Below are 59,689 nucleotides of genomic sequence, written 5' to 3' on the forward strand. Positions count from 1 at the left end.
CTTTTATAGCCGACTGTTCGGTATATGGTTTTTCTCATTGTTGAAGGGCGTACAGTGGCTGAAATTGCTTGCACCCACTTAATTTGAACTGTGGTAGATAGTTGTCTCATTGGCAATCATACCACATCTCCTTATTTTTATATAGACATATTTGCATACTTATTCACGCTGTTGTTTCGGTGTTAACCTTTACCGCAAATTACAATCTGTTTACCTTTATTTGTTTCTTTTTAATCGATTTATGAGATTTGAACATTGGTAAATAACTGTTTAGTATACTTTGATTGCATCATCCATACATTGTATTCATCACGTATACCTTTGACGTTAAAACTGATGTCAAATAATTAGACATATGCAGTATGTGCATAGAAATTATTATAACCTAAAACAAATTATACTACAGCCGGATAGATCATTGAAATAATTTTTCAAAAATATTTCCTAATCGGCTAACTTTCACATTAGGCGCACTATTAATTCATACTTCTGAAACTTATATGGAGCTTTCTATTCATAGAAATTGTCCGAATTGTAAACATGCTAATCTCTTAACACAATAAACGCTCGATAGTGCCAGTTGCAATAGTATAGTTATTATTTCCTTTAACGAATATGACGTTTTATGGGTATGCGTTAAGAACTGATAACAGGTAGCAGATTCCAAAACAAACTGCATTTTGTGGGGTTTGAAACAAGCATCCGAGGAAGATACATGCAGGAAACAAATAAAAAACAACATGCTAACTTAAGGACCGGATGATTTCTATGTCAGCAGGCTAAGTACTTTAAATTACTTTTGGTAACTGCTAGTCTTCTTTGATTCAGTATTATTTAGTATGTTTTACTTGTATTATGTTGTTCTTAACAAACACATATGCATTTGGTGTTTATTATTCTGGTTAAATGTAAGGAGTGGGGTTTTTTTTCTGAACTAATTTTCTGTATTTCCTTTTTATCCCATTGTTTAAGATTTAATAGGGTGAATGTCTGTTTTAACTTGTGTCATATATAGATATAAGAAGATGTGGTATGAGTGTCAATGAGACAACTCTCCATCCAAGTCACAATTTGTAAAAGTGAACCATTATAGGTCAAAGTACGGCCTTCAACACGGAGCCTCGGCTCACACCTAACAGCAAGCTATAAAGGGCCCCAAAAATGACTAGTGTAAAACCATTCAAACAGGAAAACCAACGGTCTAATCTATATAAAAACGAGAAATACCAATAAACGACAACCACTGAACATCAGGTTCCTGACTTAGGACAGGTGCATTGTTCATTTAACTATCAAAGTAACTTTTACGGTTCAAATTTTACTGCATCAGATGCGAATTTCGATAAATAATGTCTATAAAATTGAGAATTGAAACGGGGAATGCGTCGAAGAGACAACAACCCGACCAAAGAGCAGAAAGCAGCCTATACACATATAAACGAAAGGACCATATTTAAGTACCTGTCCTAAATGAAGATTATTGACAATGGTTGACTTTATATCTCAATATTTTATCTATCATATATTTTTTATTAGAGCTTTGCGTATTCTATAGAAAAATTTCTATTGAACCAAAATTTAATCTCTGTATAGGAACTCACATGTGCGTGTGATATCATGTCCTTTAAAAGGATAAGCATATCATACTTTGAATATGAGATCCGTCGAGTATTCAACTTGATTATCAATATTACCCTTTCGTAGAACCTGAGATTACCCCACACCCCCAACCTCTGTTTTAATAAGTTCGTGTTGCTCAGTCTTTGGTTTTCTATGTTGTGTTTTGTATACTGTTATTTGTCTTACGGTCGCTTTTCGTTTTTGCCATGGCATTGTTAGTTTGATTTCGACTTCTGAGTTTGAACATCCTTTTTGGTATCTTTAGCCCATTGACCTCAAAACCGATAGGCCTCTTCCCCTATCCTATATCTTCTAGCTATATAAGTTTCGCACCAATCAGGAAAGATAAATTCAAAATTTTATATGTACAGTATTTGTTTCAAAATTTCTATTTGTAGAAATTTATCTTGAACTTTGACCTATTTGTCTCCACATCAATAGGCCTTTTCCGGTTCAGAATAACCGAAATATTATTCACGAGTTATAACCGTTTGATTTCTTAATTGCGAAAATAATCCGAAGTCAAATAATAAACCTCGTCCAGTTCTGCCTATTAAAGTGTTAAGTGCATGTACACTAACTGTAGGTATGGTGCTATGAAGATTTTTTTTTACCTTAAACTTGAATACATTATTTGTTGGAGTTGTAAAGGATTGTGCTACTGGAATAAATTCAAAAGATCTGACACATTCTTTGGTTATCTTTGTCAGATTCATTACGTAGGAACAGGTAAGGACTTGTATTCATCAATCAACTTTCCAAATTATTACATCTCCTTTGTCATCATCGTTTCAAACAGGTTAATGTTCGTTTTTTTCGGTCATTTGGCTTGAAAAGCCATTGTGTTTGTTTTTTGTTTTATTACATAAGTTAAATGTACACTCTTTTGGTAATCTTAGAAACAAATGTTTGATATTTCATAAAAACCATGAATAGAGAAATACAATTCGTATTGATTCAAAATATAAGTATTTTTGTCATTTATTGATTATAGAGTTTCCAAAACTCGATTTGTTCACCAAAACATGAGTTTTTCACTTCAGTTACTTTATTTTTCAAATTCCCTATTCATATACCAAAAATGAGCAAATTTGATGGTGAATGAAAGGGAAAAGAATGTGACCCATTTCTCCGAATATTCATGTCATATAAACAGTTCGATTGAAGTGACAATCTGCTGTCAGAATCAGCCTAAACATAAAACATGTGCAGATTTTTAATGTGGTTCGTGTTGCTCAGTCTTTCTGTGCGTTTTGTATTCTGTTGTTTGTCCTTTGGTCGTTTATCTTTATTTCCATGGCGTTGACAGTTTGTCATAGACGTATGAGTTTGAATACCCCCTTTGGTATCTTCCGCCTCTATTTTTCAGGCCTGGTAAATTTTGATGACAAAAGCAGGTTTTAACCAATCGGCCTTTTCCTTTAAAACGACAACATTTACAGTTTTCTTTCTTGCATATATTAAGTTATTTAGAAATAGATACTCCATAGAATTTTAATAGATTCATTATCCAATGGAATTCATGTCATTCATATGCTTGGAAGGTCAATATATTAACTTTCGACTATCGTCTTTAGTGGTAAAAATAGTGGCTCCCGTGTGCATCATTGTATAGATGTGCTTTAACCAATAGATAGAGATACTTTTTGAAGGTAAATATAGTAAACTTGAAAGTGATCCGCGCAAGCGCAGGTAGGGAATACACTTTTAATATATATTTTCGAAACAGCTGAGTCATTCTTAGTTTTTCTTAATTTCAATGTATGTATTAGATGCACCTTAAGGGCGTTAGCCCGAATAGGTTTATCTAATTTACACCAAGATATCATTGCTAATGCAGAATGATACTTTTCAATAACTTAGGAGGGAGGTCTTTCGTCGATTTGACCACATTGAAAAGCATAATAAATGCAGGGTATGCCATTTCATTTAACGTCATGTTGGTGTAAATGAATTTACTAGTATATATAATATTCTGATGATTTAAACAACCACCTTCAATGCTTATCAAAGACCATTTGCCATAATGATAGATTATGTCATGGAAATTAAATTGCCCAGTCGGTAAAACTGGGTTACATCAAAGGGAGACAACACAAATAACATAAGGTATCGGAGAAAATCCGGAAATTGTTAATTGTCAGTTATTATTGTTTACCCGGAATACAAGAGGATCTGGATGGGTGTAACTTGCAAATATTACAACGGTATAACGCAACTGTATTCGTCTTTAAAACTAAGCTAGTTAGAATATATGTGACGTCAGTGATGATTCGAGAAATTCCGTAAGGAGAATTTAATTTCAAAATTGCATACGATATGACTTTTTAAATAAACGATAAAAAGCTCCATGCTTTTAATAGTTAGTATGATAATGCGGGAACAACCGGTACAATCTAAACAAGTTGCTTTCTTTAAAAAAAGAAAAGCAAAACGTGAACCCAAGACCGCTGACTGGTCTCCAAAACAGTGTTTTGAATTGAAATAATTGACTGTGAATAGAATAAGATAATGATGATGTTAAAACACCTTTATTAAAAATATGTTATTGTGTGTAGATTCTTGCGCAAATCAGTTGAAAGCAATGTTGGATAGTTGTGAATAGAAAAGTATATATGTACAGCTACTATTTGAATTTACACTTTAAGGCTCGACTATTTTATTTATTACTTGTGAGTGTACATAATTTTTTCATAATCCTAGTTTCTGCAAACCGGATGTCTAATGCAAATTGCACAAACCAATCGCAATGTAAATTAAAGCACTCAGTTTGCTCTATAATCTGGATGCATTTATTTCATCTATCATATCTTCATACTTTGTTTCCTGGATGCCTTCGTTTATTCTAAACTTCGTTATTGAAGCTGTCTGTATTCATGGTAGATGTTGTATAGATAAATTTAAAGTCCAATTTCTATGCGAAGTGAAACCCTTTGGCATGCAACTTATAAGGTTTCGTGTATTTTTCTTGAGAGTCACACACCAGCTTCAATGGGACCACTTATATAGAGACTTATTTTGGTCTCATAAAACATCCCGAATTACAAGGATTTCCTGATTTTACTTAAATCAATCAAAATATTCTACAGGAAAACTTGGTTTTGAAGAATATCTTATTTTCAGAACTTTTATGAATACCTGAACATACTCTCACCTGTTGGTGACCTTCTGCTGTTGTCTGTTCTATGGTCGGGTTGTTGTCTCTTTGACACATTCCCCATTTCCATTCTCAATTTTATCTCAAACAATTTATATAAAAAGATATGTAGATATAAAAAGATACCAGGATTAAAATGCTGTAGGCCAGACGCGAGTTAAGACTACAAAGAATCATCAGTGACGCTCGAATAAAAAAGTTAAAAAGGCCAAATAAAGTACGAAGTTGAAAGAAATTCAGAACCCAATATTTCGAAACAAAGGTTTTGCCGAATACATCTAAAGTAATCTATTCCTGGGGAAGAAAATCCTTAGCATTTCGAAAATGTCAAAGTTTATGATAGGACAGTGACCAAAAGAAGAAAAGAAAAGAGAAACAGCTAGAGATCAGAGTTCCTTAAGTAATGATGACCATGCTTGAAAGTCAAGCTCTTATTGATGTGTCCTGCATTTAGATAAGAAAATTCACATTCGCGAGTGAAATTAATATTTATGCATGCACGTGGTATTTTTGCGCAAGAAATAGTAAATAGAAAGCATACGCACTGATACTCTGGATAAAAATATGCATTTGCGTCATCACATATATTAATCTAATGATTGAATTCGGATGTCAAACTGCCTACCTCAAGTCTCTTGTGGAGATCTGTCTCATTGGCAATCATACCACATCTTCTTTTTTATATACCTCAAGTGTTTTGACTACGGATTCATTGCCATTTAATCCGGAATTTGTGTGAACGCAAACCGATAGCGTGCGTGTGAACAGGCTAATATATAATGTGAATGAATCAAGACGTGTAGGATAGTTGGTCAACACAATGAATACAATTTTCAAAATCTTACCATAGTGCAAAGATTTATTTGCTATTTATTTATATTTATGTTGAACTATTAAAACAAACAAATAAAAAAGAATTGAAATTTTATAATTAACATACATTCCTGTTAATGCATTTTTTCCGATAATTTAGAATATAATATCAATAAACACAAACGTCAAGTTATTACGGATGGACATTTTATTTATCAAATCAATCTCTTCTTAAAGTCTAACATTCCAATTTATGAATATATTGCTATATATAACAGTATAAAACAGTATAAAATAATTAACATAGTAATTAAATTTTGTTATTATTATTGTAAAATATAAATGACGTTTTTTGTGAGATCTGAGACTACTATAACTATGTGTTATAGTAGTCTCAGGTGAGATGCAAGGATTTAAAATCCTTGCGAATTAAAACCTTGCAAGAATTTGTTCATTCACTACCGTTTAAGATTTAGATATTTAGCTAACTTTGAGTACGCATCCTTGCTCATTGGTGCTTATACGTTGCATATAATTTTCATAAATGTAATGACTGTTCAAACCTGTAAGAAATAATGCACGTATATATAGCATTTTTAATTATATTCTATTAAAAATAAATTCAGTCTCAGTTTAAACTTAATAATGAATATTCTCTTGGTCTGGTAGTATCTATAAATGAAATTAGATATTTTTGAGAGAAAAATCCTTTTGTTTAATTATCTTTCTGCTTTCCGACCACTGTGTTTCCGACCTAAGATAAATATTTATAACAGAAATATCGTTTTCTTAATTTTCTTCATGCGTTCCGACATTTTCCCTTGCTATGATTGAAATACAAAATATCAAATGATAAACGTTCAGAAATAATCAGTTTATTCTGGGAGATTATATAACAATAAACTATTCCCAGGTTTATTGTCACAATGCACAACAGCAAGTTGTATTAAATACTACACACACAACGCGTACAGGGTCCGTCTCAAAGCATGAATTATATAATTGCGTTTTCATTATACTTGATATTTAATAAACATTCGCATTATTAAAAACACTCCCAAAGCTAACCAAACCTTTAAACAGTCTTATTCAGAAGGGATATAGTTACGATACTATTGTCAGGTCATTAAAGATGGCATATTTTGGTATTAATATTGATTCACTCATAGAGTCTTTGCATCGGGAATAAACACATTTATTCTAAAACCAGTTGTTGGCATGATGCGGGTTATGTTCTTCTCATATATTTTATGATGGTATGATACTAAACCCCTAACGGGAGGGATTGTGCTTGATTTTCATATGATGAAGACATAATATTTCAATCAGTTTAATTGAAGTCTGGATCTGGCATGTCAGTAACTGCTAGAAGTTGCCATGTTGCTTAGTTTCTTTTGTTACCTATTCTGACATCGGACTCGGACTTCTTTTTGAATTGAGTTTTACTGACGTATAGCTGTGTGTTTGTTTAATCTACATTGACTAGAGATTTAGGGGGGTTGAGATCTCACTAAACATGTTTAACCCCGCCGTTTTTTTGTGCCTGTCCCAAGTCAGGAGCCTCTGGCCTTTGTTAGTCTTGTATGCTTTTTTTTAGATTTAGCTCATTTATATGTTTAGGAGTTTAGTATGACGTCCATTTTCACGGAACTAGTACACATTTTTATTTAGGGGCCAGCTGAAGTCCGCCTCCGGGTGCGGGATTTTCTCGCTGTGTTGAAGACCCATTGGTTGCCTTCGGCTGTGTTTTTTGCTCTTTGATCGGGTTGTTGTCTCTTTGACACATTCCCAATTTCCATTCTGTATTTGACATATGTTTTGTCAAAAGGCAGATTTTTTGACTGCAATCATTATTTGTACTATCCAATCTACAAATGAACTGTGATTGTTGAAATATACAATGTCACGTGGTAGCCTATCCATAGAGGGACCGTATCAAAGACATAGATAACTACCTGTATAAATGATCGAAAATTTTTGAGACGTTCCGAGAATCTTGATTCTGATGATATCGAATGGCATAGACACTTCCAAAACTCACCAATATATAGGTTCACTCAAAAATATATCTTTAACTTCGAGACGCGCGTTTTCCTGAAAATCTGGCAAATTCTTTCCTTTAGTATCGTATCTATGTTTGAACAATTGTTAAGGGGCAGGATGTATACATATTGTCATTTCAAGAAATATTTTGACCAAATAGGAGATTTACTTATTGGGTAACCATAAGTTGTAAACGTATAGTGTCTTGTAAAACATGAAATGTCAACTAAATGGTCGTTGATTATTTTCACTTATCGGAAATTATACCGGATTATATTCCGGATGTTGCTATTTATACGTTTTCTCCAAAACTACACAAAAGATAAAGGGAAAACGGTATTTATTATTATTTAATAGGTGACAATACTAACATTTTCTAAATTTACCACTTTTATAATAAAAACCTGGACAAAACAGTTTTGTGTGATATTAGTTCTGTACTATTCTGTTTTAGAAATTGTAATCAAATGGTATCATGACCATCTTCGAACGGAGGTTGCTTATGGTATCCATGCCCATCGTCATTTTACATCAAATTTATGAAAATTAATTTGGAAGCCTTTTCAAATAATTCTCAAGTAAATATTTCAATGTGTTTCAATATTTATATTGTAAATATACACACTGAAGTTATTCATAGATAAAAAAATATATATATTATACCCTTACATCCAATCACAGCACTTCTAAGTTGACTTCCTTCACCTGCCTTGGGTACACGAAAGGCCATCCTAAAGGCAGGAAAATGTAATACTACTATTTTCCCTATAAGTTGTAGGTTAATTGGCATATATGTATAAAGTAAGTTACCTTTTAGTACTGATCTGGTTGATGTAGTATTTCTCTTATTATGACAGATTTCTGCTCATGTATTTAACTATTTACTAAGCTGATATATAGTAGAACTACTTAAGACGACCTTTAAACATAACAATTTGATGAAATGGCGAGTTTCTCTTGTATTTTTAGTTCTCGGGTCATGTATCATTTACAGTAATAAAATTATTTTTATAAGTTTTGCAATGCGTTTGACCTTAATGCACATAAGAGGAATCCATCTTTTTTTTCTGAAAAAGGGTTCGTGACAAGATCTATCAGATATGTATAGACCTCTTAGTTTGCCAAACACGTTAGATTGATGGTATACGCTTTGTTAGAAGCAGTGAATTGGGAGAATAAATAAATTACCGACTCGACCCTTTAATAAATATTGGAATTCCCTGTGAATATTGTTCTCAAATGGAGTACATTGCGAACACGATCAAAATTAGCATGAATTTTTTATGCAACATGTTTTTAAATAGTTTTCTTGAATTCATCCCTAAAGACTAGTCACGTATATGCGAAACGGATGACTTCAGTCCATGAACAGTCTATTTGCCAATTCCCTTAATTGATTCTTTAGTTGAAGATCTATTGTTAGTGTTCTCCCATAGGAAGGACAAACATTTTCATGAACATTGGAAATTTATAGAAAAAAAGCAAATTTATATCTGCGTAACCTTTAAGTTTTTCAAAGCTTCTAATTACAATTAATTTTTGGTACGCTAAAAACTTTTGATACCAGTAGATATTTTTCAATGAAAAATTGTTTAAACGCCGATATATCACTTTCAACTTATCATGCTTTGCGTTGGCAGAAGTCAATTTTATTAGGTATAGAACCAGCTTACGATTGGCAAAGGGCAGTAATTTGGATTAAAAGTGTGTAATAATAAATCAAATCGGTAATTGGAAATTGAACTAATGGGCAATTAATTGGTTTCAAAAGGAGGTTGTCCAATTTTCGTTTCATGTACTCATTTGTTGCATTTACGTACTTCAAGTGTCCTTCACTTCTTAATATATTTTGTACTGAAACCAGTGGCTGTTTCTATCTGAACCAATCTTAAAAGACAGGACAATTAGTTGGTATGACATGTTCAGACAGATTTTTCATGTCAACCAAGTAAATTCAGTACTTTTCAGGCACTGAAAATTTCGAATCTTGATTAAGCTGAAATGGAATTTTGATACCGAGGTTTAATTAATATATTGAGAAAACTTTTGAATAATTTTACATGTATCGATGATATTGAAGAATAAACTTGTTGAATGCAATGGAAATTGAATAAAAAATCGAGTTTACATGTTTTTATGTTAATTTTGTTGCGTATCGAAGAACATCAATAACCAACAAAAATTAATTTGTATCTGAAAGACAATACATGAGATATATTTTTGCCTTTGGAAAAAGATGTTCTTCTCATTTGTTTTTTTTTTTTTGAAATTTGTCAAACTGCAGCTTTGTAGCATTTGTAATTTGGAAACCGGTTCAGAATACTTTTTTTATGTTGTAACAACTTCAAATGCACGTTAATCTATTTTACTATAAATCTTATTGAAGACTGGAAGGCGTTTTGATTATGGCTCTTCAGTGAACTGAATTCAAGGGAAATGCCTACGTCTATATATATCCAAAACTGGATAATTCTTCATATGCAAATGTATCTTTCCGGTCTTCTTGTCTTTTCCTTTGAAGGATGTGGACAGGACATGTGCTTTGTGCTTTGTGATTTTTCTTTTCATTACAGTAAGACGACCTTAGTATAGCCGACTATATACCGTATGAGTTTTCTCATTGCTGAAAGCCTATGATTGTCTATGATTGCTAACATCCACTTCATTTGAACTTTGGTGGATAGTTGTCTCATTGGCAATCATACCACACCTCCTTATTTTTATATTATTACATAATTTTCGGCTTGTATTTGTTATGTCTGTACTAAAATGTTTATACGCGTATACATCCCTTTCACCTGTAGCCCAGACTGTATCTGTATTTTTGTAACAATACAATATGTCTCAAAAATAGAAACCATAAGCTTATGTTTAGTCCAATTATTTTGACAGTCGAAACTTACAACTGATTCTATTGCTGTTTAAATGATTAGGAAGGACATGATGAATCTATTCATAACACAAAATCACTCCACATAAAAGAAAACAACCAAAAGCAAAGAAACAGCGTTTAAATTGATGTGCTTCATCTCAAAATCACTATGAAGCTTTAAACATGGAGAAAAGCTCCCACTTCACCGAAAGAATACTATTAGTCTATCATCGGTTTGAGCGGAAGTCTTCAATCGGCATTGAACCTCGGCAGATTCCGCTCCCCTAGATTGTTAAATATGCCGAGTTGTGTCGAATGGCTACAACTGTGCATGAAATAACACAGTTACAGTAAGACGACCTTATTATAGCAGACTATATACCGTATGGGTTTTCTCATTGCTGAAAGCCTATGATTGCCTATGATTGCTAACATCCACTTCATTTGAACTTTGGTGGATAGTTGTCCCAAATTTATTAATTGTTATTTTCATTTTTCAGTTGCAAATATATAATAGAAATACAACACAAACATAAATTTAACAATTCATCAATTAAGTAGGTTCTGAAAACTATGTTGTCAAGAATGAAAGGTTGGAAGTTTGAACTGCCATTAGAACAAGGTTTAATGTTGAATAGGGATAGAAATTTTGTCTTCTAATAACCCATGTACGAGTTTTTGGAATAGTTATTGCAATGGTTTGTTCATGTTCAGAGAGAGCAATCCCGTCTCACCCTAACATTAAAACGTACAAAAAGGACAAAATTAATAGTAAAATAATGAAGAAAAGAGTTAATAGAATATACAAAAAAAAAAAGCATGACATAATATGCAGTTTTATCAGAGTGGATGGGAGTATCTATAGCCTCTCTCTCTCTCTCTCTAAAATCTGTGTTGTCTTTGTTTTGCTTTTTTTCCCGTAACATGCTGATGCAGATGTCATCTTTAGTTAGTTTGGCAGCATGATGGGCTTCTTTTGAGAGATTTTTTTCACATTTGGAGTTCCAACTTTCTGTGTCGAGTACTATCGAGATGTTTTTTTTTTCAATATGAACACATGGTGCACCATATTCAATGCAGTTATTCTACTTTTCCATGATAAATCAGAGATTAAAGAGACAAGAAGAAAGAAGATAATCAGTTTTTTAAATACAGAAGACTGATATCAATCTAAATCTCAAACGCAACAAGATACATGTACAAATAAGTTGTATTTTTTTTAATTTTTGATGCGTATTGTAGCAAATAGTGTACACGTTTATGCAAGTTTAACTACAAAACTTCTTGTTTATATACAGGTACATGTAAATGTTTCCTTTATATCTCGCGGGATTTTGAAATAAAAAATAATGCTTTGAATGTGGTTAAATTTAAAGACTATATGTTGCCCTCTATTTGTTTTCTTTTTTACCGACCATGCGATGGTTTTTTAACCAATCAAGGTCGTTAAACACTCCCATTGTCGTCTTTCTCTTTTTTTATAGTGTATTGGAGTTGCTGTCTCTTTGATGCATATGTATCACGCGTCTCTTTTAGATAATAAAAATATAAGATTGAGTTGTCTCCCATTATTCTGATTCAACTATTGCTGCGGGTTCTTGTCATTAATAAAAGCGCGATAACATTTGATAAATCTTTTCGAACATTTAGTATTTAAATTTTTGATAATGATAAATTGGGCTTATCCTCAAAATTAGTTTTTAAATTGCCCTTTCTTCAAATTGATTTTCTTCCACTAATACTTCCATAGAAAATAAAAGAGTACCAGGTTTTACCTACAAGTCCTTTGATTTTACTAGACGGGGAGCTTTTTTTAAAATCAAAAAAAGTACGTTGCTAAATTTATTAAGACAAAGTTGCGAGATGGTCATAGATTTCTATAGCAGGGTTTCTTATTTGTTTTCTATGGTTTTATATTGTAAAACTGTTTGTATTTTTACCAGATATTTTTTTTTTAATTTTCCGTTTTCTTTTTGTTTATAGTGTCTTCTTACGCACCAATATGTAATCTTGAATAGCTTCTTTGTTTTTTTTCTTTCTATTGTTTTGACTATACTTCTTTTTGGTTTATAAGCTCATCATTTTTTATAAGCTTTGAATTTTCTGATATTTCAGCCTCGAGCATCAATGAAGCAACATTTATTGTCGAAATGCGTACCTGGTGCAGAAAAATTTGTACCTTTAATGTTATTGAACCGTCAGAACCTTTCAAAATGTCGTCAAGTCTTATTGCTGATTCCGTGTTTTTACATTTTTAAAGCTACATCTGGTATTTTTATGATCTAGTCTTGAAGGCGTCAACCCTATATCCAAACATTTTCATTGAGAAGTTTCGGAATTTTAATACATCATAAAAAAAATACTACTTAGAATACGATGCTAGTGTAATCTCGTTACACCTGAAAATAGAAAAAAATTACAATTACATGTATGTTAAGTAGCAGTAAAAATGACTTTAATAAATTAAATATTTTTTTAAACTTTTTTCTGTTTCCAAATAATAAACGGGGTTATGATTTTATCATATTGAATTTTTTATATACAGCTTTAAGTAAATTAAAATATTTTAACCCAAACGATAATTATTCATTGATAAAAAAAATACAACTGTCCACATGTTCAATTGTTAATGGACAATATAATGAAATAACGATAATTCAAATTCAAAGAGACATATTTTTAAATTCAAAACAGGATATTTACTGGTATGTGTTATTTTCAAATAGTCAGGAATCGTTTATGATCTATGGAAAAAGCGAAAGAGTACTGGGTTACCGAAACATTTTAGTACAGAATACAATGCACGTGAAAAAAAAGACAACAAAATGAATCATTCAATGTCATATGCATGATAATAGACTAATCCTGCATGCAAATCCTTGTGCCTGAGAGTTACTAAACATACAAAAACATTAGTGTAAACAATAATTTAAGAAGAAACTAAATACATCTTGTACATTATAAATTCACATGATGTCAAATAGGATTCAAAAACAAACAACACGTTGGAAGTCGCAATGTCAGATTTATACTGAAACAACTGGACAAAGACTTCAGATTTCTGACGCTAAAGGAGGAACTTTAGTAAAAGTGACCTAAGGTTTTTGTTGTTAAATTCCCCAACTCATGTTTAATGACAAGTGTATGTGTCTCTACTTGTCCAAAGTTGTAAATAAAAGATATGAATTTAAGGACAAAATGTGCATTTCAAATTCACTGATTATTCCAAATTCACTGATTCTTCCAAATTATTTATTTCATTTCACTTAAATGGCAAAACATATGGGAAATATCTTATGACATCACGTTATGCAATATTCATTTTATTGGCATTGGTTCGTATTTAATACCAAGTCTGTAATTTTAAAATACGCACATGTATGAATATAAAAACATCTTTATTACGTTTTTTAATATACATTTTAGAATGATTTTAGGAGTATAGTTTTAATTAGACTGAAAATAATCTAAACATAAATATTGTGACGTTCGTATGCAAAGTCTGGAAAATTTAAAGTAAAAAAAGTATCCGCGGTTAAACAAGCAACAATATCTATATATTGAAACCGTTAAAAATAAAGATGAAAAAATGAATGAAGAAGTATATGCAATGTAAAAATAAATGAAAACATGTGTTATGTTAGAGAGAAATAAAATTATTATCACCCGTCAATGTAACAAAGAGGTAGTTCACAATTACTTACGTTTTAAATGGTGCTGGATATTTTTTTAGGAACAAACAAGAAAGACTTTTATTTTTATATACTGTAATTTAGTTTCTTTTTAATTTAAAATGACGAGTACCGAATTTAATTTGAAGCTCATAGCGCATTTAATTATTTTCTTTATATAAAAAACGACAATAAAGATGAAATAAGAAAGTAAGGATTACTGCTATTTCTTTCTTCGCCGGCTTTTCTACATGTAGATATACTAATCTGGGATCATTGACTAAGTTTCTCCTCGCTTTATATGTTACAAAATTGAAAATAAATATGAGTTTAAACGCTTAAATCTATTTAAAAAAATATACTAAGGTACTAATACAAAAATATAAATATGTTCGTAGAATAGACATTACAGGTTTAGTCTCATTAGAACGATAATAAATATGAGACAATGATCAGACGATCTGATCCGTCTAATTCATGGAGTTATGTGATCTTTAAGGCTGCCGAGGTTATCTCCCTTAGGTAGTGAATTTGCCTTTGAAAAAGTAACAAATACATTTTGAAACTTAAAAAATTAACCTCGTTATAATTTATATATCAAATGATAATTTGCATTTCAATAGTGAAACACTAAAATGGTAATAAATAAATCCAAGAATTTAAAAATGGTAATATGTGTGTATAATTTCAAAATAAAATCATTTCACACTGAGTGAGCATATGTTACAAATGTATATTGTATAAACAGTGCCGTGGGAAATAAGATCTGCCTTTGTATGTAAGTTGAAGAGTAAACATGGTAAGACATCTTTTTCTTTTAAATATTTTTTGAAAGACAGTAGTTGCTACTTTCAAATGGTAATCCGCATGCGTATCGGTAATGTAAGAATAATTAATTGTCAATTTCTCTGATGAAATTGATTAAAACATTATATCATTTCATGTCACTCTGTCGTTTTCTTTTTCTGGACCAATAGCCTGAAACAACGTAGGTTTCACTCAAATAGCGTATTAGCTTTTAAAAGCATTTAAAATTGTGTTCTTACCAAAAATTCCTCATTTTTTGCAAAATAATTTTATCTGAAAAACTAGAATTATTTTTGCTAGATTAATTATCATTTATTTAGTTTTGCATTTGTTTATTTTCTGTATTTTATTATTAATATTTTCTGTATTTTATTATTAATATTTTCTGTGACATTGGTGCACATTATTATTTGAGAAAATATTTAGATAAATAACTTTAGAGGAAAATGTACTCAAATTGTTGGTATTTGGTATCCCATAATTTCATTATTCTTGTTACATTTTAATACATTATAAAAATATTATTTGTCGTTCATTGTCTGTGTTGTCCATGTTATTCTATATATGATTAAAATATCAATATCGTTATATAATATTTAATAAAATAATTAATTGTTTACGTCTTTAAATCTGAGATTTAGATTTTTCGTTTGTTTTCAGTTGTTATTTGACTTTCAATTTGCAATTTGTTCTTCTTTTATTATTATTTTTTCATAAAAAAAATTGATCAATTCTGCTTTGGTGATTTATTCTAAACGAGAAACAAATGCGTTGCATTGTATTTACATAATAAAGTACGTTGATTGTTTAATTTTCAATTACGTGTATTTTAAAACGATTATCTTTTTATCATTTCAATGTATTTTTCATGAGTAAAGTATTTATTAATCGATGTTAATTGTTAAATATTGACTGTTTTGAACGAAACTGAAACTAAAATAGTTGAACAAATATATATTAACAATGAATTTTAGCTTAAAGAGTATACCTGCTGACCACCCTGATTGAAATTACCAAAAATCATTTATCATAACATCCACAAATATCTCCTATTTCGTAACCTGAAAAATCATTCATTTCCTAATAGAAAATCCCAGCGTGTCGTCAATTTCATCACTGTCCGGAGAAAAAAAAACATGTAATAGGCTTTCGCACATATCTCCTCCGGGCGTCAAGGAAACGGAAACAAAAATAATCAGAACATCAAAAGGAAAAAACTGTTGCAGCAGAAAAAGTCCGGATTGTACGGGTTTCGTCTTCTACGTGAGCGAAATAAAAGCAAAGGGAGTTTTGAGTGTGCAATTGTTTAAATCCGGAACACAAAGTCATAAATATATCAAACTTAGTCCCCAATCGCCACGGCAAACGCATTAAACAGTAGATATCCATTAACCATTGTTCTTTTATGGCCCATAAAACTCTCTCGGCCTCCTTTCATCTAAAACACTGAGTAAATGAAAACAAAAACTGAACGCATATTTCAACTTTTTACTTTATTTTAAAATATTCTAGCTGCAAGAGCTTAGGCAGTAAATTTAAAGTTATTGTTTTTTTCAAGAGGCAATTTATTCGCATCGAACAACAGAAATTCCTATCGGAAATTTCTCACAATTTGTGAAAAATGTATGTTAGTTGGTATATTTATCCAATGAAATTTTGTACTTTAAAACCTTTGATTTCTAAAAAATAATCCTCAAATCTAGTTTCATTTAATAACAAATAACAAACATCTACTTTTCTTTAAAATGTTTTTACAGAAGAGTGGAAAGTAAACACAACAAAATATTTTCATAGAAGCAATAAATAAAATATTTTTAGGTCCATGATTTTATTTTTCTACATATGTACATACTCATGATCAAACTTCCAATTACAAAAAAAATAGGAGTATAGGAAAAATTGCGATTAATAATATCGAAATAATATCCCATGAGATGGCTTATCAAATAAAAAATAATTATTTATGTACCTGCTATTACTGAAATTTAACTATTTACGAAAATTCGAATTAAAATTTTAATGATGTCGTTAAAACTATCTCATGTTTACTGATAAATTAAATCAAATTCAATTTTGCAAATTTACTTTTTATTAAAAGTAAGCTTTTAGCTAGGCATTCAAATTTTCATAAACATAGAAAATAAGCAAAATGCATACCTTCGGTTAAATGTGTCTACTTACATCAACGAACACTTCATTTTTACATCTCACTTATTCCTTGTTTAAACCAAAGTTGTTTTAACGAAACCACCTTTCCCAAGATAAGCAAAGAAAATAATGAGCAAATTTGATAAAATGATCCTTTATTAGTGTTATGGACGCTAATAAATTAACAATTTTGGCGTTTTATTGCCAATTTAGTGCACTGTAATGTCAGATAATTCTCCAACAAATGCCCAACATAAATAATTTTTTGACACGTTGTATGATCATTTTACCTGCTTAATTACCAACTGGACACATTTAAGTTCAGCGCTATTAAGTTCGCAATACAAATAAAACATTAACATTATTTAAATTAATTGAAACAAATAAATTAAAAAGGGTCGCATGAAAACGTCAAGTCAGATAAATTATTTATAAATGGATGATAAAAATGCATGAACCTGAATTCTTTATCGTTTAGGTATTGTTTGTAGATATTTTTCAAAGAAAAACACGAATTTGTGATAATGGAATACATCTATTTTGAAATTGATTTATAATAGATCGCCTTATATTAAAGTATTTAAGGTTTAAAACGCAGATAATGACAATTTATGATTTTTTCATTGAGATTAGTAAGGAAATACAGTAATAAAGTTTTATTCGCTGATAGGTAAAGATAAATAATGATAAACAACAGTCTCTAAATTATACGAGTTATTTCCCTTTGAACATCTAACGCCGATGGAATGGATTACTGCTTAAACGGCTTAGTGATATTGGTTTACATTAATCAGAAATGCTTACCAATCTAAGCAGAGAAGTTAAATATAATTGAAGTAATTCACTGAGAACGTCTACTCATTTTATTCTTCATGAATCATTGATTAATACTCTCCTCGGGCCTGTTTCACAAAGCTGTCTTAGGACTAAGACATGTCTTAGGATGGTCTTACGACATATCTTAGTCCTAAGTGTGTTTCACAAAGTGATCCTAACTTAGGACATCTCTTAAAGTTGATCTTAAAGCTAGGACTGCACCTAGAGGTGTCTTATGATGGTCTTAGGATAGTAATAAGTTTACTTATTTTTTATATTAATTTTGCAAATTATCTAATTATTATCTCATTATCTAATCTCCTTTTCCTGCTCATAACTAAATCTTTATAGGTTGACGGATTATCAAAATGATTTATCAACAATGAGCATTCGATGTATTTATAGCAAGAATGCACGATTTTATCCTTTTAATACACCTTATTATAACCGATACAGTGACAAATTGAATGCAACTCACTTGTACACAAAAAGTATCATCATCTTATTTTTTTTTTAATTTTGTATTTGAATTTTCATATGTATATTGGTGTATTATTAATAGATTATTTATATAAATTACACTTATTTTTTCAAGTTATCTAATTATGGAATATTAATCAATACGTTTAGTAATTTATGGGAAACATACTACATTTCCATGAATTTTTCCATAAATCCATGTTAATATTTAAAGATTTAAAAGATCTTGCGACAGGCTTAGGATATCTTAGCTAAGATCATCCTAAGACAGCTTTGAGGCGAGGTCTGAGATATTTCCTAAGATAGTCATAAGAGGGTTATAAGACATGTCCTAAGATATATCTTATGACAGGTCTAAGAATAGCTTCGTGAAACTGGCCCCTCATTTATAATTCTTTCAAATATCACTTTTACCATTTCTTTTGTTATACAGTAGACGCATAATTTGTTGCCAATGTATTATCTTCAGCAGAATTCAAATGAAGTTTGCTAAATTAAAAAATATCAATGTTTTGTTTTTAATATTGACACATTTACTTTTGATTGACATGCATAGATGTCTGAGTAATTTTAAACTTTGATTTTTCAAAAGGTTTGGATGCGGAATCTTAACTACGTAACGAAGTATATAGAATAGCTTTTTGACAGTCAACTCGGAGACTTCTTCCTCATGTGCGGCTTGCGTCACGAAATACTTTATTATAAATAGGTTTCTTCTTATTGCAAATTAAAGCAGAACCCAAAATATGTTATGTACCAGAATGATTCCCCTTTGACGCATCGTACCCTCAAAACTGTCAAAAACACACACTTGATGCAGGACCAAAGATGTTCTTTCTTTACTCAAAAGTAGCATGAAATTTCACAAGAGAATCATGCATATTAGTAAATGATAAATGCTTCTTAATGCATAAGAATATACGGTTTATTAACTAACATTATTGCTGATAGTTTTGTGGAGACCACGAATTTCTCTCTGCTTAACCATACCATAATGAGATATTATAATTCTGTAGAAATAATGTATTATTGTGTGTGGTAGTTTTAGAAATTGAAAATTAAGACCAAAATGAATAATTGAAAGCAAAAGCTCGAATTCTGAATGCAAGCCGGTACAATTTCGTTGTATTCCTTTTTGAAAAAAAAAACAACCTAAAACCGTTTACAGTTTAGTTTATTGTTCTTAAAAATCACTCCTTTCTTGCATTCAAACAATAGTTAAAAGGTTAAACTATTGAACCAATTTAAGTAGAAAATGTTTATCTTAATAAAATGTTATATAACTGTATTTAGTTCAAACAATTTTACTTATGTCTTTTTTTACATCAGACTTTAATGTTCTTTGGACTCTTCGTTTCTTTCCCATCAGCCCTTTGATATTCTTTTGACTCTTCGTTTCTTTCCCATCAGCCCTTTGATATCCTTTAACTCTTCGTTTCTTTCCCATCAGCCCTTTGATATTCTTTTGACTCTTCGTTTCTTTCCCATCAGCCCTTTGATATTCTTTTGACTCTTCGTTCCTTTCCCATCAGCCCTTTGATATTCCTTTGACTCTTCGTTTCTTTCCCATCAGTCCTTTGATCATTCATTGGACTGTTCGTTTTCTATAGAAACAGATGCAATTATATAAAGCAATTTTCAATTCTGAACAACTGGAGAGTTCGTACAGTTCACAAATTAGGCCATCTGATTAGATAAATTAAAACAGCATCTGTCAATTATGATGGAAATACTTCAATCCATCTACTCTTATGATCAAGAGTTTCGCATTTTGAAGTTGGTACTTGTCTCTGATCTGCATTCCAAATATAAAACCATCTATGATTGCATAATTGCTTACATACTGGCGCATGTCGTAGATCAATTAAAAACGTCAAAATTTAACATCGTGGCGGAATATGATATCTTTATGACGTTCTAAACACTAAATTCGCTGCAGGTTTAGAAAAAAGCGTTTGCCAAAACATTTAAGTGACCTTGCAATCAATTATTTTGGTAGCAAAAGCGCTTACATAAATTTTATTGTTCTTACAACACTTAATATGATACCAAAAGTAACAATATATCAAGAAAATTGTTCTTTATATTGAGTGTTAATTGTTGTTTATGGTAAAAATCATCATAAAATTGAATTTAATGATAATCACCGTTTAAGAACTGTGAGAAGATTTACGAGTCGACGGAGTTTTAATGTTGTAATAGTGTATTGACATAAGTATAGATGTCAGTGTTTGTTACACCCGAAAGTTTGAATGAATGCATGAATGAATAATAATAATAATAATAATAATAATAATAATAATAATAATAATAATAATAATTAATAATAATAATAATAACATTAAATCAATGATGATGAAGATGAATGACAAAATCGACGCGAGTTTTAAAGACGTTTATATATATAACGTAAATAGGAGGAAAAAGTAGTTATTCGAACCGCATTAAATCCAAATGGAGTGAAACCGGATGGATCTACATTGTAAGCGCCTCCTGTAATGCATGCATCCCCCTCTCTTTTTAAATCAAACTTTGGTAATTCTACATGTGTTTTGGTATTTGAATAGAGTTTTAATAAATATATATAACTATATACATATATGATACAACAGCGGTCTGAATTGACACATGATGTATATGCTTTTTCAACATTTTCTTCTATGCATATGTGTCTTATGACGGAATCCGTCTCTCTCATTTACAATTAAATGTTTCAGTATACGGTGGTTAGGACTATGATAACAAGTTTGTAGTTTTTATAGAATAAAATGAAATCTTATTAGATTTTTAGGTGATCATGGCACATAAATGTTTAAAATGGCAGAATTTGAAAAAGAGAGAAATTGGCATGCAATTCGTTGTTTTTTACTTTATGCATTGACAATGCTGAGGCATCTAGCAAATATTAATCCGTATCTTTAACTATTAAATAACGTTTTCTTTTTTAAAAATAGCGACATCTAATATTACTTAAAACGTACGTTAAATAAAAATGATTTTTTCCGACTTTTAATCAATTTCGTTTCACTAATAAACAAATATGAAAGACGATACTGCATGTAATATGAATCAACTCTATGGTTACGTCTTTGATACTTCAAAGTAGCCACCTTCCTACCTAACTAAACTTTTGAATCAGATACTATTTGAGGATCGCAATGACTCAGTCATTTAAAAACCATTCGTAAACATGGGCTTTTACTTAGGCAAATCAATTTCACATCAGTTTCACTGATTTCAAAGCTTATCTAATTTCTTATTCAATAACACAGCATCAAGTTCAAAAGGATAAATATTTTAGAAGCGTGGCGCTATGATCATAAACGTAATATTTAGGCATAAAATTGACCGGCGCCGGCTTCAAAGTTGACATACAGCGAATTATGAATAAAGTTATCAAATACCCATTTTTGGACAGGATTTCATTTAAGGGCGTAACAATGCTTATATATACACAAACATGACCTACTGTGGCTCAAATCAATCATTCCTAAATGATCTTTGCAATACTGAACATATTAAAACGTCGTAAATTGTATTCTTTTTCTTTGCATTTGTTTTCTCTTCCATCAGATTATAACCTCAGAATAAATTTCACTTGATTTGTAATATGAAATCATGATGTTGTTTACTGCAATACCTTTAAAAGTTAGTATCCAAACTTTATTCTCTGCAGAAAATCTACCATTTAAGGCATTAAAAGGAAGGAGGAATTAATTTAACTTTTATTTATCTATAGCACACATTTCGAATAGAAAGCCAATTATTACCTACACTAACAGTTTTGGGTTTCAACAGGTAAAGACTAACAGAAATTATGATAAAAACGCTTGTTCTTAATTCTATTCTTTAAAAAAATACACTTTCTGCTATTAATTATAAAGGATTTTTTTCCCGCTGTCCAGATATAAATAGTATTCGAAAAGTTTTTGTGTATCAGCAATCACCAGGAACGCTCTGACTCTTTTAGCAATCTTAATTGACTAGGACTGTCTGTTTTTCTGCCGAAGGTAGGTGGTTATCTGTGGGCACTCCGGCTTCCTCCACCAATATATTAGCTGGACGCCACGATATAGCCAACAATACCGAATACCGAAATTCGTCAATAAGCCTAAGTATTTTGGCGAATTACAGTTTCCCCGGATTCAGCAACAGAAACCACCAGTGCTACATTATCGTAGCAAACTTATCAATGAAATGATAATAGCTAATCCTAGTTTCTAAATAAAAATAAAAAACGATCTTAAATGTTTCATTTCAGGACTTGAGGGCAAGCAATGAACAAGTCTTAGAGATTGGATAACACGACATAATCTACACTATGGCGATAGAGTAAAATGTTTCCCGCTATGAGCAGTTTTGGCAGCACAGAATTTCAACATAATCTGTTTGATAAATATATTTCCTGCAATCACTTTAACGACAGAAATATATCAGAAAGTTACAGAGACTATCAATTTCACCCGACTATAAACAATGATATTAGACCGGGCAATAATTCATATGTCCGCAAGTTGAACAGTGAATATAAATATCGTGAACAGACAATCAAAAACCCGTCTGACAATGGTACTAATGAATCATTGGATTATGATCCAGATATAAATCAAAGATGTAGTAATCAGGACTTGGACAGAACTTCATATCATACCATGGGGCAAAAGTACGCTGTTCGCGGGATAGAAGACTCAACTATTCAAAGCACTCTCGTAAAGACAGATAACATACGAGGAGACCCGAATAGCGACGAGAGCGATGATGGAGATGGTATGACATGTCGTATGTACCCTTGGATGAGAACAAATGGTGGTAAGTTGGGCGTGTGTTTACTCTTTTGGTAGCAATGTGTGTGATGTTTCAGTTGATCATGACATATGCTTTGATATAAATTTCTTTGCTTTTGTCAACTATAGTTTGCTCATTGTCGAAGGTCATACGGTGACCTATAGTTGTTAGCTTCTATGTCATTTTGTCTCTAGTGGAGAGTTGTCTAATTGGCAATCATACAACATCTTCTTATCTTTATATATACATAAATGAATAAAGATTAGGATTTTGGCAATTACTATCACTGAACACATATTTCAATTTCGTAGTAAAACCCGGGGATTAAAAGCAACGAGAAACATGCGTTCTTCAAACTTCAAAAACCTCGTACATCTACATCACATGATGTGCATGTATAAAATTAAGAATGGAAATGGGGAATGTGTCAAAGAGACAACAACCCGACCATAGAACAGACAACAGCAGAAGGTCACCAACTGGTCTTCAATGCAGCGAGAAATTCCCGCACCCGGAGGCGTCCTTCAGCTGGCCCCTAAACAAATATATATACTAGTTCAGTGATAATGAACGCCATACTAAACTCCAAATTGTACACAAGAAACTAAAATTAAAAATAATACAAGACTAACAAAGGCTAGAGGATCCTGACTTGGGACAGGCGCAAAAATGCGGCGGGGTTATGTATGTATTGACCGCCGTACGAATAACAAATATATCTAGCATTTAAATGGCAAAGTTAGACAAACGACAAAACCGTATAACTTTCTTAGTGACAATCGCAGTTGCTCTACCTCATATATATATTTTTTGAGTTTGAGTGTTTTAAGTAAGTCGTCAAAATAAGAATATCCTCGAAAATATCGTATCAACGAGAAATGTAACAACAATAGGATGAGGTAAGATATGACTCGAGAACGAGAATGGAGAGTTGACGAAGAGGAAGACTGAAATCATCAAATTTGTCGAAGATTCAATTTGATAGTTTTTCATCAGGGTCAACTTCAAAATGTATAATAGCAATTATCTGCTACTTAGAACTAAGATTTTGTGGGAATTAATATGGTTGTTTTTTTTAACAAAAGGTTCTTATTTTATAAAATTCAAATTCAGCAATGCTTTATTTTACCATCGTGTTTTGTAAAACTCAAAGTCTCTTTAGTTTTCTGCGTTGTGTTTTGTGTCATGTCTGTCTACCATTCTTTAGATAAGTATTTCCTTGACCCTCTCGGTATATCATTATTTAAAAAAAAACTATCAAACGTTTAAGAAAGTATATTCTTTTTTTTTACAAAAATATTTTATAAACGGACCACAAAAGTAGATAATAACCGGTAAATCGGTTAAGAACTCACAGTAATATGTTGTTCCAGTGTTTGCACAATTCCAGGCTTCCAAATAGTCTTTTTTTTTGGCTTAAAATATAAAAAGTACACATGGACATTGCAAGAAATCGAAGTGGTAAATATCGATATGAATAAGTACTTCAGTGAAAATTCTTTTCGGTGACGGACAAGAATAAATAAGATGGCTTTTATATTTCATGAAACGCCTTGTATTGTAGTTCAGATGCTAAATCATTAGTGCTCACCACTATGAATGGAGGCACAATAAGCAAGTTGTGAATAAAGAACGGATCTGTGACATCATAACCGACCTTGTGTTAACATTGGAATGTTTCGAAACAATTGCTGACATGTAGCAAGGCAATACATTTTAGTTATGTTTGTCATTTTGTAATTTACTACCTCACTAAATTATAGTACTTTAATTTATTCGGGAAGTTTAAGCTTGGAAAACCAAAAAAGTTTAAAAAAAAGTCTAAAGTACAAATATACCATGTCAATTGTAACTTTGAATAACAGTGTTATTTATAAGTACAAATGAATACAAGGAAATATGTGGTATACGTAAATAAGATGTAGCAACCCAACGACCAAAATAAATAAAAACATATAGAGGTTAGCATACATCATTACACAATAGACATGTGTTTATACATAACGTTTAGCTCTGAGTCGTCAATAGTCTATAAAAGTTGTGAATATTTTAACAGATTTAACAGGAATAGACAGAGACCAAATATCCAAACAATGAAAAACATTAAGATATAACACACGACTTCTACTGACGAAGTATTTGACTTGACACATGAAAATATGGCGGGGTTAAACTAGTTTTTAAAAGATCTCGACCCTTCTCTTTTTAATCTGGATCATTGCTATTGTACGTGAAATAGCATACGATAAAACCCATTACAGAAAACTCATTTGACTCTTATGTAACGATACAATCAGCTTTCTGTATGGAATTGTCTTATTTAGAAGATAAGAAGAGGAGCAAGACATATAAGAGATATTCGAAGTTTCAAAACAGAAGAGGTTCATTGTCTTCTGTTTTTTTCTGACTCTATATCCATCCAAACCCTGCTCGTGGCCATTCTTCAGTCGTTCAATAATCTGTTATTGTTCATCAGAGTTCCTTATTTTTTAATCAAACAAAGTAAAACTCTGAAAAGACAGAGAGATGCAGTTAAAAAGTACTTTTAACCTTTTATAACACATTTAACAGTTCAGCAGTACCAGGTAACCTAATATAATAAAACAATTCTGCATTAATGCAATAGCTAAGAACCCATGAACAATAACCCATAAAATTATAACACAACAATGGACAAAATATATTACATTGTGCAAGAGGCGGAAAACCCTCATCTGGAACAATACAGAACTGACAATGTTATGTTTTATAGATCTATACCGTTATATCATAGGAACTATTTTATGTCCAATTCTAACACTGTAAACTTGTCGCTTTAATTACAAAACGTAGCAGGTTTAAGATCCCCCTGCAATAAAATCTGCTTGTACAATCATTATAGAGATTTGATTCATCAGGAAAACGGAAATTTATTTCATTTCACTGCATTTAAAACAGAAAATTTATAGGAATTCTTCAGTGAAGTGAGTAAGCTTGTATCACAATTTATGAAGTGACATTTACGACTTGATCTGCATATAAACTTGCCGCTTTTATTACCAGAAATTTTCTTAACATAAAAATAAGGAGGAGCTACTTCCGCTTTACCGCAGTAGGCGGAGAATTCCATGTCGTTAAAGGGTCGTATAACTGTCATGTGATACTACCATCTTTAATTTATACTTTTTCAGGATTAAACAGTAAAAGGGGAAGACAAACCTATACCAGATACCAAACTCTTGAATTGGAAAAGGAATTCCATTATAACAAATACTTGACCAGACGACGACGCATAGAAATAGCACATGAATTGTGTTTATCTGAAAGGCAAATAAAAATTTGGTTCCAGAATCGTCGAATGAAGTGGAAAAAAGAAACAAAACCAATTAATCAAATACCAGTTCTTCAAAGCCAACTGCCTATATTGAAAAATGTACATTAATATGTATATATCTAATATTTATATCATATATTTTATATAGTAGAGTTTTTATATATGTATATATATATTGTTTAGCGAAGATCACTTCCGATATGTCCGAAAAATAAATTTGGCAATGAATGTACATGTTATGTCGGCACCCTGTATTAACGAGAATTTGTATTGTAAATAATTTTATTATATTTTTGTATAAGTGTTATTTTCTATTGCGGCTAATTATGTATTTTTATTTTATATTCCATAGAAAACGGTGTAAACGTAAAAATTGAATTCCATTTTCGATTTTTTTTCTTTTCTTTTTTCTTTGAAATTTATATAAGCATTTTCGAGTGGTGAAACACTTTTGACATCAGATCTGACCGTGTACATGGTGTAGTCTCAAGTTAATATTACCTTTTGAGACTTAACAACGATTTGATTGTTGTGTTTAAGAGGGGAAACTATACTACGCTTCTCCGAAATTATATTTTGAAAAAAAACTTTTTCATTAAAACCAACTTGCAATGTATTGAAATTAAAAGAGACAAGTAATCGAATCGTATTCTTTAATGGAAACAACATCAATTCGTTGATTAAAAGCTTCAAACAAGACTTGTTTCTTTCGGGTTTTTAGGCATTGGAGTTATGTGCATTGCACTAAATTGCAACTTCCTGACTTACTTTTCATGATGTCGCTGTATAAACTAATTCCGAAGAATATTCTACGATATTACAGTGTAGGAAGGCGTTTCTCTCACTTATCAGTCTAAATACTCCGAGCATGTTATCAGTAACTTCGAGCATTCTTTCATATTGTTTTGCTTGTACTTGTGTTTTTGTTATCGATTATTCTAGTACGTTAGGTAAGTGTTTTTAGTATTTAGAATTCATTATTGTACGTTCAGAAACCTATTCCATACTAGGGCCCGGCCTTCAACAATGAGCAAAACCCATACCGTATAGTTAACTATAAAAGTCCCAGAAATGACATATGTAAAACAATTCAAACGAGAAAAACTAATGGCCTGATTTTTGTAAAAAAAATAATGAATGAAAAACAAATCTGATATACAGCAATTAACGACAACTACTGAATTACAGGCTCCTGACTTTGGACAGGCACATACAGAAAGTGGCGGGGTTAAACTAGTTTTAAAGGCGCCAACCCTCCCCTTAACCTGTGACAGTGGTGTAACAGTTACTTATTATCACAACACGAAACTACCAGATTCCGTTGTCGACTTATCGAACCACAGACCTGTCGGCATGTCGACCAAAAAACTTGTAAAACGTAAAACATGAAATAACTGATAAGTTAACTAATTGATTTGGGTATTGTCGACTTGCTTACACGTCCCGAGTTGACTCGGATACTTGTTGAAAATAAATAAAACCGACAAGTAAACTTTTGTCCTGTCGATCCGCTGCCTACTTGCTGATTCGTAACGGCTTGATGACTTGCCAACCTTTTAAATGGCCAACTCGTTAACCTGTAAAGTGTGACACAAAATAAGATATTATTGATGTATGGGCCTATATAAAAATAAAAAGATGTGGAATGATTGCCAATGAGACAATATTCCTCCAAAGAGCAAATAACGTAGAAGTTATTAACTATAGGTCATCGTACGGCCTTCAATAATGAGTAAATCCATACCGCATAGCAGGCTACAAAAGTCCCCAAAATCACAAATGTAAAACAAATCAAACGAGAGAAATTACGACCAGATCAAGATATGAAATGAAAAAAAAAATAAACGAAAAACAAATATAATATACAGCAACAGACGACAACCACTGAATAACAAGCTCCTGACTTAAACATGCACCTACCGAATGTGGCGGTGTTAAACATGTTCGACCTCACCGCAAGCAGTTTCTGCTACTCGTAAAGGTTGTGCTCTACATTATTTATATGCGTAAATTTCTCAAAGTAAGTATATATACTTTTTAAGCGCATTAACTTCTGTTGCATCAGCGTAAAAATATGAGATAATTGTAGACAAAACTACTTAAACCTATACCATACTTGGACCCTTTCATAAGTCCAGTGATCAAGACCAATTAGCATGAATTAAGATCTCAAAAAAACTTGTCCAACATCACCGCATGTCATTTTGCCTTTTTTCGTCAGAGGTGGATACCAATTATATGCTATACGTTTTTGTTGTTCTTGGAATTAAGGATTGAAGATATCTCTGATAGCATCCGTTGAATTTATTCAGAAATTTTCTAGACTTGAGATTGACGTATCTTATGGGCGCGTGTTTATTGTTGAAAACCGTATCCTGATCTATGAGGTCTATTTGTTTTTAGTGTAGATGGACGGATGTCTCATGTCAAGCTTATCTTCTTGATTCGTTATTTACTTAAAGTAAATATGAACTGCAACATAGAGACAAACATACACCACTGGTCGCATTTGTCTTATAATATATTATGAAAAGTATAAATGTCTGTTTTGGTAAAATGATGATGCCCCATTTTGAGATATTTAGTTATCGTTAAGTTCAGGTAGAGGATAATGTGTACAGGTCTGTCTGTAGATGACAACAAAGATAGTCCAAGGTCCAAAACTTGAGTATACAGTTCTTAAGATATATTTGATGTAGGAAAAGAGAAAGATACCAAAGTGCAATTACCAACCATAAGTTTAAGAATAACATAAACATAAATGAAAAAATGATGAAATAACAAACAAAAGTCCAGAACACATTACACAGAAAACTAAAGATTGAACAAGAAGAATATATGTGCGATATCATTGAAAAGGGAGATAATAATACACAAAAGAAACGTTAAATCGAAGAGTTTCGTAAACAATTTATTTAGTCAGTTTCTTGAATTAAATAAAAACCAAAATATAACTTTTTTAAAACTATTTATATTGAAACTAAAACTGAGCAGAAAGCATGTGGTGTGCATTAATATATTTACCTATTATTTTACTGTGCATAGTTACACTAGTATCCCTCTCGGCTTCAATATTTTAAAAGATTTGCATTTAATTTAAATGTCCTGTAAACTGTGTCTATACATTTTCTAACGGAGTACGAATTTGATTATTAAAATAAGAAGATGTGATATGATTGCCAATGATACCAATCTCAACCAGAGACCAAATGACATAGAACTTAACAACTACGGGCTCCAACAACAAAACCTATTTCGCATAGTCAGCTATAGAAGGTCCCGAAATGACAAATGTAAAACAATTCAAACGAGAAAACTAACGGCCTGGTGTTTGTACAAAATATTGAACGAAACACAAATTTGTATATATCCATTTGAGGGATTTCGTCATACTACCCTAATATAAATAGTAATCAATAGCTAACTAGTTTCCCCAATAACATTCTAAGTTTATTGAAAAGCATATCCATCTTTAAAACAGCACACAAGATTAAACAAAAAAGAAATGAAATTGTACAGAAACTAGAACAACAACATTGCTTACTATTAACTTCATTTATCAAGCAAAAAAAAAACCCCAAATATTAATCAGTCATCTTTATTCCTGTAAAAAATATCCAGAAAAATAAGTAAACTGGTTACCGGCAATGGTTTCTGTTTTCGGATGTCTATGTTTGATATAGACCCGGTCCCCTTTTTTCAGTTCGATTATCACGCTTGTAGTTTGGGATCCATAATTAGCGTCAGATGTGTATCCGTTAACATACATTGCATCATTTTTATTCAATTGGTATCCAAATTTATTTCCGTTCTCTGCAGAAATTACACAATTGAAAGTATAAATACCAGCCATTGGTGCTGTGAAAACCCCCGTTGAAGGTTGATACGCTTTTACCCTATTTACTCTAACATCATCAAACTTTACAATTTCTTTTGCATGCACAGTTGTAGGGCGTTTTGTAAGTGAAGCAAAAAATACCGGTCTCGTCTTAGAATCTGTGAAAAGAAGTAATCAATTAAGAATACATATGATTTAGCGTGGAAATTGATAAATTGAAGTACCAGTAATTCAGATTATGTGCATGTACATGTAAACAGAAGATCATATGTATTGAAGGAAAAACAAGACACTTTTTAATTTTCAGAGGAAACAGTTGTTTTCGGCAAACAATTTTTTTTCCATATAAACATTGTTACATTGTTTGAAGAGGTCCTGCAAAATTAAGATATATACATAAGTTGAATTCACAGGATATAAAGACATACCTATGCTTGGCTGTCCTTTGGTCATTTTCGTCAACATCTCTAGAAGACCCTGAGTTATATCTGAAGAAAGAATGTGTTTATCTTCAATTATACATGTGGATTGCAGTCAAAAGCACATTAGTTCAGTAGATATCTAAAAATTATTGTAAACTCCACTCGTAGTATTTATTCTTTTAATTACATATTTCCTGCGAAGTCATCTAAAACGTAGCGTGATGTGCACTATGATTGTTTAAATATTTGAATTGTTTCTAGAGTCTATTTTACAGTGATGTTGTCGGACAAAATACGAGACTATTTGTTAGGTTTTTTCGCCCATTTTTTGTTGGTATTACCCCACAGGTGTGTTCCTGAATGCAAATATGCAGTTTCATGAACATTTATGAAAGAATCACGCTCAAACCTTTTTCACCATTGTAGAGGCCCTACTGTCGCTTTGAAATGAGAACTGCAATAAAATTGCTGTAATTCTTGGCTTTGTCAAGTTATTTTTTATATCTCGAATGAATACACCATTTTTTTCCATCACAACAAATGTTACTTATTAAAAGACCTTAAAAAACACATCAACCAGTCCAGCAGTCAATTCTTTTGTGTTGACACAATATGGTCATAACTATAAATTATAACTGTTTACCAAATTATGTGAATCTTTGAATTCGAAAAACTAAGGGTTTTCTACTTAAAGCTGTGTTTGGCAAAACCTTTCGAAATTTTTGGTCCTCAGTGCTAAACTTTGTACTTTATTTGGCCTTTTTAAGTTTTTCGATTCGACCATCACTAATGAGTCTTTTGTAGTCGAAACACGCGTCTGGCATACACAATTTTAATCATAGTATCTATGATGAGTTTTTTGAACGAAATATAAAGTTGAAAAACAAATATTCAAATGTGATACGAACCATTTTGTCGATAACAACTTCCTATTGCAACACCAAAACATGTTGTCAAACCAAAAACATACATGATCCACATTATTAGGTTATGTCAACTGTCTGTATGATAGTACCACACACAATATGTTAGTCTTAATCGTAACTATTACCAAATATAAATACCGATAGTTGAATAAATATGTTTACCTATCATTTTGAAACACGACACGCATGTTCAGCAGGTGGTGTTGGTAGTGTGTCAAATAATTCCAAGAACCAATGAAACACTTTCGGTTTCTGTTTCTATTTTTCAATTTCGATTTAATACTGAATTTCGAGACTTTCTAACGATTTTGTTAGTTTGCATCATGGGGAAATAAACCGTCATTTGTCTTAATCTTAGTTTGAAAAATTCATAAAATAAAATCTAAGGAACAGAGCCCTTGAAACGTTTTGTAAATCTTAACAGTCAAATTATGATTTAAAAGAAAAACCAATAAGGTGATGGTGTTGGTTACCAACGAGGCAACTAGCAATGACTTGAGGATGAAATTGTTAACAATTACAGGTCACCTAACAGCTTTCAACAATGAGCAAAACATATGCCGTAAAGTAAATCATACAAGTCCAAAATGAATGAAAAAGTCAAAAGAGAAAACCAACGGCCTGATTTATAATGCAACAATGAAAGAAAAACAACTATGAAAGACAGCGACTAACGATAACCACTAGATTAAAGATTCATTGAATTGTACAGACACATATGAATGTAGCAAGGTTTACTTGTGAGCCTCATATTCCCCCATCCCTGACCTTGGTAGGTGGTTCAATAGCAGAACAAACTGTAAAAGATCGTTTTGAAGGGCTCACCAGAGCAATACATTGCCTGAGACGAAGGTTTTTATATATACTCCTATATATGTACGAATATGTGAAAACTGTTATTTCTTATTTGTGTTTGTAACTATGTATACTGTATTGTTCATTATATTTTGTAAAAATAATATTATCATGATATTATATTATGCTCCTTGTGAGCCCATTTGATGGAAATAAAGCATCTTCTTCTTCTTCTTCTTCTTCATAGCACAGAAACAAAAAAAAAAGAGAAAAGGAACCGAACCAAGAGTATAATCGCCATATGGCAAAATTTGGGGTAATTTGCTAATTTGCATAGCGGCCATTTTGCCTTATCATGACGGCAGCCATTAAAATAGGATTATATAGGCCCTTTTAATAAAAATGCCAATATGCAAATACCTATGTCAAATGAACAATTTGTTCGCATATAGGTGAACTGTACATGTTTTTAGACTTCTGTCCGTGTACAAATGGACATTGTCTACTCTGAAATCTTTCGGCCTTTTTAGTTTAAAAATCGGAAGCGTAACCATTGTGTAATTGCTATATAAGATCAAATAAAATGACGTAAAATCGTAAAATAGCAAGATTCAAAACAGAAATACACATGCAAGAAGATATTGTTCATGATTTGTTCGCATATAGGGAAACACCTTGTAGGCTGAATTTTAAAGTTAAATAACTTTTAACTTACCTGCTTTCTTAAGTTTTCGGCCAAATTCTTTTAAAAACATGATGATTTCAACCTTCCCATTTCGTAAAAAGTCAAATTTTAAGCATTTTCCCTTAGAATTACACAGCATTTTTGTAAATATCCGCCAAAGGAAGTTTTTAAAGATACATTAGTTTTAGATACATGACGGAAAAGGACTGGATTATCCGCAAATCTATAATAAATTATATTTTCAATCTTAAGCTAAGGGAAGTAATTTGATCAAAAGGGACAAAGTCACGTGGTGCAAATGATTTAAATAAAGTACCTTTGATTTTGCCATATGCTGCCATTTTGTTTTTTCTACGTTTTTTTTTAATTTATATCTCAATGTTTTGTCATTGAAGTAAATTAGATTGATTGCAGATCTTTAATAGTTATTGTAAAACTGTTTTTCTGGACTCTTAATGTCAATTGGTTTTTGTATCACTGGACTGCTGTCTCCTGAACGTATACACAATATCCTCTTTAGTGCATACTAACGGAGTCAATGACTGTAATCAAAACTGATAGCAACAAATAACATAGGCAGTTAATTGACCTCTTTAACTTTTACATGTTCTTGAATTTGATTTTAAATACCTCAGACCTGCTTATTATGAATAAACATGCGCTACAGTCGTCGGTGACGTTAAAAAGTCCGCGAAATAAATCGGCTAAAAAATCGACGTTTAAACATTTTTTTTCAACTTGTCATGCTTTTATCATAATTGATTTTTAAAGTTTGTACATTTGTGAGCAATATAGTTTCAATACGACATAGAAAAATTGCCCAAAATAACTTTTATTTGCTATTTCTTTATCCTGTTCGTTCTAAAAATTATCAGCCATCTTTTTTGTTCGTCAAAAACATCGAATTTAAATAACTTGACATTTGTGTATCCAAATACGGAAAAGAACGATAACAATTTTAAATGAAACCGGGTAACCTATATATTTCAAATTTCTACACAATTATGAAGCCATAATTTTTTACTCTTATACAACAATTTTAGTGACCACAAGTCATGTCAATTTGTAGTTGGTTTTGGCTTCATTTCTAGTTTGAAACAGTGAATGTTCATCCTCTTTTCATTGTACCTGTTTCCAAAGTACTCTAAATACTGATTTTATTAGAGATATGAATGTAATTGTGATTAAAAGTTGTTGTTTTTTCACAATTCCATACGATACCTCCATTTCAAAGTATCTTAAACCCTTCTTGATCCCCTACACAAATCGACGGTGATATTGTTTTCTTTTTTCAAAATACGTCATATAACGTTGACAAAATATGTGTGTCAGGGTCATGTGCATAGTGAAAATTTACACATTGAAAAGGTAAAACAAAGATCATCGTTTGAAACTGTACGTCTAAGAATATTCCATCCATACTGGAAGCAAATCTGACAAATTAATGATAGCCTATGAATGGAAAAAACACAAAAAAAATAGCAATAAAAAATGCCTTGCAATGAAAATTTCTGGAGGAAAAAACATGAAAAAAGGAAATGAAGGTCAGTTTACTATATTTAGGTTAAAAGTTGAAAACCTTGCATTTTTGGTTATCTCTTTACTAAATAAGCTACAGTAATAAGTGAAAAAAAAAGCTTATAAAGTCAAACAAGAAATTTAATTCATAGAGATGTGTTCTTACAAAATTGAATTTATTCAAATGGCAAACTAATCTTGTCAAATTTATCAATCCATTGATAATTAAGTAAAAGACACAAGAATTGTCCCACCAACTTTCATCTGTGATACAGATATCCAATTATTAAGGTAAAATATGCAATACTTTGCTTATGAATATGTATACCAGCTGATACAACAATCTGAAGAGTAGAAGCCCCATATTTTTTAAGTTTACTTTCATAATCTATAAAATACCCTGAGAAATTTGGCAAGGGCTAATAGCTGTGGTAGCTAATCTAATAATTGAATTTTACAATAATAATGATTTTAAAGTCAAAATTATGTCACTTATAATTTTAAGTATTATTTTTTACAGAATTTCTGTCAATATTTTTGATAAACTTATCTTTTTTCTTTATGATATTTTCTAGGCAGTACTGTACTGTTCAACTAAGAAACATAGGCTTGAATTAAAAGGCTTTTTTACTTTGAAGAAACTAAATTGTGACTCTTGGCCCCACTTTTTTAAAATATAAAATATAAATGATCAGAACTATTTAATTTTTTTTCAGAAAGATTATTTAAATTGTATACAGTATGTTTCATTGCATTAAACATTGTTAGAAGTATTAAAAAAAAAATCCATAGGGATTGATCCCATATCCCATTATAAAAATTACAAAATAAATTTCATCAGCCAGAGCTAATTATAACAATTCAGCTAGGTTTTTAGATCCAATTTTTACCAATTTTTAGTCTTTTAATTTTTACTTGTATCTGAAAAGAAGGGAAGTATCTCTTCTTAATATTATAATAACATAGTTGTTAATCGACTTTCTTTTATTTTTTTCTTCATTTTTGCAAAATAAACTCCTTTTTATTAATTTTGGTGGGTTTTTATTTTTGACTGGTGATATCAAGGGGAAATAACCACTTGCACAAATCGGCAAAAAAACCACCGCTTCGTGTTGAACATAACTTGACGTTTGCGTATCCAAAACTGTATTGCCTAGATATTCATATCGAGTGTTTGTCTTAATAAGATGCTTCATTAAATTTAAATTCAGCCCATCATTTTTAGTTTCCTCGAACATATTTAGATTATTTTATCAGGATCCATGACAATTTTCACACAAGCTTCAAGTTTGAAGATAAAATAAAGAATACAGGACTTTGAGTTGATGTGTAAGTTTTGACGAGTTAAAACTATGTATATTCAAGATTATTTTTATCAATAAGTTTTTACCATGACAGTGGAATTTTAGTGAGTAAAAGTGAGGTTTGTCACTCCATAGTTTTACTGAATTTTCATGGTCACGTGACTCTATTGTTGCTGATAGACTTGGGGTCAAAACGTGACCTGCTTTCCAACTGTATGATGATGCTACTACCTGTAACAAATAACCATCTTTTATCAAAAGTAAAGGAAAGCAGCGAAACAATGTCCAAGTCTGCATTAGATGAAAAAAATGATAAAATATTCAAAGTTTATGGATTCAGGACGAATACAAATCTATAGTAAACTATTGTTACGTCGTCGAAGGAAGGACACTGATACGTCTAAGAACAAGCTACTTAATATGATTAGAAAAAGAACACATAAAAACTTGATATAATGATACAGACCGAAATTATACTCTGCCAAAAAACAAATCGCTTGAGTTTGTACAGGCACAATATATAGTGGGATTAAACCTACTTAAAGTGCAGTTTTTTTTATATTACAGGTTGAGAAAGTATATGAGGTTGCCATTATATATAGTAGTCACTATAGCCAATTATTAAATGATATGAGCAAATCAACCCTAATACGGATAAATCAGTTTGTGCAATACTGATGAAGTTGCCCTGTCGATAAAAATCAAGAGTTAATATTGCTTGTCGGACCAGTCCAGTACGGAAAAAGCCATATTGGCCCATAGGTTATACGGGACGTTCACTTCCGGTTTCAATTTTCTTACGCCTAAGCTTACTTAACTTTCGACGTGTCGTTATGCATAAAATACATTTGTATCATATTTTTTAACTTAAAATAGCATTAAATAGTTTAAATGATGTTCAGTGTTTTGTAACGTCTTAAAACGGAAATATTTCACAGCCTTTTCGAGTAAAACTTTCGATTATTATCACTGTTTCATTCCACTGATCAATCACCAGAACGCAGACTATTCAAGAGTAAGAATAGTTGAACTGACTGATTTATTCTTCCCAGCTACTTTATATTTGCTAGATAAAATGAATTGTAATAGCATAAGATTAGGTACTTAGACGAGAAATCAGAAATTACATCAATATTGACAAAAAAATCCATCGTGAATGCGAAAAGACAAGTTCAGATCGTCTTCATGGTAAGTTTCTTAGTTAAAATCATTCAATAAAAGTGTTATGAACTGGCTTTTTCTGTATTGACCCTGTTGTAGATTCTCGATCAGCAGTATTGGCCATCGACTCTTCGAGTCTCGGGTCCAATACAGCTAACCTCTAATCTATAACAGGGCCAATATAGACACAGCCAGTTAATAACACTATAGTATTTTATTTTGGAAACAAACATAACAAAGGTATAATTTAATACGCTAGTCGTGAGCAGATGTAGAGTTGTAATCTGTTAAAAGCCAAATACAATTTCCATGTACATGGTGAAAATATATTCACTATTAAAACAGCAAAACTGTTTAAACAAATAGCTAGTGAAAAAACCAAAATAATTACTAAAATATTTGAAAACAAACTTTGTAGTTTAAGTCTCAATTTCTGCAGAAAAAAGTGCATAGCAATGTATGCAGTCATCTTTATTCATGTAAAAAGTATCCGGAAAAATAAGAATACTGATGACCGGCAATGTTTTCTGTGTTCCGATGTCTATGTTTGATATACACCTGGTCCCCTTTTTTCAGTTCGATTATCACGCTTGTAGTTTGGGATCCATAATTAGCGTCAGATGTGTATCCGTTAACATACATACGATCATTTTTATTCAATTGGTATCCAAATTTATTTCCTGTCTCTGCATACAATATGGCATTGAAAGCATATAGACCAGACATTGGTGCTGTGAAGATGCCTGTTGATGGCTGATAACCATTGACCCTATTAACTCTGACATCATCAAACTTAACAATTTCGTTTATTTTCACAGCTGTAGGGCGTGTTGTAAGTGAAGCAAAAAATACCGGTCTCGACTTAGAATCTGTGGAAAGAAGTAATAAATATGAAAAACGTGGAATTTGCCGGGAAAATAAAGCAACTTTAAAACTAGTTATTAAAATTATATGTATGTTAACAATAGATCAAAAACATTGAAGAAGAGACAACATAAATTTTATTTTTCATAGGCAAAACATAGTTGTTTTAGACTAAAAAACATTTCTTACACAACGTTGAATGAACCTAAATGATGTGAACCTTATTTTCTACAAAGTCATCTAAAACATATCTTGTTGTGTCACATGATTGTCCAAATCTTGCATTGTTTTTCTTCTTTATTTCAGTGAGGTTGCCAGACTAAATACGATAATATTTGATAGACTTTTTCACCCGTTGTAATCTGCAATTTGTTGATCTTACCCTGCAGCTTTATTATATATCATTATATAAGTTATCGCATTGTTTGAGAAGGCCCGAAAAATTAAGATATATTCTTAACTTTTAATAATTTAGTTCATCCATGAATTGGATTCGCAGGTTATTAATACATACCTACGTTTGGCTTTCCGTTTGTCATCTTCTTCAACATATCTAGAAGATCCTGAGTAATATCTGAAGCGAGATTGTTTATTTTTAATCATACATGCAGATTTCAGTCAAACGCACGTTACTTTTGTAAATTTCTCAAAATTATTGTGAAGCCTATTCGTATAATATTTGTTTATTTCTTGCCAAAACATTTAAATAAAATTGTGAATGGAAATGGGGAATGTGTCAAAGAGACAACAACCCGACCATAGAACAGACAACAGCCGAAGCATATCTTGATGTGCCCATGGTTGTCAAAACGTTTCTATTGTTTTGTAAAATATTTTCACAATGAGGTTGTCGGACTATAAACGGTGGTATTGATTAGATTTCTTTACCCCATTGTAGCTGTTATTAGTTGATATCACCCACAGCTGTGTCCCTTAATGCACAGATGCAGCTTTATGATCATCAATTAAAGAATCAAGCTCAAACTTATGCCAGGATATTTTTTTCGCTATTGTGAATGCCTTGCTGTGGCTTTGTCATGAAGTACAGCATTAACATCGATGCACCTTGTCCATGGTTTTGTCTAGTGGGTGTAGAAAAAAGTAAAGTAACAAAAATACCGAACTCCAAGGGAATTTCAAAACTGAAAGTCCTTTATAAAATGGCAAAATCAAATGCTCAAACACATCAAACGAATGGAAAACAACTGTCATATTCTTGACTTGGAACAGAGATTTCCTTATGAAGAAAATGGTGGATTAAACCTGGTTTTATAGCTAGCTAAACCTCTCACCTGTATGACAGTCGCATAAAATTCCATTATATTGACAACAATGTGTGAGCAAAACAAACACATAATAGGTAAAAATGTCAAAAATTGGGGTACAGCAGTCAACATTGTAATTTAATCTTAATCACTTAAAAACAAATAACTATTTCAACAAAGAAAAACAAATTGGTATATAGACACTCTCTATAGACATAAGTACATAAGCAAAAATGAAAGTCAAGAAAACAAAAATGACCATGACACAATAACACAATGGCGGGATGTATAAGTACCGAGCCACGCCAAAAGAATATTACCAAAAAATGGACTAAACAGAAAAGGTTAAAAATGTACAAGGACAAATAAAAAGACTACTTTAACACGTAATTAAGATGGTAAACAACGTCAATACCTAGAATCTATACTTCAAGGCCATCATTTATGATTTGTGAAGTTGATACGGAATATTTAGCATCAAGGACTTGGTATCCTCCAATGAATTTTTTTACAAAAACGACGAGACGTTCTTTGACATAACCTTGGCTCACCAACTTTCTGCTCAGACACTGGAGACGTTTTATAAAGTCTGAGTAGCAGCTACAAGCTCTTGAATACCAAATGAGTTTGGAAATGTATATCTCATACGCAGGAGAAGTTGGTATATTGGTGTTATGGTGGGGAAAATTTATAATTTCAAAATTAAAATCTTCTTGCTTGTCATCGATTCTGGTACTGTGGATTCATTTATTTTCGTGGGTACCAATTTTCGTGGATTGCGGAAAACTTGCCTTTTCGTGGATATGGGATTTCGTGGTTTTGCCATATTCTGCATACAACCTGATGGTAAATTTGTACTTCGTTGAATATTTGAATTCGTGGTTCACCTGTATCCACGAAAACCACGAAAATTGGTATCCAACGAATATTAATGAATCCACAGTATAAGTATAAAAATAAGGCAGAGTAAGGCGTGTCTTTTGTTTCTTTAATTTCTAGTTCTGGAGGATATATTAATGGAAATTAATCAAAAAAGTTTGGATTGTTAATGCAAAGAACATCATCAATATATCTGAATGTGAAATTAAACAATCTGGCTTCTTTGATCTTCTTGTTTTTGACTAGTGTCTGAAGGAACTCCGACTCATATGAAAATAAGAAGAGGTCGGCAAGGAGAGGCGCACAGTTCGTTACCACAGAAATGCCGACAAATTGTTGAAAAATTCTACCTCCAAATTGAACAAATATGTTGTATTTCTGAAGACCCTCTTTCACTGCTGACATAATTTTTTTCTAGCTAAATCCTTTGTAGAACATACAGATGAGCCGGCAATGTATCGTTGTTTGTACGGATTTTTGTGAAGCTTAGGTATCCAATACAAACACGGTAAGTCCTCAGATTTGCTGTTCTATATAATGTTCATTGAAGCCATAAAGGACTTATGATTCGCCAAAATCTCATCCTTGTCAAATGATATGTTTTGGTATGTGGGATTACTTGAGTGCTCATTTATTCCTTATTAGTTTACAAGACACTCGTAGTAGTACGATTTACATACAAAGACAATATTATTTGAAACTTTGTCCGCAGGAACAACAACATATTTATCGTGAAGAGATGATAGACATTTCACAGCTTCTTTGTCTCTGAAAACGGACTTTGGTCGATCAATCACACAGTTTTTGAACTTATGAATTCGACGTTTTATCAGAGACCTGATTGTTTTGACCAATTCTGACAAACTGTCAACTTCTTCTCGTTTAGCCCATGCTCTGGCGTTGTCCTCAATGGAATCCATAATTATTTTGAAGTTATGATTCCAATTGATGTGTTGGTGTTCTCTGAACTTAGGACTATGAAATATATCACCTTTCGGAGATGTTCATGTGGAATTATGTTTAGATCCCCAGTAATACCATCACCAGAGGGGCTGAAAATATAAGGCTAGTGGGAACAGTCACATGTCAGAGGTTTGTTTTTGGTATTCTTCTAAATCAAGGTCCTGCAATGATTGCTTATAGTTTAATAGTTTAGGAGCAATGGTTTTGGTGTAACTGTGGGATACAATAAGAATAGACTGATTTTAAAAAGAAGAATGGAATTTTCGATGTTGCCTTATTGTGAAGCAGAAAGTTGATGATGTTGATAGCATCAATTCCTTTATTAGTTAACTTAACTGGAAGGAATTTTCTTTTCATTATATAAAGGTTCAGATCTTACTGGTTTAAAAAGACAGAAAAGATCTACATCACAAATTATACTGACCATTCTGTATATTGGAGAAAATGTATTCGAGCATCCTTTGTCAAGTACATAATCTCTCAAACATTTAAGAAAATTAACAGGCAATGAAAAAAAAAGAGTAGTTCTATTGTAATGTAACCCTAGCGGATGATGAAGATGTGAAAGAAGGTCATCAAAGCTCCCAGAGGGCGATCTAGATTTGGAAAACTGTTTTACATTTGGCTGATGGTTATGTTTTTGCCCATGACTACGCTGTGTCTTAAGGTAGTATTAAATAAGCTCATGACATTTACATCACTGCAGACATTGCAATACCTAGTTCCCTTATTCAGAATTTAATTTTCTCTATCTTTTCGAAAAGGAGTACTTAGTATAGAGCTATTGGTGTGGTGATAAATTTTCTGGATGATGCATACTTTCATAGATAAAGAAGGATCATGGTCCGGTTGATTAAAATGGTGATATAGAACCCTGAATTGCGGATCTTTAAAATCAGACCGGTGTTTATTCATCCTTTTACGCTAAGTTTGTCGAGTTTCACCAACATAAAGTAACCCACATAAAGTACATTCATTTCCGTAATCGACATTGTCCGTGAAACAGTCCAGAGGCTCAAAAGATTTTGTATAATAAGTTTTCCCTGTTAAGTTACTAGTGAAGTCTGCAGAAGTGATTAACATATTACATGTCTGACATGTGCTTTTCTTTCTTTTTTCATGTTTACAGGTAGAAATGATAGGAGTTGATGCACTAGTAGCGGGTGTCTTTAAAAAGTCGAAAATATTAATAGTACATTGGGGATTTTTTTTTATTATATCACGAATGAATACAGTTTTCCTTTCAACGTTACAATAACAATGATCCACATAACCCATCGATCATGAAACACAAGATACAACAGATACAATAAGTCTGCTTCATACCTTGACTTCCATCTAGAAATTGACAACATTTTTTGTTTCACGAATGAGTACAGTTTTCTTTTCTGCATTACCATAAACTCATTAAAAGACCTTACAAACATATATCGAAATATATAGATATATAGATGATGTCTTCTCACTAAATAATTCAAGGTTTGGTGACTATGTTGAACTCATCTATCCCATCAAACTTGAAATACAGGATACAACAGATACAGTTAAGTTTGCCTCATATCTTGACTTTCATCTAGAAATTGACAATATTAGTCGGCTGAGCACAAACATTTGCGACGAAAGAATCTACGATTTATGAGTTCGAATATCACTTTGGTATCTCTCGCCTTTCTTTTATATAGTTTTATAAAGACTTACCAGTTTGTCGATAGCAACTGCCAATTGTAACATCAAAACATGTCATTAAACAAAAGAAGTATAAAAACTGCATGATTAAAGTTCACTCAAAACTGTGTTCGTAAGTTTGAATCTATATGTAAACCTATTAATTTGTAACACGACACTCCTATGGACCAGATGGTCTTGGTAGTGTGTCAGGTTATTCCAAGAACTGATTGATAGTGCGGTTCAAAACAACAAGGGAAAATAGAAAAAAAAGCAATTCCTTCAAAAAAAAAAGAGAAACATAGAACTTCAAGTGTTGTGAATCTGAAGAAATCTGAAATGCCCATGCTTGATGTCCTTAACTCGCGAATAAGGTTCACGCAAAAGTGTAGGGTGGATAAATATTTCAATTTCCATGCAGAATTTCGCGAAGAAAATTTAATTGTTATGTCGAAGTTTGAAAATAAAGTGTCATGAGTTTTGGCTATTATCGTAATATTATTGCCTTATATAAAGATAAACGGGATAACATATATGTATTTGAAAATGACACTGGAAGAGGCAAAGTCTTCTGTTGATTTCAATTAGAGCTAGCATCCGCGAATTAATGATTTCTAAATCTGAATTTAGATTCTTTTTGTTTCAACTCTTACAGTTCAGAACTAGTGATGTTTTCTATTTTTTTTTTATATATCTCTTTGTTATGCTCTATAAGTTTTGTGTTTTGTGAGTGTGATACTGTAAACCAACGAATTTTTGCGAGCGAGTAGGAAAATAACACGAATATCAGTCGTCGCGAATATTTAAAAATTTGTTGTCCCTTTTGTTGTGTATTTCTTTGACTTTCCATTTGGTTTTGCATTTCGTTTACATAATGAAAGGAAGCATAGAAAAGTGCTCTGTGCGCAATAGAAATATTTGTGACTTTTTATACTATGTTTCATATCTAAATATCTGTTTATCTTTATTTATCAGAAATGGCAGAATATTGGGTTACGTCAATAGACACGAAAAGACCGAATTCACTCTAACGATCGAAATTTTATCAGATTAATCTTGAAACATACGAAGTTTGAATTGTATATCTACAAAGATGAGACTGCTTCAAAATTTCAATTTTATAAATATTTAGAAAGCTTTATTAAATATGGCATATTTCAAAAGAGTGGCGAAAGACTCCTAAGGGACAACCAAACTCGAAAACGAAACAGCTATGACAAAAAAATAACCTAGTGACAAACAACAATACATAACACAGAAAACTGAGCAAGACGAAACCCACCATAAACCTGATTTGATCTAAGGTGCTCCGGAAGGGTAATCAGATCCTGCTCAACATGTGGCACCCATCGTGTTACTCATATAAGTATAACCCTTGTGAAAAGTCTAATTCGGTAGGTCACAGTCGAGGAAAAGAGGACAGAAGCGTGGTTACGACAATTGGAACATATCCTTCGTCATCTTTAAAACAGATTTTCCATAACGGTCAACCTACTCGTGATGGTGTCCTTAAAAGTTTCGAAGGAATGATTTCAATTTCACCATTTGGAACTCTTGGTTTATAAGTTTCCTTGTAACATTAACCCTTATCAAGGGATAATAATGAAAAATGCGGAGATTTATAGTCCATATGCAGATGCTGCTGAAATGTTGCTACATAGAAATGGAAAGTTCATAATTGGAAAGCTAAAATCAGCTCGTTTGTCGTAAAGTTTTGTTCTCAACCGACCCTCATTGTCAATTTCTGGAAGTCAGTTAAGACTCACGACAGACATAACTGTATCTGTTGTATCCTTAATATCAAGTTCAATGCGACAGTTGTGTTAAATATAGTCACGAAACGTTGAATTATTTAGTGAGAGATCATTGTCTATATAGCGGAACGTGAAATCAATTGATAATGCTAGCTTCTTTTAATTCGTTCGACGTAGCTCCTGAAAGAAATCTCAGATTAATAAAGGAACAAGTCGAATAGAAAAAGAGCACAATTGGTTCCCATGGGAATACCAGTTATTTTTAGAAAAACACTCCCTCCCTCCAAACGAAATAAATATGCTGCCAACCAAGAAATCAAGCATCTCAAGTCAGTTTCATAGAAATTTTTGTTTGAATCTGATCGGGTGTTTTTCAAAATATAAAAAATAGCGCTTATGTGCTTTTACCGAATAAAAAACGTTTACAAAAACAAAACATAAAACTTAATGCTATAGACTCAGGGCAGCTCAGTGGCATCTAGACTACTGTGGTAGTTCTTTCGAATTGCTTCACATGTTGGTATCACATCTCCTTAATATCATATTGTATAAAATATAAGTATTTACTTATCTCTAAAGAGAAGACAAACTGACAGCGCCACGAAAAACAAAAACCCCAAAACTACCAAAAGACAAACAACGGTCTACAAAACACAACATAGAAAAACTAAAGACTGAGTAAGCACGAACCCCTCCAAAAACCAGGGGTGATCTCAGGTGCTCCAGAAGGGTATTGATGAAAAATCGTTTCATAGAAAATTTGTAAAAGAGAAAGGTTTTATTACTGTATGTATATCATAAACAAAGTTTACCTGATATCACCACATAAGGTAACGTGTTATATATCAAATACAAAATGTAAACAGATAACAAAGTAACAGCATCTAAGACAATATATTTGACATCAGATTAGCAGAAAGCTGTTATATGTGCTGTTCATTTAAAGACTTTCACGAAAGTATTCATTTTACATGATGTAGATTTCAATAACCACAGAAACGCTTTTTGCGACAAAAAAGTTTTACATTCGTGGTTATATATTTTTATAATTTTGATATCGAAAAGTAGATTTCTTGTTTCATAGCGTAAAATGTATTTATTCATTTCCATATGCGTTTGATGCTGTAACAACCATTTTCTAAGCATCTATTCTCTTAAATAAGCTGATTAGATGAATTATCTTCCTTTAAGGAATTGCATAACATGTTTTGTTTTTATCGCACTGTTTATTTTTCACACATAACTGCGCTTAAGCGTTCGCTTCACCATAAGAAAAATATCAGTTGAGACAATAAATTATGACGATATCATACACATAAATAGTATTTTGATACGTCCATCTGGCTTGTTATACACAGTATAAAAAAACAAATACAATAGAATCCAGGCCTTGCGGTCATAAAAATTTCGAGAATGATTATCGTAATCAGACTCAGATTTCAACCAACATTGATAATGGATTTGGTATTTATAGCACATTTTTTTACTCCGATCACTGACTATAGTTTTATGACCGACAGCCCTAAACTAAAGAAGATCATACTCGGGTCAATTGTTTATATTTGGGAAAAAAGGGAGCAACACGGTTATTGATTTTGTGTTGTTGCTGATTTAGGAATTCACTTTAAAACAAATACAATTAAGGTTTTGCCACTAAAATAAAATCTTCCACTCGATTGTTCCAAACAGGTTTACAAGAAGACCGAAAGTCGCTTATAACAGAACAAACATATTGTTTAATTGCTTGCTGGTGTTTAACGCCATTTTAAGCACTCTTATCTATATATTTGCGGTTTAAAGAAAGATAACTAAGGCACAGACCCTTAATCAGGTGTGTGTGTGCCTGGGTGGTGAGGGGGTTACTTAATACAAATTGCATTATTTTATAAAATACAGAAGACGTAGGTGGGTTAAGACTGAGAGATCATAAATACAACTAAGGACAAAAATACTAAATGAGTAAATGAGCACTCGTGTTACAGCTATCTTCAAAGACTCAAATGTTCAAAGGCAATTGTCCTACCTCCATGACAAATATATGTGATTGTTCTGCAGACAAAGCCCCAACCAATTTAGTTTGTGTTTGAAACTCTCATAACATTGACTGGTTGATAAAGGAATAAGGTGCCGACAGTTGACTTGGAAACCCGACATAGGACTACATATACGTCCACAACACTTAAAAAGAAATCCTGAACAATCATAGGTTGGATGTATGTGTCTGCGAATTTCAACCAAGATAAAGACAATAATCTTCCTTCACTCTACTGGATATCCAAATGTATAGGAAAGTTGTAAAGCTGGGGCTGTCCAAACGCTCCACGAAATCTTATTTCAAATTATTAACAACTATCAACAATAAAAACCGGGCTTCAAAGTTAATTTGAAACCACAATTCTTGATGTGGATACTCAAAATATCAAAAGATATATTAGAGAACTTACAATCAAAATCCCTTTCATAAAGCAATACTATTAAACATTTGACTTATTTACTCTTTACGAATGCAATCCCCATTCTAAATATAAAATCAGCTTAAAATGAGTTTCATAAATCAGAATAGCAAGGGTAGATACGAATATCTTAATTTAGGAAGGAATAAATCACACAAAAAACCCACTCTAATGCGAAAAAAAAAGTTTCATGAAACTGACATCATAAAAATGGCGAATTATTTTATTTACTACATATTTGTTACGTTTGGTGGAACGTGATTTTTATCAGACAATGCTATTCCCATGGGAACCAACTGTGTTCTTTTGCTTGCCGGCTTGTTCTTTCGTTTGTATGAGGCATAATTCAGACAGAAGCTTCTACCGAAAAATGAAAAGAACTGGCATTATCCTTTACTATAAAAACGGCTATGTTGTATGCTTAACTTCACTTTCCGCTATATATGGATAACGTCTTTTCATTTAATAAATGACTACATCTATCCAAATGAATTTGAAATAAAGTATCTTACATAAAACAGTCATGTCTGCCTCATATAGAGACTTACATCTAGAAGTGTGCAATGATGGGCGGTTGAGAACTTATCTTTACGATAAAAGAGACGATTTAAATGTTTCTGTTTTGAAATTTCCATTTCTGTACAGTAGCAACATTCTACCACATTCATGCCTAATATATCATGTACTGTGTTACAACTCTAGATTCTACTGACGAGAAAAGGTACCACTAAGCCACCGAAAGCTGAATTTTTAGTTCAGTCTAGGTGGCCGAGTGGTCTAGAGCGATGGACAAAGAGCAGGCGGTGTTGTCACGATACCCCAATAGCAGGAGTTCGAATCCCGGCGAGGGAAGAACAAAAATTTGCTTCCGCAAATTTGCAGATTTAACGTTGTTGTGATGATATTTAGAGTAGTTATGTATAATTTTATAATTATATTGAATATATATATATATATATATATATATATATATATATATATATTATAACTCCCAGCTGAAACGATATTCCTGAGCTTGCTTTGCCTGTGGTGATTTCCTTGGTAGAGGGTTACTGCTTACAAAGAATATATTGCACACCTTTGGCTATACTTTTTGTCCTTTTAGGTTTATAGCTCTTCATCTTTTTAATAAGCTTTGGAGTTTCAAATATGTTGGCTTCGAGCATCACCGAAGAGATTGTCAAAATGCGCATCTGGAGCAGAAAAATTGTTACCGTTAATGTTATTGCATCAAGGGTTCCAATGGGTATAGTGGACGACATCCTATCGACATTCTTACGGACCCCTTCGTGATTTGATTGACCGTTATAGTACATCTATGTCGTTTCCATAATCCCGATCTCGACATGATTATGACATTACTGAATGTGATTTATTATCAAATTTGTGCTTGCATGAGTAAAATATGGATCAGGAACTGCTTATCCTTACGAATCACCTGAGTTGTCTCCTATACAATAAGAAGGTGTTGTAGGATGAGATGTATAGTCAGCTATAAAAGGCACGGACAGGACAAATTGTGAATCAATTAAATCGAGAAGACCAACGGCTTAAGGTATGAACAAAATAAACAACGAACCACAAGTATAATAGACAGCAACCAATGACAACCACTGAATTACAGGCTCCTGACTGTCCTGACTTGGTACTAGCATATAAGGAATGTGGCGCGGTTAAAACTGTTTGTTAGCGCTCAAACTCCCCCTAACCTGTGGTATTAACAGTTGTATAACAACACAATATTAGAACAAACTGTAAATACCAGTTGTAAATGGCATATCTCAACAGATTGATACGAAGCGTAAACACAACTTACATTAAAAGAAAAGACACAAAGTACCGATCTAAGAGTACTCGCAGTTACTGACAGCTGCACGATTATGCAGCATACTATCTTACATTGTAACAAACAAACCATTGACAGTGAACTGGTTCTCATATATTTAACAAATATGACGTTTTAGTTTCCTTTAATGAAGAAGATACTGGGTCTTATTGTTATCTTACTATTTATCTAATCTATCACAAGAACAACTGCATTTGCATGTGCAATTCGGCGTGATGTAGTACTCGCTTGAGACAGTAAATGTTTTGACGATATCAAACTTGTAAAATATGATTAATCTGGCATGTCGCATTAAAAACCTGCTGATGGTTATTGTTAGCACCATTTTGTAATTGAAAATACGCATAGCACCAGTCTTCATCGGGCAAACAAACAAGTGCTAAGAAGCAAGCAAAAAAAATATAATACAATGTAATAGGTAGTGTAATGCTTTGTTTCCTTTGTGAGCATATACTAGTTTGCTTAGAACAAGTTATGATAATGAAGTCAAAATTATTTGTTAAACTTTTTAATGATTATGAATAAAACATATTTGATATCTGGTACCAGTGGTGAGTTTATTGAGATATACGCCAATGGGAAAGTAACATGTGTCAAAAATTAAGAACAAAACATCACCTTATTTTTTTAAATGAACTCATTGTTGTGTAACAATATAAAATATATTTAGATGCTTACCAAATTGTTCGTTTAAATAATCATGTAATTGTTCACATCTTGGTCTCTGGATAGTTGTCTCATCGACAGTCAAACCACATCAATATTATTATATGGCATATTTTCATTGCTTCTTTGTAATTCGAGGTACATTCATTCTTTCAATTTAAAAAAATTCTTTCTCTCTAATTTTTAATAATATATCTGTAGCAAGTCTACCAGTTATATTTTCTTCCAATATAAAATAAGAAGATGTGGTATGATTGTCAATGAGACAACTCTCCACTAGAGACCAAATTACATAGAAGTTAACATCTATAACCTTAAAGAATGAGAAAAACCCATACCGCATAGTCGGCTATAAATGGCCCCGAAATGACAAATGTAAAACAATTCAAACGAGAAAACCAACGGCCTGATTTGTGTACAAAACAATAAACGAAAACCAAATATGATATACATCAACAAACGACAACCTCTGAATTACAGGCTCTTGACTTGGGACAGGCACATACAGAATGTGGCGGGGCTAAACTAGTTTGCTGGCTCAAAACCCTCCCACTTACTTGGGATAGTGGTGTAACAGTACAACATCAGAACAAAAGTTTATCTCATAAAAGTTTTATATACATTTACGTCTTTCCTCTAAATTAGCCTCGTGTTTTTACATAAATTATCGTAAAAGCTTAACTTATGCAGACTTCAACAGAATTATTTTATTAAAATGATTTCCCAAACCCATGTAATGAAAACAATAAAAAAACATCTACCCTTATGTTTGCATGTCAGCGCTCCGCTTAAAGTTTGATTGAGTTTTGCTTGTTTAACGTACAGAAAGATATTCTATGCATATTTAGGACGAGAACAATAAATGCGATAGCTACATATGTACTATTTCTGAGAATGAGGTTGAAGGGCGGATTATATGGACTGTCTCTGAGAAAATAGGATATGGTGGATAGGGGCAGAAATTGTGTCTTGTAACAGACAACCTAATGTCCCTTATTGTTGCAAGGGTTTTTTTACTTTGACATGTAGATAGCATTGCACTCAACCTACACGAGGCATAGGGATTAACGTCTCCATTCCGTCCGTACTTGTCTGCTTTTTTATACACCCCGCACAGCCATGAAAAAGTACATCCCACTTTGGCACTGAACAAGATGACCATATTTTTTATATCTCATGAAGCCACCCCGTGTGGTCCATTAAGTTAAAAACTATTTTGCTAATGCCAAACTTATTTGATTAATACTATGCTACTAGTTTATGTCATTTTTTTTATCAAAGACACAGCAGTTTACCGATCTTCCTAACACATAGGTGGACAATCATTTTGGTATTCTGGGGAGGCCAGGAGAATTTTTCTGGATTGATCATTTATTTTCATCTGTTGCTACGCATGCTTATGTACACACCCACGAAGGCCTATTACGAGGCATTAATTTACAAATTTTATATATATTCTAAATTTAGCAATGAGTATGTATCGTAAACAACTAAAGCATGTTGAAAAATCATTATTTTGGAGACATTATTAAAATCTGATATCGTGCAAAATCTATAGCATAGCAAACCATTCAACAACTTTTATTCAAAATCAATGTAACTTGCAAACAGATATAAATGATATCAAGTGACATACCCATGTAAAACATCAATGAAAATTTAGCATTAAAATATGGTGTAATTATAAAAGTATATAAAGAACACTGAATATACATACTGGAAAGAACAATAGACGTACTGGTAAGTGATTGAAAGTTTCTTCTTTCATTACATACTGTAAAATCATTTTCGCGGATACTTAATTTTCGCGTATAGCCCTTTCTAGTCTAGCCGACATCGCGGCCATTTTTTTCGCGATTTTCTAATTTTCAAGATGCATTTATATAAGGGAAGATTAAAGTTTTATATATTCGCGTTATTTTTCTACTCGCGAAAGTCGCGAAAATAAGTTGGTTTACAATAATAAATTCAAGTTACAAACGTTTAATTTAGCATGGGATAAGTAACATTATGATTATAAATTAAAATCGACGGATAATATAACATATTGAAAGATAATAGTTAACATTTCATCACATTAGAAGTAAATATGGGTGATTCTTCATGCGTTTGACTAAAAACTGCAATTCGTACAGATTGAAGAATATATATGCTTTTAAAATGCTCAATTAATGTTTATTTATGGAAGATTTGTATACGGTATTTTGCCATGGCATTGTCTTTTCTTTTTTAATGTACGGTTCGAATTGTCCGCGTTGTATGGTCTTTTTATTTTTTTTATTGGACAATTACAGACTTACTTTAAAGAAAGTACAAATATTTTGAAAAATAACCAATGAGTGCTGTTTGACCCTTAAGATGTCACGAATTAAATATAATCAGAGAGAAAATTGTAATGCTTATCATTTTTTTATCTTCTGTCTGACATGGTCATCGACTTCATTTATGAGCGTTGAGGTTCACGATATTTGAATCCTATATATGATCAGAATGCTACTTAACTAACCATTGCAAATTATGTTTCAGTTACAGGTGACCAGAAGAATTGTACGGAAGAAGAATAAAAGCAGCATTGTGGTAGGTTTGACTTGATGTCATAGATACGAAAATGTAATACCTTTTATGACAGTGAAGTACCAATTTTATAGATATTGTTCAAGGGGCATTAACTGTCAAATTCATGTTCACCGATTTGACTCAAATTCGCATATTTAATTTTCAACGTACTAAAACGAATATCCACGTTACAACAAGTTCAAAAGGAGACAATTACCAATACGTGCAGGCTCGTTATAATGTGTCCGCATTTCGTGCGTATGTACCAAGTCAGGAAAATGGCCATTGTTATATTATAGTTCGTTTCTGTGTGTGTTACATTTTAATGTTGTGTTTTTGTTGTGTCGTTGTTCTCCTCTTCTATTTGATGCGTTTCCCTCAGTTTTAGTTTGTAACCCGGATTTGTTTTTATCTCTATCGATTTATGAGTTTCGAACAACGGTACACTACTGTTGCCTTTATTTAGCCTGACTACACGTCATCCAATTAACCATCATGATGACCTCCGAACACTGCATATGGTCATACGATCATATATAAACACATAAACATAAATATAGTTAGACAAGCACGTGCAATCGTAGAATGATGATTTGTCTAGGTCTGAAATCTTACCTATATACGATATCTATTTGTGGGCAGAGTCAGTCAACGAAATGATTCTTCCTAGTGGATCCCTTGTTTCGCTTTACAATGTTGATATTCTTTTTTTTCATAACTGAACTTACTAAGCACATGGGTAACTCATCTCCAACTACGGGTCAAATTAAAGGTCGTATGATGACTGAAATTAATTGTTGACGTGCAAGCCAATAATCAGCGATGTTTTTGAGATTATTTGGACTAAAATGTAACCAAACTGACTGATTATAGCGAAATAGTCTTTCATCTTTTCGCTTTTTAATCACATATTAATTTTCATGTCTAAATCGTAGCTAATGCCACTTTAAGATTAGTGCACTTCTAAAGTATACTAAAATAATAAAAAAATGAACAGAAACAAAGAGAAAACAAAACAAAAACAAAACAAAAAAACACCGAAAGAAACAAAACAACACAACATAGAATATGACAAGTTAGATTTTTTTTCCCATCTTCCGTTATAATAATGCTGTCCTGTCACCAACTTATTCTTAATGACCTATCCCATTGACCTTTAAAAGTACCGTACATATAACTGGTAAATTTATCGGTTAAAATTAACACTAGGCTATTATATAGATGTCTTCATTTCCGCGTTCTAATTTTCTAGACTTACAAAAATTCCTTAAAGTATACTTACAGTGTAAATAAATGGAACAAATTATTTGTGATTTTGTCTCATCAGTTTATAAAATCATTGGATATTTGCTTAAATTAACAATGTCACAACTCCGTGTGTGTACCGTCAGATGCATTGACAACTTGATGTTATATTTCTAAATGAAACTACTATTTATACAAGTTCGTGCGTGCTAAGTGGTATCTGGATTAACCTTCCTCATGGACGCTCAAAACCCAGTTTGAAAGCCAAGGATGTGTAAGACCTGAAAACGTTAGGAGATATCTGACCAAAAAGGACATAAAAAGAATAGCCAAATTCATCTAAGGTCAACTTTGCCCTAGCGATTTAGAACTTAATTTTTATAATAATTTATTGAAATTTATTAATTGATAATTTGATTACAAACACTAAATTTTTGGTGGATTTCTGGAATTTTTTTAGTATTATTTCAAACCATGAGTGGCAGAACAATCAAAACCCGACCAAATTGTTTCGAAAATTTATCTATGAATAATTTGTTTTAAACTTTAAACTCTGAATTTAATCACAATTTTGTGATTCTTCATACACTTCAATACAATCGTCTATTTAACAGCACCATCAACAAATACATTATTCTCCTGAGAAGAGGGGGAAAAGATCAAAGCGGAAATAAAAAACATAAGTCGAAGAAAAACAGTAAACACCATCGCAACACAGAAAAATTGACGAATAGACAAACAAGAGTTCACTAAACACCACACAGCAAATTAATGATAGAGCAACACGAACCCAACCCCCAACCCCCCCCCCCCCCCCCCCCCCTTGCTGGAAAATTATTTCATTATATTATGCAATGAGCCTACGTCCGGTCGTCTGTTATTGTTGTTTCATGCCTGTCTTATTTGTTTTTCATAATTTTTTTGTTATAAATAAGGCCGTTACCGACTATACGGTATGGGTTTTTCTCATTAGTATTTAACAATTACACTTTAGTTAAGTTTTTACAGGTATATTATCATAATGTATATCAATTTTTGAGGACAGTATTTTTTATTGAATCAATCCAAATAAAGTACCTATATTAATGTTATTAATAAGGTGAAACATGTCTCATTCACATGTATCAATACAAGAGGGTCTGGATGGGGGGGTCCTACATTTCTGTATTCTTTAATTTGTTATGCCATTTTCTCTTTTCTTTATAATTTTTTTCCATTATTCTCTATTCTTTATATTTTAGCACCTCATTATTCTCTATTCTTTATTTTTTTTTTGTCCATTTTCCTCTATTCTATATATTTTTTGCCCATTATTCTCTATTCTGTAAACCCCCATCCACACCCTCATACAAATCTCATGCTTATATTCCTTAATAGTTTAAAAAATACGTCTCATTTACACGTATCAAAATAAATCTTATGCTTATTTTCCTTTATTGTTTAAAAAATAATGACCCTGAGAAAATAATGAGAAGGAGAAGAAGGTCGATCGAAGTGTTGGTGATAAATAACAGCTTGACTAAGATACACATGTATTTGTTCAGTAGTGTTTAAAAGGGAATTAAAATTCAAGATATAAAGGACAATATAATAGGGGACAAGTGCAAACAATGTGTACCCATACAGTGTTAAAAAACCTAAACACAAGTCCGGGGCGGATTCTGGATTTTAAAAAGGGGGGAGTAATTCCCGATTATTGAATATATACTGCCGAGCGGAGCGATGCCAAAATATTTGTCGACGATTTACAGTAAAAAAATTGTATATATCATTAAAAAACATGAGATTTCAAAAAAATTATCGGCGATCAAAAGTGGGTGGGGTTGTACGGTCTCTAGGCATCTACGCTCCCTGGATCCGCCGCTGTAAATACTCGGAAAATAAATCTACGGACAATGTATGGAAAAGGGGGAGGGGTACTAGGAGTTTTTTTTCCTCATGTTTCATTCAAAAATATTGCAAATAATAATAACAAATATCAGTTTTGGTTAATATCTTTATTTCCGCACCTTAGTTTCTCCGTTACCACTATGATTTATTTCCGCACCTGATACTCTTAGTTCGTCCGTTACCACTATGATCTATGTATTTAGGTTGATTTGTTTCAATTCTGCAAAACGCTTAGAATATTCATCTAGATACTAGTGTCTAATTAAACATAATATAAAAAGAAAATTAGTTTTGCAAGAATATCGAATGAACTAGTTGTAAACTTTTATGTCATTTGGTCCCTGGTGGAGAGTTGTCTCATTGGCAATCATACCGCATCTTCTTATTTTTATACTACAATATATCTGGTAATATTCCTTTATTACATTTTGTCTCCTGCATTTAACATATTCTTATCCATACTATGACTTCTATAGCATACAGATGCATTTAAGTTGAAGAAAATAAATGCAACAAAAAGTCATTTTATTCATTCCTATCATAAAAAGGAGAATTGTAAAGGTGCACGAGTTCTTAATATGTGCACAACATTTTTACTACAATTTCAAATTAAGTAAATTATGAATTTAGAAAGTATGTTAATATTCTGTCAAGTATATTAATTGTATGCACATATATTATCTCGGTTTAGTATTCAAATTCTTAACCATATGTGCGAAAAGGTATAGTATATAATATATTATATATGTTTTCTTCGGGGCATTTAGACAGATAAATATGTTTTAATTGATAAAACTGTCAACGAAACTTAAATGTGATAAAATCGCTACAAATTTTCTATTTGTCTCTGTTTGTATTAAACTTTTGAAGAAGAAAAAATCAAAATCGTTCGTTGGTCAAAATCTTGGGCTAAGGCTGTAATCTTTTAATTCAGAATATAATTTTTCTTCCATAAAACATAGCCAAAGGGGAAAGAGAATTTTAAACTTGGACTATAAAAATTCTTCATCTGTTGTTGCTCAAGACAGAAACTATTCATCAAATGGCTTGTTGAGCCGGAAAACAAAGCTGACGTCCGAAACCGTTTTTGTCCATTAGCTAACACCTTACTTCCGACTGTTCTAGGAAACATTATCATTAATTTCTGTCCATTAATATGACCCATCGGAGCAAGCGATCTGTCGATTGCGCAAGAAATGGGACCCAAGGTTAAGCCTTAAAATGGACGCTATAATTATAGAAAATACATAAATCCTTATCACAATCAAAGATTGACAAGCAGGATTGAAAAGACGAGGTGTTGGCTATTGTTTAGAAGACATTAATTTTTAACCGTAGGTATTAGTTATCGTCATCAAAGGATTAAAACATGTGAGCATGTATATTTGTCTCTAAAAGCTGATCAAACAGACTGAATCAAAATATTTTAAGGCAAAATGATCTTTATCTTGAACATGCTTTTTTAATGATAATGAAAAAAGTATTTTTTCTTCACAAAGGAATACACAGATGTCAAATAATTGATTACTATTTTGATTTAAAATCTACGCCTCAAAGGAAAAGATTCTTATATGTTTTTTTAGAAGTGTTACGATCTGAAACCGTTTTCCAACAATATGTTGTTTAAATTTTTATTATTATTTTTGATGTTGTCGTTTAAAATTTTATCTTTTATTCTTTTTTATTTTTTTCATAGTGATCAATTATTGAAAACCTTGTTGATGTGATAACATGTTTACTAAACATCAAAGGAAAATTTCATTTCTTTGGCAAACGGTCTATAATCAGTATAACTTTTTGTAGAACAGTCTCTAAACAGATTTCCAGATGTTTCACAAATATCTATATCGTTCGATACACATGTATAAAATCTTGATGATTCTTGTAGATCCTATTTTAAAAGATTACGTTTTATTCTGAATCAATTTGTTCAATTCTTTACTGAGAAACATTTAAAAGAAATAGCAATTTTGTTACTTCTGTCTGCAAAAATGTGAGAAAAGTGATTTCGCTTTTACAAGGCCAAATGATTGAAAATTAGGACAGTATATTTTATGAAGGTTATTTAGTATAAACAAATTTATCTAATTTTGACTTGAATATCCTTCAGATGTTAATACTCATGCTGTATTTCTATAGGCAAACAATTTTAATGTTTAATATTCATAAAGCTCATATCTTTGATGATATCTGTGTGTTTTGAACCAGGTGCGAAATACCGATACGCATAAACGCTTGTGTGATTTCATTTTTCCTCCACTTCGCTGTTCACCCAAACGTTTAAAAGCTGAAAATAAAAATGACACTAAATATTTCGTTACATGCGATAAATTTTGATTTATGAATTTCACTTTTGTCTTTTTAAGTTTTTTGAAATGCGAGTTCTGAAAACGTCTTCTTTATTTTAAGATAAAATACGACCTTTTTTAACGAAAATATAATGATATGTGGGACAAGTCTTAAACTTTGACTAAAAAGAAATAAATCTAAGGAATATAAAAGTAGGATTTCTCAACATAACTTTCCATCAGATACGAGAGATTGAATTTTTATCGCACAGTAAACAAATCGCTAGGTAGTGCAAATTGGTTTGTGATTTACGGGTCTTTTCAGTCCGATGTTCGTTCCGGGTTTTATATCATCACAAGAAATAAATGGGATATTTCACATAATCATCGCTTTGATCATAGGAAAGGAAACTCTGGAATACAGATGAAAGAAATATTCTGTAAGATAATGGGATCAATGGAAAAATCTATAACGGCTACCGATACTCTATGCAAATCTCGTTTTATCACGGGTTTGATTTGTGTGGTTCGAGATGACCGCAGCTTATTGTTTCCAAGAATTATTTCTGGTACTTAATTTATGTGAAAAATGCTGACATAAACTAATAAAAGAGATGCTTGTCTTAATACGATAAAATGTTGGTATCTTAAAGCACAAGACTGCAACATGACGCGTATGATCATTTCAAAAATGCATGAAATGTGTGCCACTGGGCATTAAGTAAACGACCACTAATCCATCAAGTATTGATCAACTCATGAAAAAGTACGTAAATCTTTGAAAACTTATGGAATGAATTGTGCTGAACGTGGACTATCGTTAATAATTGTATTTGCTATAATAACAAAAACGTTATTAATGATTAAGAATTTGTATACAACTTTCTGCAAAGATTAAATGTTTTTCTTAAAAACGCATTTGCTTGTATTTTGAAGTGAAATACACGTTCTAGAAAATTTATGGGAATCTTTCAAAATCAACCAAATGATTTTTAACATGATAATAATATCAATGATTTATGTATTGTCTTTCTAGAGATAAATTACAAATGAACAAATATTTTATAAACAGCAATCCAAATGTATATTATGTCTGTTCAGCACAGCTACATTAAATGGTTTCATAAACTAGTACCCAAGGATTTTACATTAAATCCTTAACTTGTTCAAGTGTCCAGTGTCCGGACAAAAAAGTCTCAACATTTGAGGCGATATACAATATAAGATATTTTCCTTTAATGGAAATGTAGATCTACAAAGGCAATTTTGACCTTTACTTTATCTGACTTTATACTGGAAATATATATACTGCTTTTATTGATTTCTTGAGCGGAAGTATTCAAACACTATCTGTAGCTATATATAAATATCTTATCCATAGCTTCAAGTAGCAGCGAGTATATTATGACCCTGCTTTTCAAATTATATGCAGCCTTTCATTTCTTTGTTCCATCTAGTAGTCATCCTGTACGTTGATACACTATGCAGGTTTTTTTTTATTGTGTTTTACTTTTACGACACATGGTCTTGATTTGCAAAAAGGAGGGGGGGGTAAAAATGGTTTAACCCCACTACAGCCTGTGCCTGTACGCAGCCAAGCTATCAAGAACATGTGTTGTTAGTTGTTGTTTGTCTTTGTTTGTTATAAAAATAAGGAGATGTGGCATGATTGCCAATGAGACAACTATTTACCAAAATTTAAATGAAGTGGATGTAAGCAATTATAGGCAACCGTACGGCCTCTAACGATGAGAAATACCCATACCGTATAGTCGGCTATAAACGGCCCTGACTTGGGACAGGCACATATAGAATGTGGCGGGGTTAAACTAGTTTGCTGGCGCCAAACCCTCCACCTAACCTGGAACAGTGGTCTAACAGTACAACATAAGTGTTTGTCTATTTTCTATGACGATTCTGACTTGATGGCTTATCTGTTATATTGTCCAATATTAAGGAATTTCTGTTGTTCTTTTTAAGAAGCATGCAACATCTGATTGGTTGCTCTTCCATACGTACAAACTTTATGCCGATCTCCTTTTCTATGACGGTCTAGTTACCCTGAGGGTATTCAACCATATCCGCCACACTTATTAGATTATTGATTACAACTGCTGTGTTGACTTCGTTTGCTGATTTCAACAAACGGCCAATTCCGTGCATATGCCCTTCTGAAATAGT

At 32.0% G+C, this 59,689-nt stretch overlaps 2 protein-coding genes and 1 long non-coding RNA gene across 3 annotated transcripts; 1 reads left to right on the plus strand and 2 right to left on the minus strand.

Moving 5' to 3' along the window:
* The first annotated feature begins 14,898 nt into the window (after positions 1-14,898).
* Positions 14,899-26,518, plus strand: LOC127729540 (uncharacterized). Its single transcript, XR_007994685.1, has 3 exons — positions 14,899-14,975; positions 22,689-23,236; positions 26,383-26,518. It is a non-coding gene; the product is annotated as an uncharacterized LOC127729540 (long non-coding RNA).
* A 3,589-nt stretch (positions 26,519-30,107) lies between these two features.
* LOC127729529 (complement C1q-like protein 3) lies at positions 30,108-31,830 on the minus strand. The gene is made up of 3 exons (XM_052237365.1): positions 31,694-31,830; positions 30,792-30,851; positions 30,108-30,521 (listed from the first exon to the last, which is right to left on the minus strand). The coding sequence occupies exons 1-3, from the start codon at positions 31,764-31,766 to the stop codon at positions 30,124-30,126; spliced, it is 531 nt and encodes a 176-aa protein (XP_052093325.1). The 5' UTR covers positions 31,767-31,830; the 3' UTR covers positions 30,108-30,123.
* Positions 31,831-37,636: 5,806 nt separating this feature from the next.
* On the minus strand, positions 37,637-42,935 carry LOC127729530 (complement C1q-like protein 3). The gene is made up of 3 exons (XM_052237366.1): positions 42,844-42,935; positions 38,553-38,612; positions 37,637-38,043 (listed from the first exon to the last, which is right to left on the minus strand). Exons 1-3 carry the CDS (start codon positions 42,914-42,916, stop codon positions 37,646-37,648), a joined length of 531 nt encoding a protein of 176 aa, XP_052093326.1. The 5' UTR covers positions 42,917-42,935; the 3' UTR covers positions 37,637-37,645.
* Between the last annotated feature and the right edge of the window lie 16,754 nt (positions 42,936-59,689).

This window comes from Mytilus californianus, unplaced genomic scaffold, assembly GCF_021869535.1.
Source record: "Mytilus californianus isolate M0D057914Y unplaced genomic scaffold, xbMytCali1.0.p SCAF_2, whole genome shotgun sequence".
NCBI classification, from domain to species: domain Eukaryota; kingdom Metazoa; phylum Mollusca; class Bivalvia; order Mytilida; family Mytilidae; genus Mytilus; species Mytilus californianus.

Coding starts and splice junctions, on each gene's coding strand:
- LOC127729529 (XM_052237365.1), bottom strand. CDS start 31,766: ATGTGGATCATGTATGTTTTTGGTTTGACAACATGTTTTGGTGTTGCA. Junction 30,852..31,693: donor AAGTTGTTATCGACAAAATG/GTTCGTATCACA, acceptor TTCTTTCTTCAG/ATATAACTCAGGGTCTTCTA. Junction 30,522..30,791: donor CAAAGGACAGCCAAGCATAG/GTATGTCTTTAT, acceptor TTCTTTTCACAG/ATTCTAAGACGAGACCGGTA.
- LOC127729530 (XM_052237366.1), bottom strand. CDS start 42,916: ATGCAGTTTTTATACTTCTTTTGTTTAATGACATGTTTTGATGTTACA. Junction 38,613..42,843: donor CAGTTGCTATCGACAAACTG/GTAAGTCTTTAT, acceptor ATCTCGCTTCAG/ATATTACTCAGGATCTTCTA. Junction 38,044..38,552: donor AAACGGAAAGCCAAACGTAG/GTATGTATTAAT, acceptor TTCTTTCCACAG/ATTCTAAGTCGAGACCGGTA.